Source organism: Cryptomeria japonica, chromosome 11, assembly GCF_030272615.1.
Source record: "Cryptomeria japonica chromosome 11, Sugi_1.0, whole genome shotgun sequence".
In the NCBI taxonomy this organism is placed as follows: Eukaryota; Viridiplantae; Streptophyta; class Pinopsida; order Cupressales; family Cupressaceae; genus Cryptomeria; species Cryptomeria japonica.
The window spans coordinates 668,039,196-668,111,284 of record NC_081415.1 but is presented as its reverse complement, the minus strand read 5'-3'; the positions used below and the strand labels follow the sequence as shown (position 1 = coordinate 668,111,284).

The 72,089-nt window shown below is 34.0% G+C and overlaps 1 protein-coding gene across 1 annotated transcript; it reads left to right on the top strand.

Annotated features, from left to right (window-relative positions):
- Window positions 1-30,603: 30,603 nt before the first annotated feature.
- On the top strand, window positions 30,604-31,597 carry LOC131078997 (uncharacterized). The gene is made up of 2 exons (XM_058016862.1): window positions 30,604-31,083; window positions 31,214-31,597. The coding sequence occupies exons 1-2, from the start codon at window positions 30,604-30,606 to the stop codon at window positions 31,595-31,597; spliced, it is 864 nt and encodes a 287-aa protein (XP_057872845.1).
- Window positions 31,598-72,089: the final 40,492 nt, after the last annotated feature.

Below are 72,089 nucleotides of genomic sequence, written 5' to 3'. Positions count from 1 at the left end.
TCTTGTGTTCACGAAAGATCCTTAGCATCCTATATGACTAGCTACATGGATTATTCTAACTTCAAAAGCATCCTGAATAGAGCCTCGCTGCCAGCAAGCCTTAAGAGCTCAGACGAGGTTATAGACTATAATTTCTCAAATATTGCTCCATTGCTAGTAGGCATTCATAGCCCTAATGGAGTTACTTGCATGTTCCCATAGTCAATATTTTTATTGCATTTTCATGCATGATATTTCAGTTATATATCATTTCTTTTTATCCTTAAAATGAATATTTGGCATAGCTCTTTTTCTTTTTATTTTCCTACCTTGACTTGTAAGTAATGAAACCTACTTGGGTATGACAATTATAGAGACACTGAAGTAGAGTTTTAGATTTTTCACTAGTCATATGATAAACTAAGTGTCTTGAGTAAATTACAGATTTATTGTGTTTGAGATATAGGAAATGATAGATTTTAGGTTAACAAGTCTCAAATAGTGAAATCACTACCCAACCATAAGTAAAGCGTTGTCACTTGGTAATGTTGAAAATGAATGACCTTAGGATCTCAAAGACTTCATGTCTGAATATCTAAGAAAGGAGATTACCCTTATTTCTCTTGAATGCAAACAAATGATAAACATGGACAATTGGGTTGTTTTATTGATGCTACTATATGAAAATGCAGAATCTTTGAGAATGTGATGCATTTGAAAACTATATGTAATGTAGTGTTTTGAATATTATGATGTACAATGCGGAAAATAAAACCTAAACTACACAGCCCTTAGGTATAATATCGTTTAAGGTGCATGTTGTTCATAGGGTCAGAGAGTCGATCTCCCTCCATGGTAGCCAAATTATATGCTCCATTTCCTATAACCCTTGTTATGATGAAAGGACCTAGCCAATTAGGTTCAAATTTCCCTGGCTTTTCTCGTTCCACTAGGTTCTTTTGATTCTCTTTAAGGACTAGATCTCCCGCTTGAAAAGTTTGTGAGTGGACTCTTTTATTATAACTCTATCTCAGTCTATTTTGATATCCTTGTAAATGGTTGAACGCTATTTGTCCTTTTTCATCAAGGGTTTCTAGTTCTTGTAACCTTGCTACCCTGGAGTCCTCCTCTGATATGATGTTCTATAAAGAAACTCTTAGAAATTGTATTCCTATTTCAATGGGGAGTATTGCTTATATACCATAGACCAAGGAATATGGTGTTGTTCCTATAGGCATGTGTACTCTTAATTTGTAAGCCCAAAGAGTGGGATTTAAGTAGAGATGTTAGTCTTGTCCTATGTCAGTGACAACTTTCTTGAGAATTTTCAATATTATTTTATTTGTAGCATCTACTTGCCCATTGCTTTGTGGATAATATGGTGTGGAAAATCTTTTTTGTATCTAAAACTTGTCACATAATTCCTTCACTTCCTAGTTTCTAAATGGACGTCCATTATCTATCACGAAGCACATTGGAACCCTGTATCTTCATATAATGTAGTTGAGCATGAATTTTGATATCTACTTTCCAATGGTGTATGTAAGAGGAATCACCTCAACCTATTTGGTAAAGTACTCAATGGCTATCAAGATGAACTTGTGCCCATTAGAAGAAGTAGGGTTGATTTTACCCACTAGATATAATCCCCATTGTTAAAATGGCCATGGTGATGTAATGGGTTGAAGATATTGTGTTGGTGCATGACTGAGGTCTCCATGCATTTGGTATTATTTACACTTCTATACATACTTGTAAGTGTCCTTTTCTATAGTTGGCCAGCAATAACCTATTCTCAATAATTTCTTTGACAATGGTGGACCGCTTTGGTGAGCCCCACAGATTCCATCACGGACTTCCTTTAAATAAAGGTGTGCTTCATTCTCATCTAGACATCGAAGAAGAGTTCCATTGAAACCCTTTCTATACAAAGTATCAGCTATGATGGTGTATCTAGATACTCAACGCATAAAGGTCTTCTTTTGATTTATTTATAGATCTGACTACATGTATTGAGTGTGTAAATATGCATATATTTCATTGTACCAAGGTGATTCTGAACCCACAATTGTACATACATATTCTGCCAAGGAAGTCTCATAAGCCGGTAGCATCATCTGTTCTATGATAAACTCAGTCTGAGTTTCATTAGTAGGCATATTAATTGGAGATCCTATGGTAGCCATTGCATTTGATGCCTTGTTTTGTATCCTTACGATCTTTTCAAAGGTTATTTTGCTAAAGTGCTCTTTGTAATCTTCTACTAGCTTCTTATAAGGCATAAGTTTGTCATCCTTCGTGTTGTAATCATCATTGAACTAGTTTACAATCAATTGTGAATCACCATAGACCTGTAATTCTTGTATTCTCCACTGTATAGTTGTACAAAGTCCTCTGAGAAGAGCTTCATATTCATCTATATTATTTGTGCATGGAAAATTTATCCTAAATGATTTAGGTATAGAATCCCCTTGAGGAATAATGAAGAGAATCCCTGCTCCAGATCCATGAATTGTATATGACCCATCAAAGTATAATTTCCACATTAGGGATGTTGTCAATGTAAGCATTGATTCGTTTGGAAATTCTATGAGTAATGGATGATTGTCTTGTAAAGGAGCCTCTGCTAATTGATTTGCTATAATTTGTCCTTTAATGGCCTTTATGTCTATGTACTCTATGTCAAACTCACTCAAGATCATGACCCACTTAGCCAATCACCCTGTCAATGTTTCTCTGCTCAATAGGTACTTGAGTAGATCAAAGCATGCAATGAGTTGTACCTTATGAGATAGCATGTAATGTCTGAGCTTTTAGGATGCAAAGATTACTGCTAAGGATGCTTGCTCCATAGGGGTATAATTAAGCTCATAGCCAATCAGAGTCCTACTTATATAATAAATTGCTCTTTCTTTTCCTTTCTCGTCATGTTGTGCCAATAAAGCTCCTAGAGATGAGTTTGTTGATGATATGCATAACAATAGAGGTTTTCCTAGAGTGGGTGATACTAACACTGGTGTATTTACAAGATAATCTTTTAGAGATTGGAAAGCTTCCTGGCACCGTTCTGTCCATTGAAAAATAACTCCTTTCCTGAGTAAATGTTGGAATGGGTGACACTTATCTACCAACTGTGCAATGAATCTCCTTATAGATTGCAATCTTCCTTGTAACCCTCTGAGTTGGTTAAGTGTTGACAGAGGTGGCATATCAATGATTGCCTTGACCTTGGTAGGGTCTACTTCAATTCCTCTATTTGATACTATGAACCCTAACAGTTTACCTATTGTTACACACTTTTTTGGGTTTAATCTGACATTATACTGCTCTAACCGATCAAATATCTGTGCAAGGACCGTAAGGTGATCTTCTCTTGTCTATGATTTATCCATATGTCATCCACATAATCTTCCATTATGTTGTGGATCATGTCATGAAACAATGTTATCATAGCTCTTTGGTATGTTGATCCGGCGTTTTTGAGACCAAATGGCATCATATTCTAGCAACATGTTCTACATGGGCATGTAAAGGCCATTTTATGTTGATCTTCTGGTGCAATTTTAATCTAGTTATATCCTGAGAAACCATCCATTAAGGATAGCATTTCTTTTCTAACTGTTAGGTCAACTATCATATCAATATTGGGTAGTGAGAAGTCATCCTTAGGACAAGCTTTATTTAGATCCCAGAAATCTATACATGTTCTTATTCCTCCTATGGGCTTAGTCATAGGTAGTAGGTTGGATATCCATTCTACATAATCAATAGGTCTTATGAAACCTACATCCAACAACTTTTGCAGTTCTATTTTAACTAGTAATGCAATACTTGGATGCATTTTTCTTAATTTTTGCATGTAAGGTTTAACTCATGGTATTAGAGGTAAATGATATAACACTAACTCGGAGTCTAAGCTTGCCATATCTGCATAGGACCAAGCAAATTTGATAGGTTGTTGCTTGAAAAAATGAATGAATTTGTCTTTTTCTTCTTTGCTTATTGATTCTGCCAGATGGATGTTATGTACAACATCCCCTTCTGCTATGTTCACTTCTTTTGTTTCTTCTATAAGCAATGTTGAACTTTCTCTTTCCATAGGAAGATTACCCAAGTCACTCTTGTCATAATGGGTAGTTTGATCCTTATCTTATATTGCAGAAGCACTTTCTTCTCCAAAGTATGATGTTCTATCCAGGTCTACAGTAAACCCTGCTTTGTGATCTCCTTGTGGAAATCCCTCTCTGACTTTGAGAAATTTTGAAATTGCTTCGTCATTCTCAAACTAATCAAGTGTTGGTTTTCCTTCTTGCCCCCAATCAATCAAGTGTGAATGTACTAGGGTAAAATCATTACTCTCTTCTTTAGTAGACACTGATAACATGAAGACTTGATTGTTTGAATGACTTTGTTTATTTTCATCCTCTATAAGCTTAATTTGATACCTTAACATTACACTTTCTGGTGGGGTAGAATCATGGAGTGATAAGAACTCGTAGTCATGAGAGTTTGTCTCACTTTCAATATATGTTTCATCATGTGAGCTATTATCACTTATTTCTTCATGTTCATGCCTCTGATTCTAGTGTAGATTAACTAGTCTTCTGTGTACATTAGTTACCCTTCTTAAGCATGGTACAAGCCTTTGCAATCTTTCTTCATCTGATTCGTTTGGTTGAGCCTGAGTCATTTCTCATAGTAGAAGTAGTGAAAATAACCATGGATGAGATTTAGGTGGTGGTTGTAAACCTACATCTATTGCTACATTAGCTTGGACTGTTGTGTCAATAATTGCATCATTTTATAACTCAATGCTAGGTTCTTGTACAAGTTGTCTCATATCTTCTCCATCTAATTCTGCACTAGGTGATGTGGGCACCTGATTACTTGTTTGAGATGAAGATGGAAGCACTTGCATGGACAAATCCCATTGTGGTATATAGTCTGATGGTTTGCTTGGTCGATTTAATATATCAAGGGTACATTGTCTTGCTTCTATGATATGTTATACATGCTTATATCCCAATCCTTGATTCCATGGATTATCATTAGGAACAATAGGCTCTAGCCTTCCTTATTTATGTAACCCTAGGCTTGTGGTACCATCATATCCATGTCTCTGGAGCATTTTTAATCCATTGCCATACTAATATGTGGGTATTCTAGGTATTTTCATATGAACTTGTTCTCTATATATCCAGTGGTTAACATCTTCATTCAGAGATTCTTCTTGTAAGTCACCCCATCTAATAAAAGAGCATGAGTCTCTTTATCTGACAATTTCTTTTCCTTTGTCTTTCTTTTGCATTTTATTGTGATATTTCCCAAAGGACTTAGGAGAAAGAGACAACTGTCTCCCACTTAAAGTATTTGCAATAGAATACCCTCCATAACCCATATCTTTTATTTGTAAGGAGGATGTTGTAGACATATCCTTTTTTGTTTCTGTGATTTTTAATGTCTCCAGTTGTGTAGTGAGAGGTGATGCCTGATTGATAGGTAATTGCAATGTTGGAAGGGATTTGGATCACCCCTTCTAGTGATTTCAAAACCATTGTATGGGAATTTGACACACTGATGGAATGTGGAGTGCACTGCTTGCATGGTGTGGATCCATGCGTGACCCAATAACATGTTATATCCCAGTTCTCTATCCAAGACTTGAAAAGTGACCTCTATTGTTATAGGTCCCACTTGTACTAGTAATGTTACAATGTCTTTTGATGGACATTCTTCATCATCGTATGCCTTGATATTTATCCTCTTGGAAGAATAACTGTGAAGTTCATAATATCCTAGTGCTTTGACCAGCTTTAAAGTACAAATGTTGAGACTAGCTCCCCCATCTATGAGTACTCTTTTGATTCTTCTCTTATGGATGTAAGCTTCCAGATGAAGTGGGTCATTATGAAGTTGTCTATAACTAGGAATATCTTGTTTTGTGAATGCAATACATGTTCTTTGTGTCAAATTACCTACCATAGTCTAGAAGGCATTTTCATCTATATCTATGTCTACTATTGAATCTTGAAGTTCTTTATCCAGTATAGCTCTGTGTGTGGGTGAAGTACGCAATATTTCGAATAATGATATATGTGCCGGAGTTTTATTAAGTTGTTCAACAACATTGTAAGTCCCTACTGCTAGTGGATGATATAGTGGTATCCCTTGTAAAGTTACCTTTGATCTGTGAGTAACCACTGCAAAGTCTCTATATCTAGGAGTTACGATGATTGTAGCCACTGTATCATTTGACTTACAAGATTTGTTGGTATCATAAGCTATTTTATCAAGATTTATGTTAAATCCCTCTTCATACTCTTTATGTGTATGTTTGACATTCGTGATGTGTTCTATGAGTTCATCTTCAAACCAACCTGAGTGAGATGGTTGATCATGCCCCTAGTCTCTGAGACAAAGATTTCTATCATCATCATACTTTGGTGCCTCTGATATCATGCAAATTTGGTTATCATCTATGTGAGTGTCTTGATATTTCTCATCTTGATTAAGTGTTTTTTTATGAATCATTGCTTGCTATATCTCCTGAGTTAATGACATGAATAGTGTAATCATATGAGACCTTTGTGTAGTTGGTTGTATTGTCTTGGGTACTTGATGTGGTAGCTTTCCCTTTGTCATGTTTAACAAAAGGGTCCTTAAAAATTGTATGATTTGTGTTTGTTGAGGTTTTATCGGTATTGATTTTGATGTCCCCTTGGTCTATCATATCTTGGACCAAGTTTTTCAATTTTTAGCAACTTTTTGTTTTATGCCCTTTAGTCCAATGCTAATCGCAGAAATCATTATCATTCCACCATGTCAGTTTGAAAGGACTTGGTTCATACACTCTTACTTCAGGTAAAGTGACCATGTTTGTTTGTAGTAACTTTTTGAGTGCTGACTCAATAGGTTCTCCTAGAGATGTGTAATTTCTCCTTGGATCATTTACTCTAGGTATCTTGTGTTCATGTTTTGTGTAGCGTTTACATTTGTGGAGGTCGTGTTATTACCTATACATGGATTAGATGACTGACCCGTTCCCAAAGATAAAATGGGCTGAGTTCTGTTTACTGTTCTAGCATCTACAATACCATCATTGGTCACATTTTTGTTTTTCAACCAAAAATTAGATTTTCCATTGTTGTTGGTGTTACCATACTTAATAAGACCTTGTTCTACTAGTCCCTTCTCACATTTGAGAGCTTTTTCCATGATTTTTTGAATGTGGTTAAACATTGCATTTGTATCGGATATTTAATCTTGGGAATCAAGTTTTCTATGAACATATCCATTTTCTCTGTTTCTAGGATAAGTGTCTTGCACCTCCTATAGGGAACCCTCCATCGTTGTATCAAGGATGCAAATATTTCATTCTCATATTGTTTAGTAGTACACAAGTCCATCAAAGTAACTGGGGTATCAATGTTATGTGAGAAGTTTGCAATAAATTGTTCAGCTAATTCTCCCCATGATGTGATGGTCGGTGGTAAATATGAAAACCACTCTAAAGATGGACCTCCCAAACTTTTTGGAAATAGTCTCATTAAATAAGTATCTTTTGAGGCAACCTCTATACATGTCGTAAAAAATTCTCTGATATGATCTCTAGGATCACCCTTCCCTCGATATCTATCAAATTTGGGCATTTCAAAATGTTGTGGAAAAGGCAACATGTATAGTGTGATATCATATGGATAAGGATGCAAGTCCTACATTGTGTAGCTCTTTTTATCATTACTAGTCTGCATGGTTGTCATTTGTTGTTGCAAATTTTTGTATTTGTTGTGTCAAAATATCTATTTGAGTCATAGGAAAACCTTGTGTTTGTGTATGTCCCACAAAAGGATTTGTGGTTGCATAACTAGGAGGTTGTTGGAAAGTACCAAGATTATAACTTTGTCTGTTGTGCATTCCACTAGGTAATGTGAAATAGGTGATATGCGAACCCATGTTTGGTTGATTTGTACTTGTTGTATTGGAAAGACCTAGATTTGTATTTTGGTGACTATATCTCCATCCCATAGAATAGGAAAGTGGAGGTTGGGTTGCACTTGTTGCTTGTGTTTGAATAGGTGATGAGACACTTGATATTATCGGTATGCTTTGTGATGGTACACTAGCATTGATTGCTAAGGATGACACACTTGTTTGAAAGTTTGCATTTGTGTTGATATTTGTTTGGATAGGTATGTTTTGAGGAAAATTGGAAGTCATTGCTTGTATTTGTGTCCTGGGTGGTGTTTGACTGTTATCTTGACCTAAAGTTTTTATTGGTGGTAAAATCTTTGTGACATCAAAATCTTCAGGTAGTTTTGCCCCATTTTGTATTAATGATGAGAGATACTTGTCCCTATCACTATGTATAAGTGCATCTAGGATCATAAGGATGTGTGGATCTTGTTGAGCTGACTCAATTTCTTCTTTTGTTAGATGGTGTTGTAATTCATTTAGGGTATACATTGTCTGAGTAACTGAGTGTTGACCTATTGACATGGCCATATTCCAAGTGGGGTTTACAGACTGTGTGTTGTTCGGGTCCATTATGCCTTTCGCTTTTTGCAACCTTGTGACGAGCATCTAAGACTACTATATGAGGGTGGTTCAATTCAAGATGATGATTAACACTAGACTATAGATGTAAATATGAGGTATGCAAGACTAGACTAGACTCTATATTGAGGATTTTGATGTGAGACCTGTTGCATTTTTCTAGATTTCTCTAATGCAAGTTTTTCCATATGTTGCCTAAGTTGTTCTGTCTCAATCTCTCTACCCATTCTATAGGAAATCTTAGACTCAATATTAATCTCATGTATGACTCCTATATATTGAGGTGCACTTCTTCTTATATCCCAAGCTAAGTTAGCTAGACCATCAATGATTTCTCGTTGACTGTCGTTTGGTACTAGATTAGGTTGCTCGAAGGGGAGGAAACCATCATCTGGGAGACCCATGATAAACATGCTATTACTCTATTACTAACAATGGACTTAGACGTAAATGAAGTCTAGATGAAGATGTATATGATAATGTGGACTAAAAATTTGGACTATGTAACGACTATGGATGATAATGAAGATGTGAATGAGGACTACATGAAGACTCTAGGATGATAATGAGAACATATGTGGGACTATGAAAATGACTTAGGATGATAATGAGGATGTAAGTGGGAGTATGTAAAAGACTTAGGACAATAATGAGGATGTAAGTGGGACTATGCAAAAGACTTCCTAGGGTCACAAGTATGTAAGGACTTTTTTGGTTTCAAAATGAACTTTGTTTTCTGTAACTTCGTGTATATGACAAGTTGTTGTAGTTTTCCAAATCTGAAAACAATTGCTTGGAGGTATGCATAGTTGACTGAATCAGTTTTCAATACAATCTCAGAAAATTTGGAGACACGTAGGATATGGCCTAAAATAGCCCAAAGGACTGACTCAATACTAGTCTAGCACATCGATACATAAAAAAGAATGGAATACAATTTTAGGCTGGAAAGTGGACAACATTCAGTGAGGCCCTTACGAAATACCGAGACAAAACAAACGGATAGAGAGTCTGGCAGCACTGGCTCCACTCCATGGTACACACTTCTCGGGCATGCTAGTCTCTCTTACCCCGAAGATCCGAAGATCTTATAGCCGAGGGATTTTTATATCATAGTGTAATGTACATGAAGTGTATCTATGGGGTACGATCCGCACTCTTGGAATCACTGAATGTAGGATTTTTGGCAACTAAATTATTTCATAGTATTAGGTATCGAGGGATCCTGATCGAATGATAGATTCTCAGAGCAAGCCACTTGAGACTTTAATTGAGTTTATCGGTGCAGGGAAGGCCCTCACATACGTCGAATTCACTCAAAACTCTAGCTACCTAACCAATATATTTATATAGCAGCTCAAAAAACCTACTCGAGAGTACACTGAGAGAGATGATATCCCCAAAGCATCCCAATTTGAAGTACCTCTGTGGGGTGATGAAATCCCTAGTCAAAGATACCCCTCACTACATAGAATAAAATAAAAATTGGATGTCGTTGTCACCTCCTTCCTTACTCCCAAGACCCCAAAGGCGGGTGGAAAGTCATTTAATGCAACAGGGTCCACCCCAAACACGATAAAAAATATTTACATTAAGAAAAAGAAAAATGATTTAATCTAATGCAGCTTGATTCACGTTCGTTTATAGCCAAAATTTAGGTGTTGAATACGCATGTGCATGTCCATTTTAAACACCAAATTGAAATATGAAAGCATACATGTCAATTTTAACCATTTATTTATTTTAAGCACCAAAAGACAATGTGTGAGATACATGCATGTAAATTTTACCCCATGTTTATTTCAAGCACCAAACAACGAAGTGTGAGATTATCCATGCATGTCCATTTTAACTGTTGTTGATTTTAAGCACCAAAAGATGAAGTGTTAGGTGATGCATGCAAAAATACTAATCTAATCCATTATGTAAATCTGCCATAGACTATAAATAGGAGATTAGTAGTAAAATAAAACTAACAGAAAATAGAAACTCAAAACTTGACAGAAGAATGCGTAACTATACCTGTGTGATTGCGTGATAGTTACAGATCAGATGTGTGATTCTAATAGAGTGAATGCATAATTATGATAGACCAAATGCGTGATGATAACTTATCGATTGCGTAGAACTAATAGGTCGATTGCGTGACAGACAGGAAGACAAAAAATAAAAAATAAAAAATAAAAGAAAACTATGATAAGTCAATGATGAATAGTGAGTACCAAACCGATACTAAGAGGGGGGGGGTTGAATGAGTATAGACACAAAAACTTTTAATGAACTGGTTTGACTGCAAATAGTGAACTTAACTGGAAATCACTAACATTGGTCAGAACCAGATTGCTATCGATTAAGCACAATGAGACTGTGAAAGACATAAACCAGAAACACTTATCTTTCCACACAACCTATTCTCTCATTTCCAAATTATCCTTGTGAATAAACAGGTAATCTATCATCAGAGATATAATAGCTTACTAAATCAACATGATTCACCACTTAAACAAGAAATAACAAAGCATCACAGGAAAGAGGCATCACACATGACACACATATTTTTCATGTGGAAACCCAACAGGGAAAAACCACAGTGGGGATGAATAACCACAAGCTATTTTTGAACTCTTTAGAAGTCCACTCTATTAGGAGCCTAGTCTGGTTAAAGATTGTTACAACAGGTTCTGTTAGAAACCCTATTAATACTCAGTTAAGGGTTAAACCCTATTAATGGTTACCTTGTTAGAGGATTTTATGAACTCAATGCCTTTGAGTCACCCTGTTAAAGGATTTACAGCAAGCTGGTTAAAGCTACCCTGTTAAGGGATTTTCCAACTATTGAAGTGATTAGAGATCAATAGGTATTACAATGATCTGGTAATAGGACTCAATGCCAATGCAGACCCGCTTTAGTTCCTTCCTTCTGCATACACACTCTGTAGGTATCACTCCTCTTATATGGTCTGGTAAGAATCATGTATCTTTGCACTCAGATACACACACAAAATTTGCCAACAACTTCAACATGGAAAACAACATCGACCTTATAGGAAACAGATAGGTTGGTAGCATAAACCCTAAACCCTAGACATTTAGGTTGAGCAAATCAGTCGGTTCAATCCTAACCATTGAACACTTTGTATTTGAATACAATGGTCTTGAATAGATCTCAAGATTCTCCATCATTCGTTCTTCACTGTTTCTTGGAGGCGATAACCCATTACACGTTCTTCACCATTTGGAGGGACTTCGCACATTCTTGAGGTAGATAGGAACAATCTCCTTCATGCAAGATCCTTTACGCACATGAGGCTGACGTGGCAACATGATCTGATCTCCATTACAATGCTAACTCATCATACAATGCCATCGGTTGAATCACACAGGCTTGAAACACTTCAACTGGAAACCTTGAGGCTGGAACTACCAACCGATAGTCATACCATATTAAACCTTGATAAAACCTTGATAGAGAACATTCCATATACCATTTCATTTGGACAAACATACCACTTCACCTTTTGTACCTATACCGGTTCATAACATATATCGGTTCACTTTGCAAGTTGCTTAACTTCAATAAATCGGTTGACTCTTCAACATATTGCTGGTTCACTCTTCAGCATATTACTGGTTCTCTCTTCAACATATTCACATCAATGACAATACAATATCATCATGTCAACATGTTCTGCACATATGCCAACAATCTCCCCCTTTGGCATTGATGGAAATATACAAAGATATCTCTCTTTCTCCATCACATCTTCTCCTTAATACTGTAGGTATCTTCTCCACTTCACATCTTCTCCCCCTTTGACAACAATGCCAAACTGGAGGCACAAGCTTCCCTGTTCCACTATGTTGCTCCCCCTGAGGAGTAGCATCCTTCAACAGATCAATCATAAAAAGATATAGCAAAGTAAGATCTGACTGATGTGGAGCACAAACCTTTAGTTTGCGTCTTGAAGGGGCAGGACTCCTAATTCACCTCTCAGATAGGTAAAGGAAGCCTTCAATAGAGGCTTGGTGAATATGTCAGCTAACTACTCCTTACTAGAAACATGTTCCAATACCACCTCTTTGTTCTGAACATTTTCCCCCAAGAAATGGTATTTGAGTTCAAAATGCTTGGTTCTAGCATGTAAAACTGGATTCTTGGAAATGTTAATTGCACTTGTATTGTCACAAAATATACTTATTGGTTCAGATATAGGACCTTTGAAGCCATTCAATACATGCTTCATCCAAATAGTCTGGGTGCAGTTCATAAAAGTTGCAACATACTCTGCTTCTGTTGTAGACTGAGAGATACAACTTTTATTTTTACTCATCCATGAGACCAGTCTACCATCGAGAAAGAATGCACCACCAGTTGTGCTCTTCCGATCATCCACATTACCAGCCCAATCAGTATCTATGAACACTTTCAATTTGAAATCATCATTGTATGGATATCATAATCCATAGTCAATAGTACCCTTCAGATATCTAAGAATCTCCTTGACTGCTACCAAGTGGGATTCTCTTGGGCTTTATTGAAACCGAGTAGTAATCCCCACTTCATGTGCAATGTTTGGTCTACTATGCACTACATAATGCAACTTACCCATCATTGATCGATATTCCTTCTCATTTACCAATGCTAAGTCATCCTCTTTTGATAGTTTACAACCTGTCACCATTGGTGTACCAACTGGTTTGTTGTCTTCCATCCCAAAGGTCTTCAACACCTCTTTCACATACTTAGACTGAATAATAAAGATTTCATCTTTCATTTGTTGAATCTGCAGTCCGATGAAGAACTTAATCTCCCCTATGAGTGACATCTCAAATTCCTTCTTCATCTCATCTACAAAGTCATGACTCATCTTGTCATCTCCACCAAAGATTATGTCATCAACAAATACTTCACAGATCAGAATATGATCTCCTTCTGATTTCAAGTAGATATTGCTATCTTCACTTGTTCTTTCAAATCCAATCTTCACAAGATGGGAGTGGAAGCATTCATACCATGCTCTAGGTGCCTGCTTCAGTCCATACAAGGATTTATGTAGCCTACACACCATGTCACTGTCTTATAATAGGGAAAACCCATTTGGTTGCTCTATATACACCTCCTCTTCAAGTATTCCATTTAGAAATGCAAATTTCACATCCATTTGGTATATCTTGAATCCTTTAAAAGTTGCATATGCAAGAAGCACACGAACTCCTTCCAATCTTTCTATTCGAGCAAAGGTTTCTCTATAGTCTTCTTCTTCTTCTTGGGCATATCCTTTGCATACTAGTCGGGCTTTGTTTCTTACCACTGTGCCATCCTCATTCAACTTGTTTATGAAAACCCATTTGGTTCCAATGACATTTTTATGCTCTGGTCTAGGTACCAAAGACCATGTACCATTCTTCTCTATCTGGTCAAGTTCCTCTTCCAATTCCTTGATCCAGTCTTCATCTTTATGTGCTTCTTTGAATGATTTAGGCTCAAATTCAGAGATCATACATGAGATTTCTTTGACCTTTCTTCTTGTAAGAATTCCTGCATCTTTGTCTTCTATGATTTTATTTGCATCATGATTGAGTTTGACATACCTAGGTATATTCTTGACAGATTCTTCTTGCTTTTCTTCTTCATCCTCATCAGCATCAATATCTATTGGTGTAGGAGCACAGTTACTGGTACTGGGCAAATTTACAACCGGTTCCCAGAGGGTTGCTACCGGTTCATCTCCTACATGATCACTACTGGTTTCTTTAGGTTTCTCAGAGTTTTCATCAATCCTAACATTGATTCTTTCAATGATTCTCTAAGTCCTACTATTAAAACATTTGAGAGCTTTACTCTTGGTGGAGTATCCTAGGAATATTCCCTCATCACATTTTGCATCGAACTTACTTTGATGTTCACTTCTCTTGATATAACATTTGCTACCAAATACTCTAAAGTAGCTTACCACTGGTGTCTTACCGGTCTAGTACTCATAAGGAGTCTTATCCTTTCCTTTCTTGATGAGTACCCAGTTTATTGTGTGGACTGTAGTGCTCACTGCTTCTCTCCAAAAGGTGTGAGCAACCTTTCCTTGGATCAACATAATTCTAGCCACTTCAACCATAGTTTGGTTGTTCCTCTCTGCTAAACCATTCTATTGTGGAGTCCGGGGGGCAGACAGTTGCCTCTTGATGCCATTCTCTTCATAATATTTGTTGAATTCACCAGAAGTGAATTCCCCTCCTTAATCAGTTCTAAAGCATTTGATTCTTCTTTTGCTTTCCTTTTATACCAGTGCTCTGAAAGCTTTAAATTTTCCAAAGGCTTCAGACTTGTCCTTCAAGAATGTGACCCACATTATTCTTGAGCAATCATCTGTAAGAATTATAAAATACCTATCTCCCTGCACACTCCTGGTTTTCATAGGACTACACAAATTAGTATGCACAAGCTCAAGTAAATTGTCTATAGTGAAAGATTTACCTTTGAAAGTTGAGGAAGACATTTTCCTCAGTTGACACTCTCTGCACAAAGGAATTTCTGGTTTGCTCAGCACTGGCAATCCTCTAACTGCCTTGATCTTACTAGCCTTCACAATATTGTCAAATTTTACATGGTAGAGTCTCCTATGCCATATCCAATTGTCTTCAAACTTAGCCATAAGACATGTACTAAAATTAGCATTTAGCTGAAATAGGTTACCTTTGTTCTGCATACCAGTAGCCATCAGTTTGCCACTCTTTCCTTTGATTTTGCACACTCCATTTTTGAATTCTAGAGTGAGTCCATTATTATTCAATTGAGAAACACTCAAAAGGTTGTGCCTGAGACCTTCTACCCAATACACATTGTTACCATTGCTTCTTCCATTCAGAGAGATGGACCCTCTACCTTTTACCATACATGGTGCATCATTACCAAAATGAACCACACCACTAGCATACTCTTCCAGAGAAAGAAACTTACTCCGGTCACCGGTCATATGGTGAGAACAACCACTATCAATAATCCACTCATTGGAATTGTCAAAGTGAGAGACAAGAGCCTTCTTGTCTGACACATTTTCCTTGATTGCTACAAACACAATATCCTCATTTTCTTCATCTTCTGATTCCTCATCAGTGACACCTTCATCAACTGCTACAAAATAGTTTCTCCATTTTCCTCCTTTGAACTTCTTGAACTTTTATGGTGTGTCCTATCACCATTTGGACAGTTTACAACAATGTGTCCTATCCGATTACAAGAAAAGCATTTCAAAGGGAGCTTACCTCTATATTTACTGGTTCCCTTAGGAAGTCTCTTGGAAAGAAGGGCTTCAAATTCCATCAGGATCTCCTCATCATCCATTTATCTGCTTTGTCTTGGTTCACCACTGGTACTAGCTTCTTTGCCTTTTCTAGATGGAGCATCAAATGGTATAAAGGCTGATTCAGTCTTCTGAACATTTCCATCAAAACTATTTAGCTCATAGGCTATCAACTTTGCAATGATGGAGTCTAGCGATACCTTAGTTTTGTCTACTGACCTCAACTCCTGAATAGAAGCAACCCTTATTGCATAGACCGGTAATAAGGATCTCAAGACTTTGCTAACAATAGTAGAATCCTCTATTTTACCACCTGCACTCTTCATATCTCCAACAATAGTTTTTATTCTTATTTCATATTGTTGAATGGTCTCTCCTTCAACCGTCTGCATGTCTTCAAACTTTCCCCTAAGGCTTTCTCTGTTATCTTGTTTTACATGGTCATCACCGTCATAAATATTCTCAAGAGTATCCCATACTTCTTTGGGATTTTCTTTATCCTGGACATCAATAAAATCAATGTCAAATAAGCTACTGATTAGGGCTTCCATGACTTGGCCATTCTTCTGGATCTCTCTCTTTTGGTCATCGGTGAGATTACCGGTAGTAATAACATAAGCATTCTCAACATATCTCTAGTGTTGAGAACCCATGCTTTTGATATATATCTTCATTTTGTCCTTCCATATTTTGCAATTATCTTTGTTGAATTTTGAACCTTCCCTCTTCATCATTACAATAGGATATATCCCTCAAGCGGTTAGGCTTACAACACACAAAGGACCTAGAGGACGCTCTGATACCAATTGATAAGTCAATGATGAATAGTGAGTACCAAACCGGTACTGAGAGGGGGGGGTGAATCAGTACAGACACAAAAACTTTTCCTAAACCGGTTTGACTACAAACAGTGAACTTAATTGGTAATCACTAACACCGGTCAGAACCAGATTACTACTAATTAAGCACAATGAGACTATGAAAGACATAAACAAGAAACACTTATCTTTCCACACAACCTATTCTCTCATTTCCACATTATCCTTGTGCATAAACAAGTAATCTATCATCAGAGATATAATAACTTACGAAATCAACATGATTCACTGCTTAAACAGGAAATAACAAAGCATCACAGGAAAGAGGCATCACACATGACACAGATATTTTTCACATGGAAACCCAACTGGGAAAAACCATGATGGGGATGAATACCCACAAGCTATTTTTGAACTCTTTAGAAGTCCACTCTATTAGGAGCCTAGTCAGGTTAAAGATTGTTACAATAGGTTCTGTTAGGAACCAATCCTGTTAGGGATCACCTGATTAAGGGATGGCTAGAATACCCGACTAAGGGTTAAACCCTGTTAAGGGTTACCTTGTTAGAGGATTTTATGAACTCAATGCCTTTGAGTCGCCCTATTAAAGGATTTACAACAAGCTGGTTAAACCTTCCCTATTAAGGGATTTTCCAACTGTTGAAGTGATTAGATATCAAGAGGTATTCCAAACATCTAGTAATAGCACTCAATGCCAATGCAAACCTGCTTTAGTTCCTTCCTTCTACATACACACTCTGCAGGTATCACTCCTCTTATCTTAAATGGCGAGAATTGTGTATCTTTGCACTTAGATACACACACAATAGTTTCCAACAACTTCAACATGAAAAACAACATCGACCTTATAAGAAACAGATAGGTCGGTAGCATAAACCCTAAACCCTAGACATTTAGGTTGAGCAAATCAGTCGGTTCAATCCTGACCATTGAACACTTTGCATTTGAATATAGCGGTCTTGAATAGATCTCAAGACATTCTCCATCATTCATTCTTCATTGTTTCTTAGAGGTGATAACCCATTACGCGTTCTTCACCGTTTCCAGGGACTTCGCACATTCTCGAGGTAGATAGGAACAATCCCCTTCATGCAAGATCCTTCACGTGCATGAGGCTAACATGGCAACACGATTTGATCTCCATTAAAATGCTAACTCATCACACAATGCCATCAGTTGAATCACACAGGCTCGAAACACTTCAACCTGAAACGCTGAGGCTGGAACTACCAACCGATAGTCATACCATATTAAACCCTGATAAAACCTTGATAGAGAATATTCCATATACTGGTTCATTTGGACAAATGTACCACTTCACCTTTTGTACCTATATCGGCTCATAACATATACCTATTGACTTTGCCAGTTGCTTAACTTCAATAAATCGGTTCACTCTTCAACATATTGCCGGTTCACTCTTTAGCATATTACCAGTTCTCTCTTCAGCATATTGACATCAATGACAACACAATATCATCATGTCAACATGTTCTGCACATATGCCAACAAACTAAACCTGATCAGAAACTTGTAAAACAAATTGTGAAGCCCTAGCCAAATCTCTAATCATCCATTCAATATTGATTAGATCATATTAAACTTGATAAGAAAGAACTAAGATATTATATCTATCAAAGGCCACTTGCTCTTCCGAATCTTGTATCAATTTTTCTGCTTGGAGAACCTTTTGATAGCGTTTGGCTTCTCTTCTTTGTTGTTTCGTTCTTCTTGCACCTAAAATCCCGAACTATACTTTTCTTACCATAAATTGTTATAATCAAATCATGAAATAGAAGTAATTTGATGCCAGGATAACCCAATTTTAGACAGAATTAGACAGATCAAATAACAGACAGAATAAAAAATTAAACAACAATTTTTTCTCTGAATGCGTAATCCAGAAAGGGCGATTGTGTGATATAGACAGAGCGATTGCGTAACCCTGTTAGAGAGAATCGTGACCCTGAGGGGTCGAATGCGTAGTGTTGTCTATGCAATTGTGTGACGATGTAAGCATGATTGCATGAAGAAAAATCTTGTCTCGAAATTCATGCAACCTGCAAAAAAAAAATGAAAAACTCGTACGATATCACACAGAAAAATAAAGAAAATTAATTAGTTGTTGATTCACGTTGGGTTCACCAAAATGTCGTATGTAAAATTCACCTTAATAAAAAATATCAATTAGAATCAAAGGGAAATCACAAATCCCTATCTAATCAAATAATTCTAACAAACTAACAATGAAATAACACAATCAAGCAAATAGGAATTAAAATAATTCAAATCAAACTCCTTATTCCAAGATTGCATATCGCTTCCATCTCTCTTCTCTTCTATGTGGTATGATGGTTCTCAGATATTGTACTGGCAACCTGCAAGTGACACAAAGATTCAAAGTTTGCGATTATTGAAAATGGAGATTGAATGCTCAATTTATAGATTTTTGGATGAGATTGATTGAAAGGTGGAATAGATTGATCAAGTGGTGGAACTCAGGTGAGCTCACATGAAAATTAATAGTTGAACTGTTGATTGTAGGAGTGAAACAAAATAGATTGAATAGATCAATTGAGTCAACTGAATGAGAAAAATATGACTGAAGGAAGAAAAAGAATGATTGGAGGAAATAAAGAGGATGACAAAGAAAGCTTAATTTAGAAAAAGCTAACTGAAAGATGCAAATAGAGATTGGAGAGATAAATGATTTAATTAATTAATTGACTAAATTAATTAATTTAGCATGTGCTTGTACTTTAACTTAGATTTTCAATTTAATCTTTGCATGAGATTTATTCAGATATTGAATTTAATTCAATTTATTATTTGAATATATTTAGAACTTGACTTTGATTTTCGATTTGATTTTTGAAATCATGCACATGTGATTGAATTTGGAAGAATTTAGAAGAATATGAAATTAAATGAAATTAGAATTTGGGGATTTGGAAATGGAAGAATTAATTAGTCTATTAAATAATTTAAAGAAACTATTTAATTATGTATAAATATAATTTAATTAAATAATAAATATTATTTAAATTAAAGGATTAAATCATAATTAATTAAATAATAAATATTTAATTAATATTTAGAAGAGGATTGAATGATTAGATTATTAGAGATAGAAATTGAGAATTAATTTATTTAAATAATAAAGATTATTTAAATTGGGAAATTAATCAGAATTAATTAAATAATAAATATTTAATTTTAATTTATAAAATGGTTAAAATAATTAAATGATGATAGAAATAGAAAATAGAATAATTAGTAAGATTATGGGAAAAAATGAAATAGAAGAATAAGAATAATTAAATTAATTAAATAATTAAAGAATTATTTAATCAATTAGAGGAATAATTAGTACATGATCAATGAGATATTTTTAGGTGTCTACACCTCTTATTAGACCAAGTAAATAGGTAATCCTTAGGGTCTACAGCCAACTAGCCTATGCATAAACGAACAAAGTTGTGTCACACTTTTATAAAGGAAATGACCAATACTGATTCAATTTTTTAAATTGAATCAATACAAAATGAAATATATGTTTTCAATTTTGAAATAATGTAAGCTAATGAAATGTGTATTGTTTAGGATATTTTATGATTGTAATTTTTTAGAAAATTTTAAAAATTATAATTAAACACTATAATTTAGTTGCTCTCATAAAATATTGAAATTGAAGTTACATGAGGCGTCACACTTTATATAGTAAATTTTACATTTTTTGGTTCCATTTTTTGAATATATTGATAGCTTGAAACTTTAGCACAGAAATGTCTTTTTAACTAATTTTTATGTCCATTTGGCATCACCTTTTTCTTAATTATTTATCCAAATCAAAAAATATTTATATCATCTTGAAATAGACTCTTTTCTCAAGTGCATTTATTTTTAAAAAAAATTTAAATAAGTTTTAGTATTTTTCCTTTACAAGATAATCAACCTTATATTTTAGTGTTGATTACCTAATTTCAATAAAAATATATATATAAAATAATTAAAATGTTAAAAGACTTATATTTTTGAAAATTTACTTATAGATCTATAAAAGGCTATTTTTACATTTCAAAAAAAATATTATCTATAAGAGTAGGAGTTATTGAAACATCAAAAAAAAAAAACATTTTTTGGTAATTAGATCCAAAGTGGTATAAAATTCCAATTGGAAAAGATGTGGCCCATATATAAGATAGCTATAATGAATCTCTATAGACCATATGTTTGACTAAAATTAATTTTTAGTTAGAATTACTTAAATTCACTTGTGTTGATTAGTCAGCCTGAAACATGATACAATTTTGTGCTTTTACCCCTAGATCATGTTTAGAAACATATCCAAATATATCATACTATGTCAGTATTCCTCCAAACCATGTAGTTTTTCTAAGGTAAATAAAGGGGTATTGAAGTCTCGTCCCAATATCGTGTGGCGATCATATAAGAAAAAACTATGGAATGCAAGACAATAGATAAAGTGGGAGTGAAGCATCTTGAGCTAGGGTATTTGAAAGAGAGGGAGATGCAAGGGAGGATGTAAAGGAGGATTCTAAGGCTGATGATGATGGGTGGGATCTTTCATGGCTCCTACCCTCTATTTTAGGTATAGCAGTTTTCCCTTTTCCTAGTGGGTGGCACAAAGTTTTCCTTTCCTTGCTCATCATTACCATTTTTGGGTGGAGGATCAATTATAGAATGTGGACTACTGGTTTATATTTCTATTCACCTCTATCTTTGTAGGGTTGCTAGGTCAGATTTCCTTTTTGGCCCATAAATTTGGGCTACCATGTGTGGGATTCTTTGTTTGACTGCTATTTTTTTACCCTAGTCTTCTTTTCCCTATGGTGGTTGGTCATTTATATGTGAATAGTGGTTATTTATAGCATGCTTTCTTGTATTATCGAGGAGCATTTTCCTATCTTGTGTAATGATTCTATCCCTTACCCTTTGTTGGTTTGGTTACTGCCTTGCTTCTATGGTGGGTTGTTTCTTGTGAGTACCTCTCTCTATAGTTTTTTGGGGGTTTTGTGGTATTTTTCTTTGTGGGCCATTTTTTTCTTTAAGGTGGTTGGATGGGGTGAAGGCTCCTTCATGGAGTTTTTTTTCGATTGTGTTGGTCATTAGGGATTCTACTGGACATTACCTCTTTTTTTTTGTTCTCTATGGTTTTGAGAGATAAGCTCTATTGATCATGGGATTTTTTTTTTGGGGGGGGCAGCTGGGGTTCTTTTTTGTTTTTGATGTAAGGAGGTGTTCCTTTTGGAGGCAATTATTCACTACCAGTTGTGGGTTGGTTGTGGAAGTATGTTGAAGGTTGATTACCCTGTAGGGGTTTATGTAGAAACGCCTTTTCCTCTTGTGGTCATACTACTATGGTGGACTTTGATCTCCTTTAGTGGAAGATTACCATTTCATCGGTCTTTTCTTTGGCCCCCTTCTCCACTTGTCATCTAGTTTAGCCTTTTTTGGGTGACTCCTATGGAGGTGAATTCAAAGAATGGTCTCAGTCTTGTCGATCATATAAAGGTGGACCCTAATGTTAGGTTTGTGTCTGCTACTAGGATCTTTGTTCTCAGTGGTACCATAGACAACAAACCTATTGAGGTGGTCCATGCTATTTTGTTTGTGAGGTTATCAAGTAGTAAAACATTTAGTGATGCCTTTCAAAGCCCTTTGAGTTTGTTTGTTCTATTCCACTATTTGGGTATTGTGTTTAATGTTCTACTTGAATGGCTAGGTGATTATTTTAGCACAAGGTCTCTAGATATCTCCATATCTTTGTGGCCTCATTACTTATCTAAGATTCTCTTGGTTCAAGATGGCCCTTTAGGTAAAATGTTGTAGGAAGCCTTTCAAAATCTGCATTTTGTCGACTGTTCTCTTGGTTGTTTTGTTTCCATCTCAAGTGGTTTTTCCAAGAAGATCATTTGTGGTTCCTTCTTAAACCCCTCTATTCTATTGTGATTATCCTAGGTTGGGACCCCTAGTCCCCCTAGCTTTGATCAAAAGCCTTATTTCTAAAATGGATTTGTCTTTTTTTTTATTTTTGTGCTTTGGGTCACCTCACTATTTCTGACTTCCTCTTATTTGTGCACCTATGTGGTGATTCTGTAAGGGTGCATGTCGATCCCACTACAATCAATCAAAAAATTGTGTTAAAATCTTGATAGAAATTAATCAAATATGTAATTTTGTCTTATAATATTTTTCTAGTAGTTCTTGTGTTGGATGCATAAATATTTGTGAGGTTCTAATTTTCATTAAAAGACATGCAAAAAGGGCCACGGTTAAACTATTTTTATAGTGATCAATCATATCTGCTCTAATAGTGAGGGAGTTCCACACAATCACTATCCCTCCCAAGGATCCATCTACTGACCTCACATGGTAAGGGTTGCATTAGGCCAAATTTTATTAGCAACTTTAGCAAAAATAGATTTAGTCATCTTGGTTTCCAATAACAAAAGTATACCAATTTTATTGTCAATAATAGTACACCTCAATATATCTTGTTTATGACGATTATTTATCCCTCTAATTTGTTTAGATACTATCTTCATTTTTTTATTCTTTTGCCCCCAAACACATTGCTCAGGGTGCCCTATTTTTTCATTGTTATATATTTTTTGTTGCTTCTCTTTGTCAAGTTGATTTATGAGTAGGTCGTCCTTTCTCCAAGTTTGTTCCCATGTCAACTTTCTTACCTCCAATACACTTTATATTTTTATTTCCATCCATTGTCCAATTTCTCTTTTGGATAGAGGAATGGGGAGATTAAAGAGGTCTATTAAAGTCAAGAAATACTTCAACAATACTATTTTCCTCATTAGGGGACTAATATTTTATATGTTTGATGTTAAGGTCTTTAGCTAGAGATCCATCATCTTTTTTTTTTGGTTTGTCTATCTGTTCTGCATCCTTACACATTTCCAAATGTGTGTGAGAGCCACCCATAACCAGCTAGAAGAGGAAATTCCATAACCTTAGAGTTCAAGTCAATAGTATATATTTTTTATATATATGTCTTGGACTTGTCGACTATCTTGATAAGAGTAGGAGATACAGCTTTATTTATGTCTTATGAGAGATGCTCCACACTTAATAAGTAATTTAATATATTCACTTATTCTTGTATTTGTGTTTCTTGATGTTCCCTACTTTAGGTAATTGCCTTATCATTTGGGTCTAGTTTCTTTTTTTTCTAATTTGTCTTACCTTCAACGATTTTCCTTCCAAACATTGCCACTTCCTCTATTGAGTTGTATTTTTCCTAACTTGAGGTCCATGTTCTTATATAGAGGAGTTCTCCAAAAGAATACATATATGTCCCTTGGTTGGACCAGTTTTTTTAGATAGTATGTCTTCTTATGAATAATATTTCCTTTGTGAATGGGTGCAATCCTTCACTAAGAATCCACTTCTTCCTAGCATTGGAGAAGTCGTGTATTCTTAGTCCCCTTCTCCTTCCAAATATGTTATCCTTATTAAATAGCTCCTTTATTCTTGAAGGTGTATATATATATATGTGTGTGTGTGTGTGTGTGTGTGTGTGTGTGTGTGTGTGTGTGTGTGTGTGTGTGTGTGTGTGTGTGTGCGTCTTCCTCTTTGCATCCCTTAAAAGGATCCCTTTACACTTGTTGCAAGATATATTTTTTATAGATATATTTTCCTTGCTCATAAGAGCTATGCATTTTTAACTTCGAGTTATGTACATTATTTCCTAAATGATATCTCCTTGGTGTATAAGGTGTGTATCCTTGTTTCTATTTTTTACTTAAGACATCAACATAGGGATATGTTGACATCTTAGGGAGGGAACACGTCATGGCCTCCTTGTAGCATATGTTTAATTCAAGTGGCAGATTTCCTTGCATGATGCATTGCTTGTTTATCCTTTTTCAATTCAAGTTTGTATATTTCCTTATGAACAAAATGTTTTCTTTTGGTTATTCTTATGTCTTAAATGAGATGTACATGCTTGAAACTAGACCAAATTTTTAGACTAGATGTTTCATTCTTGAAACTAGACATTTTGTATTATATGTCTTATACAAGTTGTTACATTCTCAAAACAAAAATAAAGTTTTAGATGAGCATGAAACCAAAACAAAGTATTAGATGAGATCCTTAACTCTTGAAAATAGAAAACATATTAGTAGGATAAGTTGAATAGCATAACAAAACTTGCTAGACCTTTCAATTCTTCCTTTTTACACTTGTTTAAGGTAGGTTGACTACAATAACACAACTTGATCTACGACTTTCAACCCTCCTTGTGCTACATTTTTAGGATGAGTAGAATTATCACAACACATCTTGCTACTTGACTCTTCCTTCTTGCATGGATTACACAATATAACACAACTTATTGTCTTCTGAGTATTTGTGTTTCCATGGATCACCAAGCATAACATAGTTTTATAGCTCATGGCATCCACATTCCCTATTTCTTTATCTTGTCATGGATCACCTAACATAATGCAGTTTACTATATCTTGGAATCCATGCTTTCCCTTTTCTCTCCCCAATGAACCCATAAACATAACATACATTTGTAGTCATTAAATCAGGGTCCATTACTTGATGCATGATATTGTTGTTTCCATGTAACCACTTGTGCTCTTGCAATAGCATTTTGAGAATGATATTAGATGTTGATAAAATTTGACTATCGAGGTATCTTCAACTAGCTGATTTAAATTCTATTTTTAGTACTAACCCCTTTGTGTCTTTTCTCTTTTTGTGTGTCTTTTATCTTTGTCTTGTGTGTCCTTACATAAGATTGTATGAGTTAAGAAACTAAGCATGGGGGCTTCTTTCAACAAATTTAGTGATGTCTTAACTCTTTGTGATCTAGCTCTTAGTTGTTTATCTCTCTCTATCTCTATTTTTGTTAGTTTACCTTGAGTATGTGCATAGGCTCATATTCCACCTAAAGTGGGAGATATTTTTATCATCATGAATTGTAACCCTCCACAATTTATATCACCTTTTGCGCTCCTAGTTTAGTGTGACCTATCTTAGCTCTCTCCTAGGTCCATTTATCACCTTTTCACCTGAAAACTAATGTTATTTGTCTGCATGAATAACTAAATTTGTTCATCAAGCTATGCACCCCGATCTCCCACTTATCTTCTCTATTTTTGGTGGATGGAGCCTAGCAAATCCTAGTCCTCATTAGATTAGACCTAATTTAAATGGGTAAGTGGACTTACCCTCTTAGGTGGTGATGGTTTACAATGCATTCTTCCTATTTATTTTCATATAACTTCATCCATAATCCACCAATATTGTAAGAATTCATTATCAACCATTCTCAAGCATTCAAGCTAGTATTTCATCCCACCATATCCTTCAAGAATCATAGACCAACATATATGTACATCAATCTTAATGTAATCATTTGTGTTTGATTAGGTCATTCATTTTTATGTTATGTCAAGTCATTTTATTGCACCAACACTTGTGATCACATCTAAAGAGAATTGAATTGTCATCAATTATTAATTGTAATAGATCTAAATAATGTCATTGAATATTTCAATTTCAATTTAAATTCAATTGAAACATTGATTCCAAACTTGTGGTTTGACCTAAGGTAAATACCTATTATCAACACCATTTTCCTTCTTTATGTGTGCAAGTGATAGATTTAGGAGCCACAGATGAAGAGTCTAGCAAAGGAGATGATCGCAATCAATTTTAATTTTTGTAGAGAAAAAAATTAGAGTACAAGGTAACTTATTTCCACACAATCCAAGTAAATTTCACAATCATTTTTCAATAGATTTGGAGCGACATCTTGATGTCAAAATATTCTTGTGTTTTTGCATCTGACATCAGGGACCAGATTGCTAATTGCCAACGACCCCTCACTTTTTGGCCAAACTTGTTGTCACAAGTGCTCCTTTATTTCTTCCTCTCAAACTTGTTGTTCTTGTTGTTTTATTTTAATGCTCTATCATTTACCCTAGATATAGCATTCAAATACATTCAAATCAATTTTAACTAAAGAAAGGAAAAATAAATTGATCTCCATTCAATCCTTTGGGGTGATTCCACAATAGTGGGTTACACTTTTTTGGATGAAGAAATTGCACTCATTTGTCCAAAACATAATTTTTATCACTTTCGATCGAATGCCATGTTCGATCGAACCAAAAAAGCCATTCCACCAAATGTACCATTTTAAATATGTTCGATCTTCTTTTTTTAATAGTTTTTTTAAAAAGAACATGTTCATTAAAAAATTATGCTCAAAGGAGATATATGTTCTATCAAACCTGCTTGCTAGAGATCTCACCCCCAAATTCTCCTGGCTTTTACAAAGTTTTGGCCTTTGAATCTCAAATTGGGGGCTCAAATTGATGAATTTTGACAAACCTAAATGCATGATATTAGTACATGAAGAAAGCCTTCCAAAGATTATTATTTTAATGTATATTGAGTTTATTATGATTTATTTTTTTAGATTAACTAAACATAGGTTCCAGACCAAACATCAACTTCTAAGTTCAACACTTATGGAAAAATAGTAAACAAGTGAAAAAAAATATATATATATATCTATGCAATAGGTATTGAAGTCCTCTTTCTAACAAAAAAAAATAAGAATTTCTATACATACACAACAAGTTACAAGCGACCAAATGAACATATGTCAAAATTACAGTTAACTTGACTTCAAAACTTCATAAAATATGAAATATGCAAACATTATATATGGATGTCAAAAAGATAAATTAGAAAGAATCACATTCATATCCATTTTATAAAAAAGTTTATGCCATACCAAATGAGTATCACTCTTTAAAAATGTTTCTTTTTTTCTAAAAAAGTAGTTTTAGAGGGAGATAGAAAAACCAAAACAAATTGATTCCATAAAATTTTTAAAAATATATTTAGAATCAATACACAAAATGTCACAAATCACTAGTTGACATCATCTATAAATTCCTTATGGTTTCATAGTAATAGGTGTCTGAATGTGAACTTTTTTTTGAAAATGAATATTGCAGTGTCAAAGTTGGTAAAAAAAAGTGTAACCCACTATTGTGATTTTACCCTTTGACATTGGATCAATTGAATTCTCCCTTTGTTTAATGTATTGTTTGGAACGTTAGGTCATTTCCTAATTTACAAGGCTTAAATTCTAAAAACCTAATTTTCCACCCAATACAAAAAGATGTAATTTGGCTAAGGTTTCTCCTTGTTCTAAAATAGGAAGAAACATATAAAGGTTTTTCTTAATCATAACTTTGGTTACCTCTTTAGTAACTTTGTTGTTTTGTTTCTATAACCACCTTTTATTTTTTATGGTTTGCTTCTAATCTACAAGGATTGGGGCCCTTCCCCACTTATTTTAATAAAAAAGAAATCTATCATAATTTATCATATAAGATGTTCATCACATCTAAAGTAACCTCTATTGTTTTTTCCTGTTACAATTTTCAAAGAATATATCATAACATCATTAAATTAAGAATTTCATAATATAGCACTAAATGGGCATATTTTAATAATTAATAACTCATTTCAGAAAGCATGGACATGTGACATAAGAACCAATTTACATCCTATTTTAGTGGATGACAAGTGCTTAATAATATACATTTTTAATACCTACAAATAATTATAATAAATATATAAGCATGAGATGCCTAACTTTGTAAAATCATTTACAATAAGAAAGCTATGTATGCTCATGTGTCATGTAAAAAAAAATTTATTTCATATTTATTGAAACTTTTAGAAGCACTTTACTAACTTTAAAAATGGAGCTCAATAAATTAAAATTATTATTTCAAATTGATTTCTTCACTAGATAAATTCTCTATGTCATTTGGGAGACTTTTGTTCCACCTTAGTTAGAATAACTAAAGCTAATTATTTTATTCTTTCATGAAATTTGTAAATATGTTCATAGTGATAGAAATGTGGAAGTGAAAGGAGGTTCACAAATACATACTTTTGAGTTTATTATTATATTCAAGTCCTCTATGATCTTAAGTAGAAGGAAAATCTATCAACCCTTTTCATTCCAAGAATAATATCTCTCAACTCTGTCATCTTTTCTTTTTGGTTGGTTATGGATAATTTATTCTTAATTTAAATTTAGGTTCTTGATCAGTTGCTTTTAGGATGGTAGAGTCATTTGAAAGGAGTATTTTTTAGGAAGTCAATTCAAGTGTGGGACAGGGGATATTAGTAAAAATTATATACCTTCCACTTTTCCCATTTAGTTTAGACTCACTTTCACTCAAATGTTCATGCAATGATAAATGTACAAGCAACACCATATGTGTATAAAGTTGACAGATAAACTAAATCATATCCATTAGTATCTACACTCCCTTCTAGGAAGCAATATTAAGCATGTTGCATATATCTCCCATATTGGATCAAACCCTTGAGTCCATAATATTATCTCTAAAAGTTTAGTTAGAATACTCAAATTTAGGAAATTGTCATTTGTATAGAATTAAATTAAAAAATGTTTAACATTTAGAATATTTCGAGATGTATCTATAGGCCAGCCCTAGTTCATTTCTTAACATATAGAGGAGCATTTACGATTCATTTATTGTCATAGTTAGAGAAATCGTTATTGTGGATCACTTGATTACAACAATGTCTGGTGCATTTGTTATATATTAGCTTTTCAATGATCATTTTAAAATTTGATTGATTTAACACCCTTACATAATTTTGGATAAAGAGAGATATAAACCCTATTATTAGTAGCAAATACTAGTCAGACAACCAAATTTCTATGTTGAAATATATACAAATACTCAAGATAGAGTGGAAATGAAAAGTTAATAATTTGTAAAGATTAGATCTATACACTCAAGTTGCATCTAAGTGAAAAGTTAATAATTTGTAAAGATTAGATCTACACACTCAAGTTGCATCTATTTGTCCGAATCAAATCTTTGCTTACATGAACCAATTCTATAAATATGTGATTATATTATCATTGAAAAAAATTATCAATACTAATAAAATATAATTTACAAATCCTAAAATGCAACAATGCAACATTGACAAATCCACTCTTACCAACTTTTATGACCCATCTCCATTGAATTTTCTAACTAAATACTATTAAATTTCTAAAAAAATATTCTAATACATTTCTTTCTTACGATTGTCTTACGTCAAATGAAGTATGAATGGTTATAATAATTATATATTTGCTCTCGAAGGATAATTTAGTCTAAAATGGTTGTCCTTGTTACTATTGCATCCTTTTCTAGAGTCCTTCCCAGAAATAATCTATGGTAGACAAACGTAATATATCCAATGGACATATGGACCACTGTAAAAGTCTTTACCGGGTCAAAAACGAAAAATTAAGACAAGTCTATTTCCTGGAACCTGCGTCGTGGGGCCCTGATTGACAAAAATCTGGTTGATTCTTTCCACGCATAACCTTCACCTGTGGTGTAGCGGTAAATCATTTCTACATATATTTTTTATAAAAAGAATTGAAAATATAATAAATTTGCTCTCGAAGGATAATTTAGTCTCCTTTTGAAAAAGGAAAAAATGGTTGTCCTTGTTACTATTGCATCCTTTTCTAGAGTCCTCCCCAGGGAAAATCTATGGTAAACAAACGTAATATCTCCAATGGACATATGGACCTCTGTCGCGTTACGACTGGGAAACTGCTCAAGAATTTACTGCTCTCTTGACCGGGTCAAAAACGCAAAAATTAAGACAAGTGTATTTCCTGGAACCTGCGTCGTGGGGCCCTGATTGACAAAAATCTGGTTGATTCTTTCCACGCATAACCTTCACCTGTGGTGTAGCGCTATATATACTACCTGCAAATCACTTCCGCGTTAACTCATACGAAGGAGTACCAAATTTCGCATTTATATTAGGTGACCAAAGTATTCTGTTTTCTAGTGAATCGAGTGATGGATGGAAAAGCAGCAGAATTGCATTTTCTGGATGCCTTTGGAATCGTGGGAGAGGCGTGCAAAATCGTGCGCCGTGAGGCGAAACTCCTGGGAGGCATTGCCCTCACCCTACTGCTGCCTCTTTCCTTCGTAATCCAGGTCTACCGTTTAATCTCAGAGCCCCTCCTCAGCAAAATCATGATGAACGGTGAACTATTGGGGATAGAGGTGAGCAGCCCTGCTGCAGAAAGCATCCGCCATAACTTGCACTTCCAAATTGCGGAGCTTTTACTGATGACGGCGCTGTACGTAACCCTAGTCTTTGCCTTCTCGCTGCTGTCTAGGTCGGCAGTGGTGTACACCGTGGCAGCCACTTACGTAGGCAAGGAAGTGGTCTATACAAAGATTATGAGAATCGTACCCAGGGTATGGAAGCGCCTCATCCTGACTTTTCTCTGGTTTTTCCTCATTATGTTTCTATACTATGTGGTCAGTGTGGTTTGCTCTGATTTTCTGGATCTTGATATATGGAGCGGTTGGACTGAAGAAGGGGGCCCTTCCCGTTGGAGTCTTCATTATTTTCATCGTTACTTTTCCTTTCTACGTGTACATCACCTTGTTGTGGCAGCTTGCCAGCGTGGTGTGTGTGGTGGAGGATAAACAAGGGTTGAGCGCCGTGAAGAAGAGCAAACAACTCATGAAAGGAAAGCGGGACACGGCGTTGACGCTGAATATTTTGTACGGGCTTTTCATGGTCGTTATTGGTGGGGTTCAGAGCTATTCAGTGTATGGAAAGGGGCAGCAGCTGATGAGCGTAGGCTTTATTGTGATGGTGGTGTTGTTACAGTGTGTTGTTGATTTAGTATGGCTGCTCACTCATGCTGTGCTTTACTTTGTGTGCAAATCCTGTCATCGTGAGGATATAGATTTGAAGGACTTGTCCAATCATTTGGAGACGTATAATGGAGGCTATATGCTTCTCAAAGATGCCTCTGGACTTCCAGATGTTTAGCCCATAGAAGTTGTTAGGAAATATAATTTCTGTTCAAATTATCCAATAGAAGTGTCTTTTTTAAAATATTCTGGTAGACAATAACTCAGAAATTAGAATATTTCTGATTGAGGAATGCTATAGAAATAGGGAGTCACCAGACTTTATCTTGTAAAGAAAACATCAAGTATATAATTGTGCACAGAGTGCAAGTTATTGTGTTGAATGTAATGATCCAAGTTATGATAATATACTATTTATATTCAGTCATTTAATTCTATTTACTTCTTTTTTTTTTTTTTTTATTAGTGTCAAACATGTGTTACACGGATCTAAAACCCGTATAAAATGAAGCATTCTTTAAAGACAAACTAGAAGACAAGCCATAACACACAAGTAGTAACAAAAAAAAACAGAATATGTACCTTTTTCTGTTAGTAGTAGTTATGTTTTTTAATATTATAAGGCTGAAATGTTTTTTATATTGACTTTTATTTAGTTAGATAAAATTTCAAATGATTTAATCTAGTTATTTGAGCAATGTTTTGATTAGATTAGTATGGGAAGGGTCTGGATCCATTACAAGTCAATTATCAAGTGAGACATCTAGTTTTTTGAGGGAAGTTTCTTTTAATAAAGTTTCTTTGATGGAAGTAGTTTTGTCAATTGATAAATTATAGTCAATAATCTAAAAAGTTCTAAAGATGATAGTGAATAAATAAATTGAAGAACCTCAACAAAATGGTAAATAAAATGAGTCGCTGTAAAGGTAAATCATTTTTTAGATATATTTTTTATAAGAAGAATTGAAAATATAATAAATTTTGAAATAATTATACTTCTACCGATTTTTCTAAAAATGATCATGTAGAAAAATGAATTGAAAGAAAGGTCATTATTTATGGGTATTATGGAGGTAAGGATCACATGGACAACTTTTGTCAAAAAAGTAGGAATAGTGGAAGGTAGCAATATAAACCTAAACAGAGATTTAATGATGAAAAGATAGATAAGCATAGCTTCATGATCATCTCCTTCAAAAGAGAACATATGTGGACCCAAAAATAAATCTAGTTTTAGGACAATATTTTATTTCATCGATATTGGATTCAAGAGAATCCTTTCACATGAATAGAGATAGATATTTATTCAATAATGTTTATGAAGGGGAGAATTCATATCAAAAAATTACCATTGGTATTAAAATAAAACTTTTATTTATGGCATAGAATATTGATGTAATAAACGGGTTGAAGGAATATGGGTGTATCTAGTTATATTATACAAAATTATTCAAACAAATGATAAGTTTGGTGACACTACTAATCAGGTTAATGTTATAGATAGAAAATAAACAAGAAATGTGATTGCTATTATTAAAGTTGATCATAATAGAGAATCTATTTAAATCTTGAATTTTTTAATAAAAAGTAAAAAAATTCTCATTTCTTTATTACCTAGACTTATTACATATTGAATCTTTGACATATTATACTTGGATATAAACTATAGAAAACTGCAATACATGGTTAGAAGATATTGCCCCAACTATCTAGCGTATACTTTTACTCCTCCCAAGGGAGTAAGTTTCCACACCAATTTATCTTCCTTCTTAGAAAGAGTCCATCACACACTTCTACATCAGACTTTTTTTTTATTTTCATCAGGTTCTCAATGCCACTATCCAACTATTGTAAAAAGACCTTCTCATCTCCTTAGTAGAAAAATTGATCTTAGCCTATGACACCTTGCAACTTGTTGTTGATGATGGCTTGAAACCTATGCGTGATAAGAAAAATAAAGTCATCAAGACGTTGGATAGTTTCAAGAAAACTATAGTAGCTAAAGGAAAAGCTGTTGCAAAATCCCTTGAGAATAGCTTGATTGTTTCCCCTTAACCTTCCCCTTCCATAGACATTTCTAGTGAGGAGAGTGTCAAGGATGAAATAACCATGTCATCAAAATATATGAGGTCATCTGTATTGGGTAAGGTCACTATTGAAAAATTGCTACTTCTATTAGTATAAAACCTCTACAGAAAGAAATTGATTTACATTTGGAGGACTCCGTTTTCAATGAAGAAGCTACAAAAGACATTGAAGAAATCTAGGAGGAACTTCTAAATTCAACCCCAGACGACTCCTTGCACTCTCCGTCCTATGAAACTCATTCCCAGGAAGCTTTGGAAGGGCTAAATATCCTCAAAAAAATACAGTTAAGAGGAATATGATGAACTGATTAATAGGGGGGCAACTAGTTAGGATTAAATTCCTCAGAATTGGTAGGTGCTAGCTATAGAGGATGAATAGCTTGGTGTTCTTGTGGAGAATTTGTAAACTCACCAAACATTGTATTTGCTGTGAAGGAAATAAGGAGTGGATTGTAAGGTTGGAGAGAGGCATTGAAAATTTCGTGAAGACCAATAATAATTTAGTAATGCGTAAGTGTGTTATAGGATGGTCATTGTGGGCTGGAAGCTTGACAGGTAGAAGAACAAGAAGATAAATGAGCCAAAGATTAGCATTGAAGACAAGACCAAGTTCACATTTAGTATAGAAACATAATGAGGAATGAGCAGAGAAAAGTGAGGATGGGGCACTTCCATATCTTGGGCACCATGCATGTTCATAACCTTTGTGTAGCACACTTCTTTGCCTACGTTGGTGGCTCCCACCGTGTTTACCACTGCTGATCTGGAAATCAGAGAGAAGGCAAAAAGTAGGGTTACATTATCATGATTTTGCTCATACTTAATTTGTTCATACTTAATATGTGAGGTTTAACGGTGACAGAAATAAACTCCTCTTAATTTTGCGTTTTTGACCCGCTGAAGACTTCCACTGTGCTCCCCGAGCAATAAATTCTGGATAGCCTCCAAGTCGTAACACGCCAAAGCTTTCATGTTCGTCGTTTTTCTTCCATACATTATATCTGAAAAGGTCTATAGAAAACGATGCGATCCAGGAAATCACGAGTTGATTAAATGGTAATATAAAGGGTTCCTATAAAGGTGAGTTACATGGATCATTTTTAACTTTGATTTTGAGGTACTCTAATGGGATGATCAAGGATGAGATATTTCCAACACTAAAATTATCATTGTGAGAAAATAAACTTTGATATAAGCATTTATTTCAGTTTAGGTAAAAGACTTAGGTAAAAGAGTTGTAAGAAATAAATTAAAATAAATATTTAGAAAATTAAATGAATAGAGTAATATTATTTAGTTAGAATATTTTAATTCGATGTTTTGTAAGAGTTGGTAAGAAGTGATTTGTCTTGATGCGTAGAAAATTCAATAATATCTAAAGGAGTATTTTAAAATTTATTAATTAACATTTTACTTTTTTTATGTGTAATTTGTTTTAGATGAATAGATCTGACTTAGGTGCATAGCTTGATCTCTATAAATCCTTAAATTATTTACCTATAGTTTATCTTGAGCATTTGCCTTTTTTTCCGCATAACCATTTTACAACTAGGATTTTCTCATGATAGGGATTATATCTTCTTTATGTCGAGAACATATAAGGATCTTAAATCAATAGATTTGTAAATGATCATTGATAAAAAAAATGTCAATGTTGGATGAAGCTTGATGTCTCAACAATCTATTGAAATTGGATTGAACTGAATAGCTCAATATGGTGTTAAATTTGATGGAAACCTAATACCTCATTAGAGTTAGATGAATCATGATCGCTCGATAGGGTATTTGAGTTGAATGAAGCCTAATACATTAGTGGTGTACCAAAGTTAGAGTAAACTTACTACCTTTATATCAATGTTGGAGAATGTTTGATACCTTTTAGAGTATTAGACATTGATGAAATACCCTTTGTAGTATGGGACTTGAATCAAACTCAATACACTTTGGGCTTCTTTAAAAAATGATGAAGATTAAAGATAAATTATTAAAATTCCTTTGAATGAAGAAATAAGGATAATTGGATGAGTTAATGAAGTAAATAGATCATTTATATTTTATTAAAAAAAACAAAATGATAAAGTTGAGCGATTAGCCAAAATAAGGATGAACATCAATTTTAAAATTCAACAGTATAACTATATCCATATTTTTAATTTAATAAAAAACATAAAAATTGTAATAAATACAAATGATGTTATATCAATTTTAAATGGACCTATAATAAAAATATCAAAAAAATTTATCCATTTAAAGTTTGCACATAAATCTATATTTACTCAGGTTAGCCAACAAATGTTTCCATCTCTATTTACACTAAAGGTATTCTTTTATTCAAAATCGATGAGATGAGAAAATAGTACATACACCTATATTTGTATCTGTACATGGATCTTGTTTGTTCATCATTTTCTGCCCTCTTTTCTTGTTTTTGACTATTTTTCGCATGACTTGATACCTCCTCACATGGTCCTTGTGCACCAGTGGGACCCACAAACTATATTTAAAAAAAATCCAATCTAGAACCTATTTAACAGACACGAGAAAATCTTTGTTCTTTTAACATTATTGATTATTGGCCTAGCCAGTGCTATCTATAATGAGTGATGCAATGGGGATCCCTCTATGGGCTTCCCCATCCCTAGGGACCCGTAACTCATAATTTTTCAATCTCCCTCCTTCACCATAGTATCGCCATGCCTCTCCTTTTGTAGATGTGGAACCTTTCAAATTCCTTGATAAACTCCTCAGTGGGTGCTCTACCAAGATGGGGAAATCGCCTAAGCGTAAAAGTACAAACCTGTGTTACACTTTTACAAAGGAAAAGGCTAACACAACAATAACTGTTCAATTTCATCGCCATAAAAGTGTCATTTTCATTTTGAATTTGAAGATGATATAAACTGATGAAATGTGTAAAATTTGTTGAAGCTTAAGTCTGTTATTTTTCGAAAAAAAAATTCAATAGTTTATATGTTTTTTTTAGCTTTAAAGTCCATTTTTTTATTGCTGAAAAACAGGGCATTTAGTTCCCACCTCAAAAGAAAATTTAAATCAACTTTTTTTTTTTTCGATTTTGATATCCGTTATAGATCACATATTTATGAAGTGCATGAAAAAAAATTAAAAAAATTGATGTATATTTTTTTTGTTTTAGCATTTGGAAGTTGAATACACCATAATTTGACAGTTTTTGTCTCCCACCACAATTTGTCTATTAAATTTATGATAATCAAAATACTAAAAATACCCTTTTGGAGAAGACTCTCTTCTAGTGAACCATATTTTTTTCAAATTTGTTTGAAGTGATTCGATATTTTTTTTTGTTTTTCAAAGCAGTCTGTTATCGAATAAAAGAATACCTATTTGTAGTATTTTTAATTTTAATATATTAAATGTAATAAAAAAATTTAAAAAATTATATGAGTAGAATCGTGACTTCGATCTCTACAAAAGGGTATTTTTAATTTTTTAATAAGTTTAATTTACCTATAGAATTTTGTTGCAGAAGTGACAAGTTTGAGAAAATCATCATTTTTGTTGATGTGGCTACCACTTGGCATTCCACATAGGTCATTCCGGCCATAAGTGTTTCAGCCGAAAGGGTTCGGGACGGAACTATGAGGGCCAACGTGACCGGTCGTACAAGAGACCGGTCGCTTGAACCACATATAAAAAAGAGTTATTTTCCCATTAAAAAAAAAAAAAAAAACAAGTGCGAAAATAATAAGAGTTATTTTTGCAAAAACTCATTTTTTTTCTCAAATAAAGTGGCATTTTGGAGAGAGTAGGAAGATTATAAAGGGGCGAATATTTCTAATTTTATAAAGGTGAATCATTTTTTTTTCTCAAATAAAGTGGCATTTTGGAGAGTGGGGAGATTATAAAGGGACAAATATTTCTAATTTTATAAAGGGCCGAAGATTTTTGAATTTTTTTTCGGAAGCCATCTGCCCTTTCCAAGTATGCTAGTTTAAATTATTTTTTCAATCATGCTTAATTTACAATATTAGATGGTTTTTTGGAAATTAAATATTTTTTAGATTAAAATTAAAACTTTATTTTATTATTCGTTAATTATGCTTCAATCATTTATTTTCAGTTATGTTATCTTAAATTATTTTTTCAATTATTGTTATTAAATCATGTTATTAATGTTATTAAATCATGTTCAGTGTACATTGCATAGTCAAATGTAGAATCCAAGTAAACTTAATTTCGTACTCTTTAGATCAATGCTCTTATTTCTTGAATGTTGTTTTTTCATTTTCTAAATTTTAAAAAATGGAGTTTAAGAAAAATGATCTAAATGGATGAAATTTGCACATGTTTCATTTATTCAATTTAAAAAGTTAAGAAAACAAAATTATTTATACATTTCATTAATCACATTTTGTTTGTTAAGAACAAGTAAAAGTAGCTAGATATAACTTATTTACTATATGATTAGATTAATTCTTATAAATTTAGATACTTAAAATCTAACTAAATATTGAATTTGTAAAATATATTTAAACACTTTAATGAAATTGAGTATATATCCAACACTATTTTGTACTTAATTTTATTATATTTTATTTCCTAATACTTGACTCAAATTCTCTATATATTAGCTAAGTGATTTCAAGTAATTAATGTTATTAAATCATGTTCATATGTACATTGCATATAGAAAATGTATCTCATTGAAGTATACTTAATTTCTTACTTTTTATCAATGCTCCTAAATTTCTTGAGTTTTTTTTTTCATTTTCTAAATTATAAAATTTGGACTTCAAGTTAAATGATCTAAATGGATGAAATTTACACATGTTAAGTTTAAGAATGCAAAATTATTTATACATTTTACTAATTACATTTTTTTTGTTAAGAACCAGGGAAAAGTAACTAGATATATAACCTTTTTAGTTCAAAGCACTAAATTTTCAAGATTTGCATATTTGCATGTTTTGTTTTTAGGTTCAAAGCACAAAATTTTGAAGATCTGCATATTTGCATGTTTTATTTTTAGGTTCAAAGCATAAAATTTTGAAGATCTAAATATTTTTTGCAATGGGGAATAAGAGGACTAGATCAAGGTTGTATGATCGTAAAAGGGATGATAAGATGAAAGGTCATACAAAATGTAGTCAACAACAACCCATTGTTATTCAAGAACAACCTGATGATGTTCAAGAAACATCTACTCAGGTATGAGATGAATTTTTTTTTCTGGTATGAAAAATTTGATGGAAATGGATGAAGATAGTCTTTTCAATGAAACTCCATCTATAGATATGATACCTGAAAGCACATTAAAATTTCATTGTAAGAAATTGTGGGGTGATTATTTTAAAAATAAGTCTATTATTGGAAGAGAACAATTATTCACTAAGTTATTTAGGAAAAGGGAAATGAAACCTCTTTTGGAGTTGTTGGGTGTTGGTAATAAGAAAATTTCTCCTGATACATTAGTAAAAGAAACTATAATTAAAAATTTACAAGAAGCATTGAATTGTATTGACAACACAATTCGAGGTGTTGATTTAAGTGTTGCACATAGAGCATTGATGACTATGATTGCTAGTAAGGAATTGACTCGTAGAAAACAAGTTAATGCAATTTATCAATTAATGCATGTATCTAGAAGAACTGTTCAAAGATACATTAGGAAGAGAAATATGTTAGATGAAAATAGTGAAAAGAATTGGGTAAATATCTATAGGGTTCCTACAAAAGACAAAATTTCTGAAGATGTAAAAAGATGGGTCATTGATTATTGGACCAACCAATCTCATGTTTCTTTCAATAGAAGGGAACCTATACAGATGATAGATGAAGATGGTAAAAAGATTAAACATCCAAAACATTTCTTAGATACAACACAAAGTGAATTGTTTGAAGCATTCAAGTAGGAATTTTCAGATGTAAAGATTTGTCAAAGGATGTTTGAGAGATTTCATCATTTCTTTGTATGCATAAATAAGGTACATGAAACTTGTTGTTGTTGAAATCATGTTGAATTTCATCTACACTTGCAGACATATAAGAAGTTCATGGCAACAATTAATCCAAATGTAGTCATTCCTACAAGTACAACACAATTTGTGAAGTCTATTTTATGTGATAAATTAGAAGATTTAGATGAGTTCAAAATACAATGTATAAAAGGTGAATGCAATGATTGTGGATTTTTGAGTAAGTTTGTGTTGCAAACTAAGAATATTGATATTCATGCACTAGTTATATAGAAGAGATTTAAATATGAGACATACCAAAGTAAGTCAGGAACTAAATCCAAAAAAATTATGTTGAAAGAGAGTGAATTGCCCTACATTCAGTTTATAGATAGATTTCGTAATATGATATATCCACATATCCAATATTGTCATGGTGCAAGATGACAGGCTAAACTGTTTCGTGATTCAAAGAATTGTTTTTCACTAGGTTGTATTTTTTCAATTGTAGTTTTCTCTAATAACTATACATTTAGTCCTCACACAAAAATTCAAAGTCAATATTATCATTCTGATCAAGTTGCAATATTTGTACAAGTGGTACAGGAGCACCTTCACAATTTTGGCTTGTTTGATCCTGATGGGATCATGAATTGAATAAAGGAATATTGTAAGAGTCCAAGTGTGTGTTTTAGGTTTCATTATGGTTCAAGTTTATCTTAGAGTGGTTTACCAAAGGTTTCACAAGTTTTCTTTCCAATTTTGGCCTATAGTGCCTTATAAGCCAAAAATGGCATTATAGTGAAAATGGGTTAGAAAACTTGTAACAAGCCTAGAACTAAATTGGAGTAGGTGTATTTATTGATTTGACACCATCTCAAATGGCTAGGTGGAAGATATTTTTATTGTAGGACAAAAATGCACTAAGAGTAAAAAATCGCCAATGTTGTCAAGCAACATTTTGACAAAAAGTGAGAAAAGTTGTAAAATCACTCTACAAGGTAGTTGTGGATGCCATAATGGTTGTAATGGTTTTAGTGTGCCTATATAAGGACACTTAAAACATTGTAAATAGGTTGATCTTTGTATTGGCAAGAGGAAGTTATGAAATATGACTGTTTTTCATGCTTTTTAAGCTTAATCTATTGTAACAGTCTGTACAGAGCACTATTTCCATATTGTTCTTTCATGGGAGTTTGTGTCATGGTTTTATGAAGGTTTTTCATTATTTGTGTTAGGGTTTTTACTGTGTTTTGGTTCATCAAAAAAAATCTTCTAGTTTTTGCCAGTTTTGAAGAAAATGGGTTGAAACACTTGGTCTCCATGGGTAACCAAGAAAAAATGAACCTTGGAGACCAAGTTGGACCTTTGTACATACTGTATTTTAAGTTTTTGCTATCAGTTGTTATGGAAAAGGTGAACTTGAGAACTTATTAGGCAAGTTGAAACAAACATGGATAGAGGTCTGCACCTTCCCTAGACACATTTTGAAGGGATTGGAGCACAAAAATTTACTCATTTTGCATTGTTATGTCTCACTATTTGTCAAGGGCAGCAAATTCCCTGTTTGGGAAATAAAATGGTTTTTGGCATCAGGATTATCTTTGAAGCTTTCCATACATGGAGACTTTAGCTTATTTGTTCAATGCAATATTAACTTGATTTTTTGAAGGTCTATTCATTCTATGGTGCAGGAATTTGGAAGTCTTAACCCTCTATTGTGCAGAAATAACAGTGAAAAGTCAGAAAAACTGTGAAAATGACTACTTTTGTCATCTTCTACAGCTAGTGTACCAAGTGTTTGGCAAAATGACAATTGGAACTTGTTTGAATAGTGATCTCCAATGTGTGGCAAAGCCCACTGGTTATTTTTAGGCCTTGGTTTGAGAAAGAGTTGTGAAATCAAACATTGCAAGCATCAAAACCCTCACTAAACCCTACATTTAAGCCTAAAATGGAGGATACTCACTAAACCTGATTCTTGGAGCCTAAGACCTGAAAATTCTTTGAGCTTAGACCTCTAAAAAATCATCCAAAACAATTTTTTTGGTGCAAATTCCCATCATTGGGCTAGGTAAGCAAAAAAGTGACAATTAGCCCTCCACAGCTAGTAGCCCTTTTAGCCCTATTTTGCAAAATGTGTGAACCCTATTTGTGCAAGGTTGAATGGTCTTGAAGAACCATTGGAAACCATTTGAAAACACTCACAGAAACCTCCCAACACCTCAGTATGATCAGAGTTTCTATAATTGGGGTTTAAACCTATAGTAAGGGTTTGAGTAAGCGCTGAGTAAGTGAGCATGGTAGTTTGAGTTTGAGCAAGTGTATGAACAAATGATGGGAAGAACTCAAGGAGGAAGTTTTGGCTTGAGTGAAGCTTGTGAAAATTGAAAGTGGGCCTTACCTAGAAAACCAAAACCTTTCTCTCTCATTTGAAGGATTCTCTTAACAAGAAGATTATACTTAGATTTAATTGGTCCTCCTGTGGGTTTCTCCCTATCAGATTGGTATCAGAGCAAGGAAGTAGATCCTTCCAGTTAGTTGTGAGTTGTGAGAGTTGAAGAAAGAAGTTCCTAACAACATGGAGAGTAGATATGATCCAAGACAAGCCATTTTCAGAACCAAGTGCAAATGCAAGGGTAAAGTATGTAAGGTTGTAGTTGACAATGGTTCTCTTGATAACGTAGTCTCCATAGAAATGGTGGAAAAGCTGAATCTACTAAGGATACCACATGAGTCACCTTAGAAATAATTTGGTTTGAGTGATGATCATTGGGTTGATGTTTTAGAGAAGTCTATTGTTCGTTTCAATATTGGTCCTTACTATGAGATGGTGGAATGTGATATTATGCCCTTGAGAGATTGCAATTTGATTTTGGGAAGAGCATGGAAATATCACAATTGCACTATGTATGATGCTTATAGGAATGTTTATCAATTCTCTAAGGATGGCATAAATTTTACCTTGAACTCTATGAGGGAAGAAGATGATCCTACATGGCGTATACAAAGAAGTCTAGGGTTGGTTGAAAGAATAGTTTTCCTTGACCATAAGAATCACCAGGAGGAAGATGTTGAAGAAGTAGATGAAGCACATGTTGAAGAAGCAAATGTTGAAGAAGTACACAATGGAGGTTTAGAGGAAGAAGTGACCCCAAGTACCATAGAAGGTGAAGTTGAAGAGGTAGACAGTCCATTCAGTGACTTTGAGCAGCAGATGCATGCTGAAGTGAAGAGTGAGCAGCAAAGACTTGAAGAGGAACCTTATATGGCAAAGGTTCTTGAGGATGAGCAAGGGTTAGAGGCCAATGTGACTAAAGCACATAGTCTTTATCCCGATGATGGAGTTGTTGAACATATTGAACAAGAAGAAGACATGATACAAGGGTCACATGCACTTGAGAAGCCTATTGCCAAGCAGGATATAGAGACAGTTGTTACTAATCAATATGTTGCTATAGAGGTCTACATGCATGAACACTATCAAATTGGTATTAGTCTTTATGAAGGTGTCATGACCTTTATGGGAGAAATGCTCTATACTAGGAAAATGCATGACACCAAGCACATCTATTGGTCCCCACAAATGAGAACTTCTCCTCATTTTGAGATGAAGTTCATTGAGATCTCTCATATCTATTCATGGAATTGTTCATGGACTGAGAGTTTACTGGAATGGTAGTTGATGGTGTCCTTTACACCTTGTGAGCAGCTACAGCTATGGTGGATGTTGATTTTTGCAGCAAGGCCTAGAGTGAAGATGAAGGAAGGAGCTTTTCATTTGGCCATGCATGATGAAGCCAAAGAAAAGTACATGCCAAAGTTACAGATGAAGCCTATATTTTTTTCAAGTATCATTTGTTTTTTAGGTATCATTTCCAAGAGGACTTGGAACTTTTTCAATTTTGGGGAGTATGGTGCAGGAGCACCTTCACAATTTTGGCTTGTTTGATCCTGATGGGATCATGAATTGTATAAAGGAATATTGTAAGAGTCCAAGTGTGTTTTTTAGGCTTCATTATGGTTTAGGTTTATCTTAAAGTGGTTTACCAAAGGTTTCACAAGTTTTCTTTCCAGTTTTGGCCTATAGTGCCTTGTAAGCCAAAAATGGCATTATAGTGAAAATGGGTTAAAAACCTTGTAACAAGCCTAGAAAGGAATTTGAGTAGGTGTATTTATTTATTTTACACCATCTCAAATGGTTAGGTGGAAGCTATTTGTCTTGTAGGCCAAAAATGCACTAAGAGTAAAAAATTGTCAATGTTGTCAAGCAACATTTTGATAGAAAGAGAGAAAAGTTGTAAAATCACTCTACAAGGTAGTTATGGATGCCATAATGGTTGGAATGGTTTGAGTGTGCCTATATAAGGACACTTCAAACATTGTAAATAGGTTGGGCTTTGTATTAGCAATCGGAAGTTATTAAATATGACTATTTTTCATGCTTTTTAAGCTTAATCTGTTGTAACAGTCCGTACAGAGCACTATTTCTGTACTGTTCTTTCATGGGAGTTTGTGTCATGGTTTTATGAAGTTTTTTCATTCTTTGTGTTTGGGTTTTTACTGTGTTTTGGTTTATCCAAAAAAATCTTTTAGTTTTTGCCAGTTCACTGCCATGAACTGGGGTTTTGAAGAAAATGGGTTGAAACACTTGGTCTCCATGGGTAACCAAGAAAAAATGAACCTTGGAGACCAATTTGGACCTTTGTACATATTGTATTTTAAGTTTTTTCTGTCAGTTGTGATGGAAAAGGTGAACTTGAGCACTTATTAGGCAAGTTATCTAACTTGGCTAATATTCTTCCTTAATGCTCAAAATTTGGATTCTAAAGCACCAAGTGTTGAAACAAACATGGACAAAGGTCTGCACCTAGCCTAGAAGAATTTTTAAGGGATTGGAGCACTAAAATTTACTCATTTTTCATTGTTATATGTCACTGTTTGTGAGCGGCAACAAATTCCCTGTTTTGGGAAATAAAATGGTTTTTGGCATCAAGATTGTCTTTGAAGCTTTCCATGCATGGAGACTTTACCTTATTTGTTCAATGCAGTATTAACTTGATTGTTTTAAGGTCTATTCATTCTATGGTGTAGGCATTTCGAAGTCTTAATCCTCTATTGTGCAGAAATAACAATGAAAAGTCAGAAAACAGTGAAAATGACCGTTTTTGTCATCTTCTACAGCTAGTGTGCCAAGTGTTTGGAAAAATGACAATTGGAAATTGTTTGAACAGTGATCTCCAAGGTGTGGCAGAGCCCAATCGTCATTTTTAGGCCTTGGTTTGAGAAGGAGTTGTGAAATCAAACATTGCAAGCATCAAAACCCTCACTAAACCCTACATTTAAGCCTAAAATGGAGGACAATCACTAAACCTGATTCATGGAGCCTAAGACCTAAAAAATTTTTGATCTTAGACCTCTAACACATCATCCAAAACAATTTTGTTGATGAAAATTCCCATCTTTGGGATAAGTAAGCAAAAAAGTGACAATTAGCCCTCCACGACTAGTAGCCCTTTTAGCCCTGTTTTGCAAAAAGTGTGAACCCGATTTGTGCAAGGTTGAATGGTCTTGAAGAACCATTGGAAACCATTTGAAAACACTCAAGGAAACCTCCCAACACCTCAGTATGATCAGAGTTTCTATATTTAGGGTTTAGACCTATAGTAAGGGTTTGAGTAAGTGTTGAGTAAGTGAGCATGGTAGTTTGCGTTTGAGCAAGTGTATGAAGAAATGATGGGAAGAACTCAAGGAGGAAGTTTTGGGTTGAGTGAAGCTTGTGAACATTGAAAGTGGGCCTTACCTAGAAAACCAAAACCCTTCCTCTCTCATTTGAAGGAGTCTCTTAACAAGAAGATTATACTTAGCTTTAATTGGTCCTCCTGTGGGTTTCTCCCTATCAACAAGTTTGTGATAGACATGCACAATTTCATGTGGATGGTATACAGAGTACTAAAAATGAATGCATTATTATCAAGGAGGTTCATTTCTATATTAGTGATGATACGTGTCATGATAGGAGCTACGTAGCACATTGTTTTGGAATATTTTTTGAAGATATTAAAGATCATGGGATAGAATGTACACAACATTGGATTTGGTCAGATGGATGTGTCAGTAAGTACATTAGACTATAAATTGCTTATTTAAGTTGATTTTTTTATTATATATGATTTGATTGTATATAAAAGGTCAAAATTTTAAATATATATATATATATATATATATGTTATTCATGTTAGGGAAATTTAAGTCTACAAAAGCTTTTAGCTGGTTATCTCTACAAGATGCTCAACGTAGCATAAATTTTTCATGGAACTTCTTTGAGAGTGGACATGGAAAAGGAGAGCATGATGGAGCAGGAGCATGTGTGAAGCGTGCAATTCACCAACATGAACTTGCAGGTAAATTCTCTTCATATTTGTGTATAGATTAAATTCTCTTCATATTTGTGTACAATTTTAATTATCTTCATAGATTTATATATATATATATATATATATATATATATATGGGTTGTCCAATTTTCTAAAGCAAGAGCTTCCATAGAGGTAACACCATACATAATTCTAATGATATTATTGAATGGTACAAAAATCATTTTGTTGGTCGTGATACAACTTACAGCAAGCGTTATTTTTGGGAAGTTAAAGGTATATATATATATATACTTAAACATTAAAGTGTTCTTGAATTATTTTTAAAATTTGTGTGTGAAATGAACTAAAATTGAGTAAATAATTTTGTATTATCAGATATTGATCGATCAAATCCTTATAATTGTCAATCAATTAATGGTATTAGAAGTTTTCACCAAGTCATGACTATGGGATTTAGCAAGCCTCATGTTATTCTTGCAAGAGAAAAATCATGCTTTTGTGTTGATTGCATTGCGAACAACACAGATACTCATTGTCAAAATATTGCTTATGGATATGTTTTGCAATGGGAAATGAAAGAATTTTACACAATGCCTCCTTACAAAGATAGTGACATTATTGATATTCATGATCCTCTATATTCAGCTAATTATGAACGTGTTTATGATTTAGTTGTTATAAGTGTGTGCATGCATATTTTGTAAATTATACATGTACATGTACAAATTTTTAAACTCTTACTTAATTTTATATTGTTCAAAATTATTTTAAAAATGTTTAATGAATTAATATTGCTTGAAATATATATGTACATGTGGCCTATTTTCACAGGTGATATTTTTGCAGTGATTGTTGATCCTGACAATACTGAAAGTGTAGATTATTATCTACTGAGATGCACACAACCAAAATGCAAGTTATTGGAATCAGTCAGTGATGATGATGGACAGCAATATCCCATTGGCTCAGTTGTTGTTGAAGGCACCTATTATCAACAAATAAATATAGATACAAATGGTGTAACATTCTTTGATTATATGCACGGCCAAAAAGTTTTACAGTACAGTCACATAGTAATAGCGACAAGATTGCAGTTGGAGACATTGCCAAAAAGAGGACATGGCAACCAAAAGTGGAGGTTGCCTATTGAAGATCACGGAATTTTTTTAGAAAATATAAAAGATAGGGAGGATCCATATTATATGTACCATGAGCTTTAAGTTCACTTGTCATGTTTGAACAAGTATATTATATTAGATAGGCCTTATTTTGATAAACTCGTGTATATATTAAGATATTTCTAGACATGTGTAGCAATTTGGATAACTTGTGGAAATTTATTTTGTTGATGCATTTATTTTACGTTTTATACATTGATTTTACATTTTTTATTCTTAAATACAATATTTTGTGTCTATGCATTGAACATGTATACATATTGATTTTAATTTTTAATTTTATTTATGTGTATTGATTTTTATTTTTTATTTTTTATTTTATTTATGTGTATGGATCCATTTGTATTTTTATTCATGCATGGATTCATTTTATTCATCTATGTTGTTTGGATTCATCTAATTATGTTGTCCTAAGGTGTTTTAAGCGGTCTTAAGGGGATATTTGTGTCATTGATTCTTTTATATTTTTACACATGCATGGATTCATTTTATTCATCTATGTACATTCATTTAATTTATATTTACACATATATTGTTTCATTTAATTATATTGTTTGGATTCATCTAATTATGTTGTCCTAAGATGTTTTAAGTGGTCTTAAGGGGATTTAAGGGGATATTTGCATCATTGATTCTTTTATATTTTTACACATGCATGGATTCGTTTTATTCATCTATGTACATTCATTTAATTTATATTTACACATATATTGTTTCATTTAATTATGTTGTTTGGATTCATCTAATTATATTGTCCTAAGGTGTGTTAAGATGGTTTTAAGTGGTATTCACAACTAAATTAAATTTTAACGACTAAATTTGTTTAATAATGGACAACTAAAATATACATAAACACTTAACTTTCACATACACATAAAATTAACTATAACACTTAACTAAATTCAAATGACTTAGAGATTCTATCATTTAAACACTTAACTTTCAAAACTTTAATCTATATATATATATATATATATGGGAAAAGTAGTATGAAATGTAGATCTATCTAACACATACACATATATGTCTATCTATCTCATGTACACATGTATCAAATGTATAGTACACACACACATGAAATATGAAAAATAATATATATATATATAGATAAACAATGGGTCACTCGAGGCCATGTCCTAAACCATGTCCCGATCCATGCGCCTGCAATAGAGTATGCACACATAAAATCATACATTAAACATTTAATTTGGATGTACTAGAGTAAAATTTTTGAAGTAACATAGATTAAGATAATTTGCACGTAGACAATTATACCTCTGAAGAGTATCTAACATAACCACCATGTGCATGCAAGATTCTAGGACGTCTATGTGACGAGGAGTTCAACCTGTGTGATAGTGGTGCATCCTGCAATGTTGAAATTTTGTTAGATATACATACACATATATTTATAACTTGGAACCTAACCATTTAAATATAGAACTTAAATATTTAAAAGAAATAATTAATTTAAAGTTATAATGTATACCTGTGTCTCCTCATGAATAGGGCCGGTGGCAATGTGCAAATCCTCAAACATCACCCCATGCACTTGCAATAGAGTATGCACGCATAAACTCATATATTAATTTAACATTTAATTTGAATACTAGAGTGAATTTTTTGAAGTAAAATATATATTAAGAGCATATGTGTAGACAAACATACCTTTGAAATTTTGTTAGACATACATGTACACATATATTTATAACTTGCAAACTGACCCTTTAAAAATAAAACTTAAATATTTAAGATTGAATTAATTTAAAGTTATAATGTATACCTATGTCTCCTGATGAATAGAGTCGGTGGCAATGTGCAAATCCTCAAACATCGCCCCCTGCGCCTGTAATATAAATTACACATGAACTCACATGTACATCATTTAAATATATATATATTATTTTAAAGATCAAATCGAATGTACTTGAACATGTACATGTACATATGGTTGTAGATAAACATACCTCGGGATCTCTAACACCTCCATCATGCGCATGTTGGACTCTAGAATGTTTGCGGGATGAATGGATCATCCTGCACAATGCTCGCTCATCCTAGACAATGAACACATTTTGTTCAATATATATATAATTTAAATCACTTGAAATTATTTAATCAACACCTAGATATCCATTTAAATAGAGCTTAAAAGCAAAAAAATTAAAATTTTAAACTTTATATATACCTGTGTCTCCTGATGAACAACAGGGTCAGTGGCAACATTGAAATCTCCATACATCGACCCTAACGTGATACCCTATATAGTTCAAAAAATACAATCCAATATATATAATTAATTTAATATATGTAGTTCATGTGTACAATCAAGTAGGTATAGAAATTTTTTAAATTAAAATTAGTAAATTATATATTATAATTCATACCTCTCCTATAGCATGTAAGGCTCATCCGATCCTGCTAATCTCATAATCATGCAAGGAGCCCATTGCAACATGATCCCCCTCACTGTCTGGATCCATAATCATGGTAGTGAAAATCCTCGAAAATCTAGTACTAGGTATTGAGGCTCAATCAACTGATGTATAAACAGGAGGAGGAGATGTATCCTGACCAACTTTTATATGCTCACAACCACGGTTAGAAGCACCTGGTCTACTAGGTACACACCTAACAAATGATGGGGCATCCTCTAGTGGGGTTCCATGCTCCATAGCAATGACTTGATATGAATCCAAGAGATCACTGGATTTGTCGTAAGGGATCTATTTCATGCATGTCTATAGCATCCATCGGCGATGGTATGTCTACTCAAACATATGGATCATCACTCGCTGATGAATCATGAATGTTAGTATGAGAGCACAATAAATATATAACCACCTGATCTAATGTCATCTCATCCACCTATGTGGCTATAGTAGCAATACTGGAAAAGATGGACTGTCGAGTGTCATCTGGTACACTATCTGCAGCATGTGGTAGGTCCACACTCTTGGGAAGAACCACAAGGTTTGGACCAATCAATGTCTATTTATTAACAGGCGAGGGTGTACCTGGTCATCTTAACTTATTTGAAAATCTTCCCTTCCCTTGCCTAGCATGTTTCAAAAAATTGGTGTAATCAACATCATCCAACAAATGAAACTCTGCAAATAATCGTTTGCAGAAATAAAGGGGCAACTCATCCTTTTGGGGCCACCTATGATGAGTGGCTAACCATCTAGGATAGATAAAAGGTGCTACTAGTGCATCCATGTACCTGGTAGGCATATAACCCTTCACCCTACCAAAGGCTTGATAATGAGGAAACATGGTTTTCACATCAGATATGGAAACCCTATCATTCACTATGTCCCATTTCACTGTACCACATACACTGCGTGAAAGGGATCTATAGAATTCCTCTGCATTCACCTCATCATATGGATTATAATTGTCAATGAGGTCAATCATATGAAGTATCTCAAGTTTAATAATCTCACCCATTTGTTTATTTTTTTGATCATGCATGTTTCCCAATGTGACATTTAAATGATCTAAGGCATGTTGGAGTGCCTCTGCTGTCTAATTATGGAGTTGTGGCAGACCTATGTGACGTCTGCTCAATCCCACGAGGATGAACACTAGGCTCAGAACTACTAGTGTTATGTGATCCAGGCTCATCAGACATGATGTGAGTGGGTAATGTAGATATATATATATATATATATATATACATACATACATACATATATGTATGTATGTATATATATATATGTATGTATATATATATATATACATATATACATATATATATACATATATACATCTATATACATCTATATATGTATATACATGTACACACACACACACACACACATATATATATATGCACATGTTCATGTATGTAGTACACATTAAACAATAATTAAAAAGTATACATACATTTAAATAATTTTAAACATGTAAATTAAAAAAAATAGATATATACAAAAAAAAAAATTAAACGTCATGAATGCATACTTGAGTTAAAATTTTCTAGATATAAAGACAAATTTAAGATAAATTTCCAGATCTATGCACAAAATAAATTTAAACAACTATAAATTTAATTTTAAATTTCAATATATGTCTAATTTACAATTCCATATATTTGCATATATAATAATTAATTTGAAAATTAGTCAAATTAAGTCAAATTAATTTTTAATTTTGCATATACAATTGAATTAATAGGTCCTAATTTGGTCTTATGTGGTCCTAATAGGTCCTAAGGGATAAATATGTGTCGTAAGGGGCCTTGTGTGGTCCTAAAGGGTCACCCATGTGTTAGAAGACATGCATGAACCCTTAGGACCACAAAACACCCCTTTCGACACCATTTGGCTTTATGTGGTCCTAATAGGTCCTAAGGGGTGCACATGTGTCATAAGGAGCTTTGTGTGGTCCTAAGGGGTCACCCATGTGTTAGAACACATGTGGGACCCCTTAGGACCACATAAGACCCCTTTCGACACCATTTGGTCTTATGTGGTCCTAATAGGTGCTAAGGGCTGCACATGTGTCATAAGGGGCCTTGTGTGGTCCTAAGGGATCACCCATGTGCTAGAACACATGTGTAACCCCTTAGGACTACAAAAGAACCTTTTCAACACCATTTGGTTTTATGTGGTCCTAATAGGTCCTAAGGGGTGCACATGTGTCGTAAGGGGCCTTGTATGGTCCTAAGGGGTCACCCATGTGTTAGAACACATGCGTGACCCCTTAGGACCACAAAGGCCCCCTTGCAACACTAGTTGGTCTTATGTAGTCCTAATAGGTGCTAAGGGATGAAGATGTGTCGTATGGGGCCTTGTTTGGTCCTAAAGGGTCACCCATATGTTAGAACACATGTGTGACCCCTTAGGACAACACAAGACCCTTTTCGACACCATTTGGTTTTATGTGGTCCTAATAGGTGGTGTGTCGACTTGAATTTCATCATCAAAATACTACCTACAACAAGTTAGTTGCACAAAATACAAAGGAAATGCTACAAGAAATCCAAACTCAACCAATGAAACTACATTAAATACATATAAAATAAAACATTATTTTTACCTTCATGATTTACATCTCATTGTGTCATAACTCCATTGTTCCTGGTTGCAGATGGTGTGCTCTCAGACAAGCACTGATAGCTTCCAAGATGGCATATGAAGAATGCACTGATAACTAATAGTTAACTGATACTATGATATGAAATGTTAAATGATTATGCTAAAAGAATATGCTAAATGAGAAATGATAATTGTTATTTGCTTCAAGATTAAAACTCATGGATGCATAAGTTTTCACAGATGATTAGCTTTGAAAACTCACTTGAAGACTAACTTGAAGACTATCGCTTTCTAAACTCAAACTCCTGATCTTATAGACTTTGAGAGGATAAGATGATGTGGCCTAGATCAATGGTCATGATTAGATCTGCAGATTTGGATGGCTATGAGCAAAGGTGAAGGGTGAGAGAAAGGGGGAAGGAGAAGACAAGTGTCACTCATCTCACCTTGACTTGGTTGCTGACTGAGGGAATATAGGGATGGTTGGAGAAAATTTAAGCATAAGAGAACAAGTGGACTCAAGTCCTTCCTAATATGTACAGATTTTGGAGAGAATATAGAAGAAGGTTATGAAATATGTGTACGTACACAATATTTCATTAAATTTGGAAGTTGAAGATAAGTGGCCGATAAATGATTTATTTATTTCAATTTGTTGAATTAATTTAGCCACATGATGGATGAGTTGGCAAAGGGAAGATGAAGTGGAGATGGAAGGTGAGTTGGAAAAGGGATTTAAATAATTTTAAGAAATTATTTAATATTTGAGACTATAGGATAGGAGAATAACCATTAAATATTGGATATTTAAATGATTGGAGGAAATAATTAAATATTTAGATATTCAATTAATTGATTAGGGGGACAATTAAATATTAGATATTTAATTAATTAGAGGAATAGAATAGATGAATTAATTAATACAATATTTTAATTAAATTAACTAATAGAAAAGACACGAAATGAATTAAATAAATTAATCTTTTCAAATTAACTATTTAATAGAAGAATAATTATTAAGTAAATATAAATTTTTTAATTAATCGCTCATAGCCAATTTTTATGTGTATACATTTTGCCCCTCTTTGAAATGATGTTGAGACAACATTGTTTCAAAGATTAAATCAAGTCTTGATAGTGTGCCCAATGAAGATTGAAAATCCTGATTGTGTGCCCCCTTGAGAGATTGATCATGAATTGTTGAATAATTTTGATAAGCGATTGATCTCACGATAATTGAAAAGGTCCATCAATTAAATTTATTCATAAAAAATATATATATATAATTGCCCCATTGAAAAACATTAATTACCCTTCCAAATAGGAAATATAAAATTAACCAAAGTTAATTTTATTTTCATTTGCATCCTTGTCAGCTTTGTGAAGAAATTGTCTTGGTGAGGTGGAAAAATGTTGATCCCATTGGAGAACCATCAATTTGAGCACGTTCGACGATATCAGAGACCTCTTGAGTATGGTTATCTGGTATGTATCTTATCCCAAATTTTTTGCAACTTGTCGTTTGATTTTTCATATTATTTAGCATGTTTTTAGCTATTTTTGAATTTTTCCAATTTTCAGAATTATGTTTAGTATTTTTGTTTTTTGTTTTAACGCTTTTGCATTAGATGTTAGTGCATATGATAAGTTTAGTGCATATGCTCATTAGAGTAGCGCATGTGGGATGTATGTTAGCGCCTTTGTTTGGTTAGCGCTTGTGATGCTGAAAACAACACTTTTGTTCATTTCACGCATATGTTCAAAAGTTTAGTGTTTTTGTTAAAAAGGTTCACACATATGTATGATTTAGCACCCACATTCAATATAATAGCACTTTTGTTAAAAAATTTAGCACGTTTACTTCTAATAATTGTGATGAATAGGTACTTGATTGATGTATTGATTGATAAACAATTGATATTGTTGATTGATTGGATAGAGTAGCTGTAAGAAACCGATTTAGTTTCTGATGAAGAGCATAGCAGAGTTTGATTGAACTCAGTGATTGATAGATAACCATGATTGATAGGTTTAAATTGATTTGATAGCTTTCTTTGCTTCATTGAAAAATATTTTCCAATTGTTGATGTTAGAGATTAGCGATCTCTTTGATTTAACAGATAGATGATTGATGATGAAATTATCTTGGTAAATAGGAGAAATGTGATGTTCTCCAGTGTCGGGAGAAATTCTCGGCAATACGGAACTTAGTGCCAGAGCTTACACAAGAAGAGGTGAGACATATAGATGCCTGCAAATTACATCATTTGTTATACATGCCTGATATTATCCATAATAGGGGATTGTTGACAGCATTAGCCAAGAGATGGCACAATGAGCAGAACACTTTCCACCTGCCCACGGGTGAGATTAGTGTGATGCTTGAGAATGTCTATAGGATTCTCCACATCCCAGTGACTAGTGAGTTAGTTCAGTATGATTTTTCAGGATCATGAAGGGACAGAAATGTGCAAAGCCATATTTGGTGATGAGAGCATTTCGAGAGGAGAGATCTGATGGGAGGATATGAACATGTATTATGAGACTCTCCATGTGATTCTTGCAGGCTTGATTGGGGGATTCATTTATCCAGATAGGAGATCTCAAGGTTTTGTTGTTGGTTGGGGTGAGATTCTTCAAAGCCTGATGCAGTGTTGGACTCGATATGCATGGGGTGTTTGCATGCTTGCTCATTTGTATCATGATCTTCACCAGGTTGTTTTTTATTAGGGTGCTAGTCTATCGACAAGATGCACACTGTTACGGTTCTGGTGTTGGGATAATATTGCTATTACTTAACCTATTCATCATAGAGTTCATGGTGAGAGACAACCATATGTTTATCTTTATGGAGGTATCCTTACTTAGCATAAGCTGGGTAAGATGGAGTATTGGCATTGGGTTCTTGATTCATTGGACTGTGTTATTTGCAAACCTTATATTGATTGCGAGCCATGGATGGATGATGCACAAACATTACCATTTATTATGCATAGTAGATGTCTCATTGGTTGGACTCCATTCATTGTTGCGTGACAATTGATTAGTCGCATTTTGAGATAGTTTGGTATCATTCATCCTATACCTATAAGTGTGATGATATATGCATGATAGTACAAAGATAGGCGAGATTGGGGACCTTCTTTGTCATTTGAGTTAGCACGTGCAAAGTTTCTGGATACTCCTAGGGTAGCTTATGATATGAGATTGCACATTCTTGATCCTAGGGTTAATGCAGATAATGCTCAGTATATATTAGCACACTCGTTTCCTTGTATTACCAATCCAATAGATCCTCCTCCTAGCTCAGGAGATGAGGATGACGATTCAGATGATCTAGTTATCAAGAGACAAGAGTTTAGAGTTGCGCAGGAGGATGGAGGGGATGGAGATAAGGGAGGAGATGGAGGTGGTGGTGGAAGGAGACCCAAATAAAGAGGAGGGTGATTGAGAGTCTGTGGAGGACTATTTGGACCAGTTGGCAGGATTGGGAGACCACTTCCTATGGGTGAGAGAGAGGTTGGACGGATTGGGAGGGATACTGGTAGGGAAGGAATGAGATCACTGAGAGGGTTTCCATCAACAGGAGGAGGCAGGATGACTGGACGAGATGAGGGTTGTAGTAGAGGCATTGATTCTGGTCAGATTCAGCCAAACCCTAGGGTTATTGCAGTGCATGGTGGAGAGGATGAGGATCTAGAGGATCATGTGCCACTCATTAGATGACGGGTCTTGAGAGCTACTCGGACTGAGATTCCAGTAGGTGGACAAGGAGGTGGAGATGAGGGTATTGGGGTTCATGTGCCATAGTAGGATGTGCCAGAGCAGGAGACCATTGATAGTCTCAGAGCATAGATAGATCAACTTAGAGCATAGATACAGACACTCATGACTAAGAGAGACACAGCTGTTAGGAGACAACGAGATACTCAGAGCCTTCTTGATCATATTCATCAGGTTGGATCAGGCACTCTCTCATCTGATACTGTTAGATCACTAGTTTGGGATGGGAACGAGATTTCCCATTGGCGATGACTATATGAGGATTTAGTCCCAGAGAGCTAGAGAGTAGGTAGTTATCATACCACCGTGAGGATGGATACTAGAAACGGTGGAGTCATGGGACCTCCTTAGAGGAGTGGTGATCATGGGAGATAGGCATCTGGAGGATCTTCTTGCCCATAGCCACAGAGACGGATAGAGTCAAGTGGTAGTGGTACAGGATAGCCTTGACTTGACTTTATATTGATGAGGCATTTGTACTTTTGATCTGATATCATTGTATACTTGGACTTTTATTTTTTATGATGATCTATATGCAAACATGGACTCTATATGATGATGATATTTATTATGCATTTTATTCTATATGATGATCTATATGCATTGATTACATGGATGCAGTGATTAGATGGATGATGTTGTGATCTTTTTTCTTTATTATGATGATGTTTTATATGATGATGCAATGATAAATGTTTTTTATTTTTGATTTTGATGACCTTGGATGCAACTGAAAATTATCACTAACTTAAATGATGCAAATGCAATGATCTATATGGGAATGTAAATGAATGACTATGCAATATATTTTTCAAATGTTTTTTATTTTTATATGTAATGCTTATGATTATAATGATTATGAATCTAAGTGCAAAGATGTAACTAAATGATCTTTAATGAAATGATAATGCAAATAATAATGATGATACACTACAAGATTAATGAAATTCACTTAATTGAATGCAAACTAATGTAATGATTAAAATGCAACTAAATGAAATAGATGATGATTAAAATGATTCTAAAAAGGAATGCACCTATATTGATCAAATGCAAATTGTTTTTGTTTTTCCAAGTATACTCAATCTTTATTCATGACTGTTAATCTATAAATGAAATAAAATTCTTATAATGCAACTGACATTGAATTCTTATAATGTAAATGAATAATGAGCTAAGGAAATTATCTAACTAAAAATGATACTACCATTCTTCATATGTTATCTTGTAACAGTGCTTGATTTCATCATTGAGCTTTAAAATGTTGTAATAAAATACAAGCAACTTGACATAATGATCCAGGATGGCCTGAGTATTTCTTACATGGATTTTGATATAGAAAGTTAATATAATGAACTTGATATAATGAATCAAGTTGACCTGAATATTGCTTGCAGAACAGACAAGGATTGTCTCCTTTCATGCATGAATTGGAATGTCCTCCTTGATCTTTTGCCAATCATATCCTGAGACATGTACATTCTTTAGTAAGAGATAAAACACAAACATCAATCAAAGAAAATAATCATGCCTCATCATAGCTTCTCTAGTTATGGACATCCTTGAGTCTCATAGAGTACATGATTAGCAATAAAATCAAGAAATAAACATTGAATCTTGCATATCATTCACATGTTCTAATGGTCATTAACTAATATAATCATCTCAATGAATGATCTTTGATAATCCTTTATTAATTGCTGGTTGATTCCTCATTTTTGAGTTTCACAATTCAATTGTCATGAAATTCCTTGATCTTCGTTGTTTTGTTTCTCGTTATCTATTTCAAAACCTAAGGTGTTTTTGGTTTTTCTAAGTTTTCCGAATGTTTTAATTTTCAAAGATTCAAAAGATCACCTTAGCAAAAGAAATTAGGATTTTTCCCCCAGCGGAAACAAATTTTTTTTATGGATATATGAATTGATCAAGATCCAAACCATGGTGGGATACAAATGCAAATTGATTGATTCTGATAAAATCTAAGACAGTGACTATGACAAGTACGTCAAAGATTGATAATTATTAGTAAGCTGCATATTTTCTGCTAATGGTTCAGAGAAATGGATGCGAAAGATGGAATGGATAAGCTAAGATAGATGGAAGCGATAGATGTGGTAGGAGTGGATAGGATGGAGTGAATAGGATGGAGTGAATAGGATGGAGTGAATAGGTGCACAAAGTGATCTCATAGATGGAGGAACTCACTTTTTAGATAGCGCCTGTTTACTAGGTTTTCACTATCTAAATTTATTGCATTTTTCCCTTTTTCTTTCTTTTTTTTTCTTTTAACTATTTTATGCTTTTTAGGGATTTTCTGGTTTTCTGATTGTTACTAATTTCTTACAGATTTTATATGGTTTTTATTGATTTTTTCCAAGACTTTATATCTCAAGAATCGAATTTCTTGAGATGGATGGAATTGATAGGATCATCAAACCAATCACCTTCAGGGGTAGATAACTTGTATGCTCCTGAGTCATATGCTACTACTATGACAAAAGGTTCTAGCCAATTTGGTTCAAATTTACCCTTCTTTTCTTGGTCTTGCTGATTTCTTGGATTCTCCCTTAGAACTATATCTCTAATCTGAAAAATATGTGGCTTGACTCTGTGATTATAATTTTTTTCCATTCTCTGTTGATACACTCTCAAATGATCTTCCATGAGGAATTCGTAATGTTGTTGATTCTCCCAATTCTGCAAGAGAGATGCTATTGTAGCCATTGCATCTGCTGCTTTATTCTTATTTCTTGGTATTTGAGTAAATAACATTTCTACAAAATGTTCTTTAAACTCTTCTACCAGCTATTTATAGGGCATGATCTTGTCATCCTTAGTTTGATAATCATCATTTATTTGGTTGATGATAAGTTGTGAATCACCATAAACATGTAATTCCTTGATGTTCCATTCAATAGCCATTTTGAGCCTAATAGTCAATGCTTCATATTTTGCAGTATTGTTTGTGCATGGAAACCGCAGTCTATATGATTTTGGAATTGTATGTCCCTGAGGTGTGATGAATAAAATTCCCGCACCTGATCCATATTGCATATAAGAACTATCAAAGTACAATTCCCAAAATATTGTACTTACTGTCAGAATGTCTGCATCAGGAAATTCAATGTGCAATGGTATGTTATTTTGTGAAGGAGCTTCAGCTAATTGATCAGCAATGACCTGTCCTTTGATAGCTTTTTGATCAACGTACTCTATATCAAATTCACTTAGTATCATAACCCATTTGGCTAATTTGCCTGTCAAAGTTGACTTGTTCAACAAATACTTTAGTGGATCTATCTTTTCTATTAGCTTCACAGAATGAGTCAGCATATAATGTCACAACTTCTGAGTTGCAAATACAACTGCTAGACATGTCTTCTCTATTGATGTATAATTCAGTTCATAGCTGACAAGTGTTCTACTAATGTAATACACTTCTCATTGTTTTCCTTCTTCATCATGTTGAGCTAGTAGAGCGCCTAATGATACATTTGTCGCTAAGATATAGAGAAACAATGATTTTTGTTTAATTGGTGATACCAGTACTGGAGGATTCATGAGATATTCTTTGATTTGCATAAAAGATTCTTCACATTTATGATCCCATTTGAATGGAACATTCTTCTGTAAAAGATGAGTAAATGGACATCTATCTGCTAATTGAGAGACAAATCTTCTAATTGATTGCAATCTTCCTTGTAAAGATCTCAATTGACTTATGTTCCTAGGTGACTCCATCTCCATGATGGCTTTTACCTTTTCAGGATCTACTTCAGTTCCATGGATTGATATAATGTACCCAAGAAGTTTTCCAGAGGTTACTCCAAATGCACATTTCTTTTGATTTAATCTCAACTGATATCTTTCCAGTCTATCAAAGATCTTGCTTAATATGTTCAAATGTTTCTTGTATTATATGAGATTTTGCAAGTATATCATCTACATAATCTTCCATAAATGTATGCATCATATCATGGAAAATTGTCGTCATGGCCCTTTGATAAGTCGCTCATGCATTCTTAAGCACAAATGGCATAACATTCTAGCAATAAGTACCCCATGCACAAGTGAATGTTGTCTTTTCTTTATCTTCAGGGGTGATTCTTATTTGATTGTATCCCCAGTAACCATCCATTAATGAAAACATCTCATGCCCTACTGATAAGTCCATAATTATATTATTGTTTGGTAGTGGGAAATCATCTTTGGGACATGCTTTGTTCAAATCTATGAAATTAGTGCTGACTCTTATGCTTTTATCTAGCTTTGACATGGGTACAATGCTTGAAACCCATTCTGGATAGGTAATGGGTCCTATGAAACCCATCTCTAATAGTTTCTTTAGCTTGGCTTTTACAAGAAGAGCGATGTGTGGATGCATCTTCCTTAGCTTTTGTGTAACTGGTTTTTCTTTTAAAACCACATTGAGATGATGCATTATAAGATCTGGATTAAGTCCCGACATGTCAACATAGGACAAAGCAAAATTTATTTGTCTTTGTTTGAAGAATTCCATGTATTCTTTCTTCTCTTTATCTGATAATGAGGTAGCAGAATGAAGTATCTTGGGATCCTTTGATGTTCCAATGTTTATTAATTCTGTTGGTTCTATTAGAATAGCAGATCTCTCCTAAAAATGCGTAGGGAGGATGTCAAACTTTCCATCTTCTGGCACCTCCAAGAGGTTTTCACCATCAAATACATCCTTTATTTTCCCTTTTGATTGATCTAGTGTTGCCATGAAATGGTTTTCAACAGTAGGTCTCTTTCCTTGTTTTATTTCAATTTTGTGATTGGAAAGTTTGGCATTCTCCTAACTGCAAGAAACGTTACTTAATTACATAATGGAAGATATATTAGGTGTTATGGGTTCAACAACATTAACATACACAACTAAGTCATGATCATTGGAAAAGACATCTAATTCAGGGTTCTCTAGATTATCCCAATCAATTAATTCGGGATGAAGAAGGGGTAAGTCATAATCATTGTCATCATTAGGTGCTTCAAAATTGAGTAGATTAGGTAATGTCATAGATATAATGATCTTGAGGATTATCTCTCCCAAGTATTCTCCAATCAATTCTAACAAAATTAGTATTAGCATTTTGTGGTTCATACTCAAATGGATCTTCATCTGATGTTTGTCCCTTAAACGAATGGATTATATCAACACACATGTCTTTAGTACTGCAAGATCCTTCTTGATTATTTTTAATAAATTCATTTGCATTTTGAAGTTGACATACTGGTGCACATGATATAGAGAATTCTTTTGCTAGCTTTTGTATTATTTCAAACTCATCTTCTTCTGGACTAATAGTCAATTCTACTTGACTATCTCTTAGTTCTTCTATGGTTCTACCATACCTTGGTACATCTTTCTCTTTATTTGATAAAAATTTGATATTTCCAGATGCTTGATCTATATGTGTTTTTGTTTCTTGTGGCATTATTTTTTTGTCTTTGTCATCCTCTTTCTTTTGTTGTCTTGTATATGCCTCTTTTCTTTGGATTCTAAGTTCTTCTTGTCTTCTTTCTAACTCCATCTTTTGTTTTGTAATAAATAAGTCTTCCTTTGTGATGGTTGCTTGATCTTCATTTCTTTTTTCACTTGATATACTAGATGAGACATCTGGACCCCATTCATATTCATTTGAATCTGTCTCTGAACCATTGTCTAGGGATATACCACTATACCACACAGGAATGTTGTATGGTGCAAAAAGTTCTATGATTTCCACCATCTCAATTTTCACTGGTTTTGGAATATCTTGTTCATATTTTGCACTTGCTCATATTCCTGGAACTTGTTGACAAGATTCTTCTTTTCTTTTGATTGCAATCTCTTCTTCTTGTTTCTTCTTATTGGCTACTATTTCTACTAGTTGATGTAGCTTTTCTTGCCATTGTTCTTCTTTAGGGATTGATTTCTTTCTCCACTTTGGCTATTTATGATTATGTTGCCTTTGATTTGTTTTTAGATATCCAAGTCCTGATTTATCTTCTTTAGATTGTGAGGGGACAAATAGGTTCTGAAATACCTTGATGTCGCTTACCAATTGGTCCTTTTCCTTCATATCCCATTTTTTGAATGATGTTATAACCATTGCCATATTGTTCTATGGGAATATTGACTTCTGCAGCTGTTTCTATAGTTTCATTTTCATCTTTGTACAACCAACCAAGAATGTCCTTGTCTTTGGTTTCTTCTTCAAGGGTTCCAGCTTTAACAAATTCTGAATTAAACATATCTTTTGATTTCTCTGAGGTCTTTGATTGGATATTTGCAGGCTTTCCATATGACTTAAGTGAAAGTGGAAAATTCTGCAAAGAATATTTTCCCATTCCTTCATCATTCAATTTGAGATTTTTCTCAAAGGTTTCCCATACCTTTTCTTGAATTTCTTTGGTAGGATATACTGACTCTCTATTATGTGGAACTCTTGTATCTTGTGTTGGCTTCATATTATTGCAATATGGGCTATAGTCTACAATTATAGTGACCTCCTGTCCTTCATGAGGAAATTTTACACATTGATGATATGTAGAAGGAACTGCTTGCATGGTGTGAATCCACAGTCTTCCTAGAAGAATGTTGTAAGAGAGGTTCAAATCTAAAACCTGACAAAATGTATTCCTTTCTACAAGTCCTATTTTGATTGGCAACACCACAGTTCCCTTAGAAGAACACTCTGCTTCATCATAAGCCTTAATAGTTATTTTCTTCTTTGGATCTACTGTATTTTTTGAATATCCCAAAGCTTTTATTAAACTTAATGCACAAATGTTTAAGCCTTCTCCACCATCTATGAGTATGCGTTTGACACGAGTTTTATTAATGGTGACTTCAACATGTAAAGGAGAATTGTGAGGATATTGCAAGGACGCGTCATCATTTTTAGAAAATGATAAGCAATGAGGGGCTATAAGGTGTCCCACAATGTTTTGGAATTGATCCACATCCAAGTCTTTTGGAACTGTTGTTTCCACTAAATCTTTTTCCAAAATTTCCTTATGCATACGTGAAACTTTGAGAAGTTCCAAAATTGATATTTCAGCGGGTATTCTTTGTAATTGCTCTACTAAATTGTATTGTTGTGAAGTGGATGTTGAGTCTTTTATTATACCTGGAAAGGTGAGTTTTTCTTTGCTTCTCATAATGACATTGATTGGCTCTGAAGGTGGATTATCTTTAACAATGATGACATTTACTACATCATCATATGTATAAGTGTAGTTAACTTTGTCTTTTCCTTTATCCTCTTTTAATTGGGATGGTTCACCTTTGTCATAATTCAGAAGTGGAATTTTGAAAGCTAGGTGTGATTCATTTGTCTTATGGCTATCCACTGTGATAGTTCCATTATCGTTTAGATCCTGGATAAGGTGTTTCAATCTCTAACAATCATTTTTTTGGTGTCCTTTATTCTGATGGTAATTACAAAAATGATTGTCATTCCACCAATTAGGCTTGACTAGTGGTTCATAACTTCTTGCTTCTAGTAAAACAATCAATTTATTTGCAAGAAGAGTTTTTAAAGCTGATTCTAATGGTTCTCCAATGTTTGTGAATTTCCTGCGAGGATTGGAGAAGAAAGACTTGGCTTTATTGCTTTCTTGATTGTTATTGTTTGGGATTTGACTTGATAGATCTAAAATCAGTTGTTGTTTTGTTGTAGTATTGTCGTCATTTCCTCCATTGATGCCATTCCTATTCTTTGACCAAAATTTGGGTTTGTCATTGTTGTTGTTGTTGTTGTTGTTGTTGTTGTTGTTGTTGTTGTTGTTGTTGTTGTTGTTGTTGTTTTTGTTGTTGCTATTGTTGTAAGAACTAATGTAAATTTTTAGCTCTCCTTTCTTTACCATCACATCTTCTATTTTCAGACCATTTTCAATCATCTAGTGAAAAAGGGATGACATTGCATTTTTAGTCGATAACTCATTTTACTGATAAGATTATCAATGAATATGTCCATCTTTTCTTGATCAGGTACATCTCTTGGATACCTATTAAACATTTGTTTCCATCACTGCAAGAAGATCATAAAAGATTCACCATTCTTTTGTTTAATATTGCATAAATCTAGCATTGTTATCTTATTTCTTACATTGTAGGAATACTGTGAAATAAATCTATTCACGAGTTCTTCAAAAGATTTAATTCCATATAGGAATCTTGAAAACCATTCCATCGATTACCCATTTAAACTCCTAGGGAAAAGACGCATTAGGTAAGTTTTGTTGTGCACAAATTCCATACTCATAGTATAAAACTCCCTTATGTGATCCCGAGGATCAGATTTTCCATCGTATTTATCATATTTAGGTATCTCGCAATGCTGTGGAAATGATGCCATATTCAATTTTTTATCGAAAGGATATGGGCAGATATCTTCTAATGAATACTTCTTGGAGCTTGTTCCATTTATCATATCTTGCATCTGTTGTTGTAGAGTTTGCATTTGTTGAGTGAGGTTTAACAACGGATTATCCATATAGTTTCTTCTTATTTCTTCATAAGTTCTTTTATCACTATGCTCTTTTCTTGTGTCATCCCATTCTTTTCTTGTCTATTCATGACTTTCTTTGTTTACATCTTCATTATTTGGATCATCTGCATTTTGGGTGTTACTTGCCTCCGCATCTTGTTTCAACCTTTCTATGTTAAAGTCTTGTGGCATATTTCTCTTTTTGTTTTGCCAATAATTTTTCCATTAGTCTATCAAATTTGAAATCTTGTTCAAGGTCTCTAATGGTGTTATTGATCACTTCTTCTTCAATAGCGGTATACCCAAAAGTTTGGAATATCAGATTATCTTCTTCCTCCATTTGTTTTTGTTGTTTTCTAAGTTGTTCATATTGAGCTCTAGTCCAAATTGGCATGTGATTGTTTCAAAAATTTTGAAGTTTCTAAAGATCAACTTAATAAGTGATTCTTGGTTTAGGAAGATATGCTTTGTTGATTTTACCGCTATTGTTTGTTCGTTGAGATAAAGCATCTCTTTGTTGAAAAGCACGTCATTGCAAAATTTCTCCGTCAAACTCTGTCCCGTAGCCATGTAAATAGTGACAAAAATGGTGTAGGAATGTCCTATGTTTTAATAAGATCTTGCGATTGATATACAAGAATCTTATTCTTTTCTGGGTAGCTTTATAACTGGGTTTTCTTTTCTTACGGCAATACTTAAAAGACATATAAGCATCTAATAGTTCAAAAGTTTGTTTGATTCCAATGTTGGTACAATTCGGATTTTTGTATGACCTAGGTTCAAAATAGGAAAGATATATCTAAGATAATGAACACAAAATGAATTGATCAAGCTTCGTGATAGAGGACTTGATATATCCTGATGAGAGACTTGATAATGATGTTGATGTTTTTGCACTTAAAATGTTTGAATCAATATCTTGTTGAATGTTTTATGGTTATGGAAACTTTTCAAAAATAGCCTATTGGATTTAGAGACCCAGTTGTTGAACTAGTTTGAAAATGTGTGATAGTTTAGAGACAAATCTACTCAAGAAGTGTTTTGATACTGATGTTGAAATTTTGGTTTGAATGTTTTTTAGATGCGAAAAAGATTTTGTGCTAACTCTTGTGGCAAAGAGTGTTAACTTATGGGATAAAAGCACTATTTTGTTGTTTTGAAAGTGCTATTCGGATTATGTTTGAAGGATTATTTTCAAATCCTTCAACAAGTTGTTAGATTTTTGCTCATTTTTAGATGATGATTTTCTCAAATTTTTGACCATTTTGAATATTTCATAGACATAGAAGACACAATTTTTTTGAAAAACAAAATGCATAAGCAAGTACAAATCCTATGGTAGGCTAAGACAATAATTGTTGAATCTCACATGGGGTTTCCCCCGAGGCTATGTTATTCAAAGAGGATATTTAGATGCTTGACCCCACTAACTCCACCCTCGACACTCACTTCTCCAGGGCAGCCAAGCACCAATTTCAATGAAAACTCCACATGGAAAACTTTATATCTCTACTAAGAACCATATGTGTGTGAGCCACTTCAAAGGTCCGGCCTCCTGTGCCAACAACTAGAAGGATTTTGGCAACTAGTACAAGTGGTTTTTAATAAAGGCTTCTAGTCATGTGGCCATACATGTGGCACTTTCAGCTCTATAAATATAGAAGGTTCCCAGCCTATATAGGTTACGCTCCATAGGGTTTGTGGGGAAACAAAGTGTCGGTATGAACTTATTAGCACATGTTGCTTGTGACTTTCATCACAAACATGATTTATTTAGAGTGGATTGCAAGGACTCGGTATTAGCCTGTTTCCACTTTAGGTCGTTCCCCTCTCACTGGACCCCTCAAGCCAGCTTGGGAAGGTAGGCCCTCTAAATGTTATACATAAAAGAAAGTAGGTTTGGTTTTTTGATCACCATATAATGATCAAAGCATAATTACCTACTACTTCATCAAGCACGGAAAACACAAGTCCATTTTATCTTTTGTAACATCTATGTGCAACTATTTTAAAGAAGTCACTCAAAAATGCAAGTTGCATGTTGTTAATTTATCCCCCTTAGTTAAGCTAAATGAGCATGACATGATGTGTTACTTTCCAAATTAGAACTCTTAGTTAACTAGGTGAGGAAATGCATGAAATTTGTTTTAAAATAACCCAGCACATGCATGTCAGTAGTTTGAAAAATTTAAGTTCTTGGACATTCGGACCTGCAACAAAATTCTATCAATTTCAAACAAAAGCACTATCCTAACAAATGCGTTGTCTTTCACCTCAAAAGGGCTAACCTAAAGGACAAAAGTGCTAACTTGAAACACAAATACATTGCTCTGCGGACTAAGAAGCGAGAATTCTCTAACAAAAGCGTTAACCAAAATAACAAATGCACAAACCTGAAGGACAAAAGCACTGACCTAAAGATTAAATGTGTTGATTTAAAACTAAAGCGCTAACCTAAATGACACATGCACTAACCTATCAAATAAAGGCACTATTAGAATTCACAGAGGCGTGAATCTTTATTACAAATACGTTAAATTTTCTTTTTGGGAGAATTATATAGGATATTAGAGAGAATATGCGAGGCTCTGAGACCCACAGTGGGTACCAAAATGTGTTGACTTGAATTTCATCATCAGAATACTACCTGCAACAAGTTAGTTTCACAAAATACAAAAGAAATGCTACAAGAAATCCAAACTCAACCAATGAAACTACATGAAATACATATAAAATAAAACATTATTTTTACCTTCATGATTTAAATCTCATTGTGTCCTAACTCCACTGTTCCTAGTTGCAGATGGTGTGCTCTCAAACAAGCACTGATTGCTTCCAAGATGGCATATGAAGAATGAATTGATAACTAATAGTTAACTGATACTATGATATGCAATGCTAAATGATTATTATAAATGAGAAATGATAATTTCTTTTTGCTTCAAGATTAAAACTCATAGATGCATAAGTTTTCACAAATGATTAGCTTTGAAACTCACTTGAAGACTAACTTGAAGAATAACTTGAAGACTAACTCTTTCTCAACTAAAAATTCTAATCTTATAGACTTTGAGAGGATAAGATGATGCAGCCTAGATAAATGGTCATGATCAGATCTACATATTTGGATGGCTGTGAGAAAAGGTGAAGGTTGAGAGAAAGGGAGAAGGAGAAGACAAGTGTTACTCATCTCAACTTGACTGGGTTGCTGACTGAGGGAATCTAGGGATGGTTGGAGAAAATTTAGGCATGAGATAACAAGTGGACTCAAGTCCTTCCTAATATGTAGAGATCTTGGAGAGAATATAGAAGAAGGTTATCAAATATGTGTATGTACACAATATTTCATTAAATTTGGAAATTGAAGATAAGTGGCTAATAAATGATTTATTTATTTCAATTTGTTGAATTAATTTAGCCAAATGATGGATGAGTTGGCAAAGGGAAGATGAAGTGGAGATGGAAGGTGAGTTGGAAAAGGCATTTAAATAATTTTAAGAAATTATTTAATATTTGAGACTATAGGATAGGTGAATGACTGTTAAATATTCGATATTTAAATGATTGGAGGAAATAATTAAATATTTAGATATTCAATTAATTGATTAGAAGGATAATTAAATATTAGATATTTAATTAATTAGAGGAACAAAATAGATGAATTAATTAATAAAATATTTCAATTAAATTAATTAATAGAAAAGACACGAAATGAATTAAATAAATTAATCTTTTCAAATTAACTATTTAATAGAAGAATAATTATTAAATAAATATAAAATATTTATTTAAATCGCTCATAGACAATTTTTATGTGTATACAAGTGGTTAGGGGTGCACATGTGTCATAAGGGGTCACCCGTGTGTTAGAACACATGTGTGACCCCTTAGGACCACAAAAGACCCATTTCGACACCATTTGGTCTTATGTGGTCCTAATAGGTGCTAAGGGGTGCACGTGTCATAAGGGGCCTTGTGTGGTCCTAAGGGGTCACCCATGTGCTAGAACAAATGTGTGACCCCTTAGGACCACATAAGACCCATTTTGACACCATTTGGTCTTATGTGGTCCTAATAGGTGGTAAGGAGTGCACATATGTCGTAAGGGGCCTTGTGTGGTCCTAAGGGGTCATATAAAATAATTATATACACCTTAGGATGTATACATACACATACATACATACATACATACATACATACATATATACATACATACATACATACACCTCAGGACATGCTATCAGGGGTCATGTGTGGTCCTAATGGGCCACACACATGTACTATGATGGCCCCTCAGGACCACACACGACCCTTGATAGCATGTCCTGAGGTGTATGTATGTCCTAAGGCATATATAATTATTTTATATGTATTTTTGTATGTATGTGTATGTATTTATGCATGTGTATGTATGTATGTAGACCTAGTTATGTATGTGTATGTCCTAAGGTGTACATATAATTATTTTATATGTATGTATGTATGTAGGTAGGTATGTATGTTTGTATATGTTTGTATGTAGGTTTGTATGTATGTGTATGTATGTATGTAGGTTTGTATGTATGTGTGTAGGTATGTATGTATGTATGTGTATGTATTTGTATGTATGTGTGTATTTATGTATATGTATGTATTTATTTTCTAATATTTTAAACTAATATGATAGGATAAATACAAAAAAATATATATATTCTTTAAAAACTTTTTTTAAAAATTTTCTATCAAAAAATTAATTTTCTATTAAAAACTATTAAAAAAAAAACAATATAAATTAATATGATAAATTAAATATATTTTGAAAAAAACTATTTTAAAAAGGTACTTACCACCGAAACCCTTCGGGCCAGATCTCTAGGATTTTTTGCACCCTCCTACTCAACTCCAAGCCACTCAATGCAAAATGAGGGGCTTGGGCGGATTTCAGCTCTTATATAGGCCAAGGGGGTTTTGGTCGGAAATGTTCCGATCGAAACCCCCTTACCATGCGAGTGCTATGTTAGCATTGTTAGCCTAAAGTGCGACACAAATCCGTACGATCACCCCTAACATGTCTTTACCCTAGGTATAATGTGTGGTTAAAGAACATCAAGTGGAGGTTTTGTAATGATAATAGAGTTCAATCTTTCACTTGTTTGGAAGTATCTGAATTTTCGTCCTTCCTTGGACCAAGTTAAGAAGAGGGTGGTAGCTAAATGGAAAATAAAAGGCAATATTTTTATTAATGCCATGGCTAATGGTTTTTTCCTCTTTAGTTTTTTAAACCAAGAGGATTTGGCTTGCATCCTAATAGATGGCCCTTAGGCTTATCGTAGCAATAAATTCCTATCTCTTTGTAAATGGAAGCCCAATCAAGACCTGTGGAAGGATTTAGGTACAATGGCTCCTACTTGGATCCATCTCTCTGGCCTTCCCCTTGAGTTCTATAATTTGGGATTTTTAAGGGGATTGCCAACTCTTTTGGTAAGTTTCTTGTGGTGGACCATATCACTCAAAGTAGATCCAAAATTCTCTTTGCTAGAATGTGTGTTAATGTAGCCATTAACACAGTGTTGCCAACCAAAGTGATGTTGCTATCAAGGTAGGGCACATGGGTCCAACCTATTGAGTATAAGAATGCTAAAGCCTTCTATCAAAAGTGCAATATATTTGGGCATCTTAGCTTGCCTTGCAAGAAACAAATGGGCCCAAAGTAGCAAGCTCCAGAGGTTTCAGATGTACCAGGAGTAGAGAATGGTTGGGATCTTATTATCAATCTAAAGCAGGACCCTCCCCATGGTCATTTTTTGTCCAATCAGGAGATTGAAAATAAGTTATCTCAAGATAAGAAGAAACAATTGGATGATCTTATGACATTATCCTCAAATGCTCTTCAACCTAATAGTGAAACACTACAATCAACCCCTGGTTCTAATTAGAATGAGGTTCTATGGACTTGAGAAATGGTGGTTGATCTAGGTCATAGCCCTATGTAGGCAATGATCATGGCTAGAGATTAAGAATCCAAGGAGGCAAAGGAATTTGACTCCATGGGCTTTATTCATGATAAGGAAAATATCAATTCAAAAAATAAGATGATGACCCTGAAATAGAAAAGAAATATGGATTTTGTAAACCTCAAGGAAAACCTACAAATACTAGGGTTCTCCTCTATCCCCCCTCCTCCCAAATCAAGAATATGGTTTTGAGAAGATGAAAGCGATGATAAGGAGTGGACTCGGGTAATTACCAAGAATAGAAAGAAGAAGAAAGTAGATGTGGCTGGAAATAATAGAGTAGGGAGACTTTCACAAAATGACGCTAGACAGAAGGATGCAACATTGGAGGTGGATGTGGGAAGGAAGAGGACCTTGGATGGTCTCTCTAAGATAAAGAAAAAGAAGACTTAATATCATCCCATTCCTAGGATGTTACTTCTACTTTGGGTGAGTAGATTTGTTGAACTATTTTTTAATGAAGATACTATCTTGGAATGTGAGGGGCTTAAATAGCCTTCTAAAATAGCATATGTTAAATTGTACTTTGCTAGGGCAAAAAGTGGATGTCCTTCTAATTCAAGAAACAAAAATGAAGTCTAATGCATTTGGTAAGGCTCCAAACTCTTTTTGGACATCTGTTGCCTTCTTGAAAAGTGATGTCGAAGGTGTGTCTGGGGGAATTTCTATGCTCTGGAACCCAGCCTATTTTGATGGTACTCTATTTCACTTGGGGAAAACCTTTTTGCTTGTCAAGATGTGGGACCTTCATTCTTATTTGGAGTAGATCCTAATAAACATCTATGCTTTGAATGCTACAACCCCTCGGGATAGACTATGGTCCTCCTTAACTAGTTTTATTTAGAATATTACGACTTCTTTGTGGATGGATGATAGAGATTTCAACTCTCCCCTATATCCTCTAGAGAAATCAGGAGGCATAGTTGACTACTCGAATAGTATGAATAATTTAGCGAGCTTTATTTCTTAGCTACTAGTCTGATGGACATCAATCTCACTAGTTGCAAATTCACTTAGTTTAATAGAAGATAGGAACATAACCTCATTAAGGTTAAACTTGATCTAGGTTCTTGGTTTCAAGTAATTGGAAAAAATATGACTATCTCTTTTTTCTCCTTCCTAAGATCAAGTTCATATCATAAATGTGATTCTCCTATCAATGGAAGACTAGAGAGAGGAAATTATATCCCTTTAGGTATGAGATAATGTGTTCATATCACACTGATTTTAGATCTCAAGTTGAACAATGGTGGAATGTCCCTATCAAAGGTACTCCTAGGTTTCGTGTGGTCCAAAAACATAAGAATCTAAAAGAAAATTTGAAAGGGTGGAATCGGTACTCATTCGGGAATATCTTTGAACAAAGTAAAGTTATTAGTGCCAATATTAACAAAATATAGAGAAAAATGGAATATGGATGTGCTTCTAAGGAAGAAACTAGGGAGGAGATGAAATTAAGAGATAAATGGTTTAGGTTGAATAAAAAAGAAGTGTTCTGAAAGAAAAAATCTAGAATATAATGGCTAACAAAAGGGGATAAAAACACAAAATTCTTCCACCGATCAATCATTAAACACAGAACCAGGATCATGATCAGAAAGCTTATTAAAGAGGATGGTACTTTCATGGAAAATGAAGAAGAGATGGCTAATTTGTTTGTATATTTTTACAATCTAAATAATCTGATCAACCAGAGAAACATTCAAGACCCAAATGATTTGCTTGGTGTGATTTAGGAGTTTATTAATGAAGAAGATTTGTCTCTTTTGCTCTCCAAGG

Bases quoted from the DNA above. Each gene is read 5' to 3' on its own strand.
- LOC131078997 (XM_058016862.1), top strand. From the start codon at position 30,604: ATGGATGGAAAAGCAGCAGAATTGCATTTTCTGGATGCCTTTGGAATC. The intron at 31,084-31,213 runs GTTTGCTCTGAT...TTGTTGTGGCAG, and splicing joins TATACTATGTGGTCAGTGTG to CTTGCCAGCGTGGTGTGTGT.